We start from the raw sequence: 72,089 nt of genomic DNA, 5'->3' as shown, positions 1-72,089 counted from the left end.
GTTAGTTTCCGAGACGAACTATAAGGCATCACATAGTTCCAATCATTGACCGCCAGAGGGATTTGTTCAAGACAATGCCAGACCTCACACAGCACATGGCACTATTCAGTATCTTCAGAATGAGAACATTACAGTGCTGTCATGGCCTTCCAAATCGCCTAACCTCAACCCCATCGAGCATTTGTGGGATGAACGTCAACTGACGCCCCATAGGTTAGGATCAACTGTCACAGGTTTTGAAAGAGGAATGGACAAGAATTCAACAAGGTTGAATTCAAAGATTCATTTAGTCCATGCCGAGACGGAGAAGAGCAGTTTCAGGGGTTCATGGTGGCCACAACAGATTCTGAAGACAACGCCCAACTTATTGAACGTTTTTATAAGGTAAACATGTTAACATTCATTTAATCTTTCATACTGTGAAATGTGGCTGCAACTGATCCAGAAATACACGTGTTATCTCACTTTGAAGTTAGCAGATTAAATTCGTAAAAATACACCTATGCCTTTCTTTATTTGGAGCGTATAATGTATATAGCAGGTAGTAGGAACCAAAATAACGTTCGTCACATCCGTCAGTTCATTATAAAACATAGGTCGTTGTATGTTATTGTTGGTAGTCACAGGCAACAACTTAAATATATATTATGAAAATAATATCTGGGGGTGTTCCCAGAGATTAATCAATAATTGAATCAGGAAATTCACTCTTTGTGTGTGTTGGGGTGAGGGGGTTTGGCAGCTTGTATATCTGTGTTACATCAAGAAATAGACGGGTTCTGTTTGCATTGCCAAATGTCAAAATCAGAAAGGCTGTTTTAAGCACAATAAATAAACATTCTTTTTGGTTGATGTAAAAAGTGCAGACACAGACACAGTCACAGACACACACACACACACACACACACACACACACACACACACACATATACAGGTAACAAGTACATAGTGTGTGGAACATTCCCTGAGCTTACTAGATTGCAGACTCACCACATATATCCTAAGCCCTTATTATGTACACTGAAGATTAAATTTGAATCGATGTCTACAGTACCGGCTTATCACACGTATCACATATCATGGAGGGTTTATCTGAATCAATAAGCTTGAACGTTAAGAGAAAACATCAGCCTATTAGAGCCAGTGAATATTGAAAAGTCGTTGGAAATGGATTCCTTTCATACCAAATGGTCATTATATAAATACAACATGTCTTTGTTTCTCTTTATGGAGCTGATGAATGAGGTGAAACGTTCTTTTCCCCAGTAGTGTTGAACCAACTAACTTAGACACAATAGACATGATATTAGCTCAATTAGAGACTATGCATTCTACACGTGATACTTATTGAAAAGGGAAATCACTCTAACTCTCTGTATGCGTTTGTGTGTCCTTAAACGCCACTCTCTGAAGACCCGTGAAGATCCGGGTTAGAATATTGGCCTTCAGTAACCCACGCTTGTCATAAGAGGCGACTAATGGGATCGGGTGGTCAGGCTCGCTTACTTGGTTGACACATGTCATCGGTTCCCCATTGCGCAGATCGATGTTCATGCTGTTGATTACTGGATTACCTGGTCCAGACTCGATTATTTACAGACCGGCACCATATAGCTGGAATATTGCTGAGTGAAGCGTAAAACTCAACTCACTCACTCACACACCACAGAAATATTCCAGCTGTATAAGTTGGGTCTGTCAGTAATAGGGTCTGGGCGAAGCAGTGCAGATATTGACTATATGAACATCGATTTAAGCAATCGGAATACGGTGACATGCATCAACCAAGTCGGCGTGACTGGCTCCCCTACACGTGCGCTTCTGATAAAAATCAGTTTTGACCTTGATCACCACTGGTATTTACTTAAGTAGACTGAGTTGGACAAAACAGGTCACGGTCATTTCGATAACATACAATGGCACACCAACTCGTTGTTCTATCAAGGTGTTTTTCACGTAACATTTTCTCAAGAAAGATTACTGAACTCTTATATGTTACCGATCCCGTATTGGGTATGCCATTATAGGTGAACAGCTATGATGTTTTCCAGAGTCATTGTCCTCTGATTTGAATACTTCAGGTGCAAATCCCTCGGTTTTGTAGTCAGAAATGATGCTGTCGAATCATTTTACATCAGACTGCCGTTTTTGCCTGTCCCCCCGATATGTACACCCCTTTAGTAATATTTTTCTTAAACCTAAAAAAACACAGCTTCAAGAATCAACTTAGCTAAATGTGTGTTGCTGCACTTAAAAGCTGAGACAGCTTCGTGAATGGATCACAGACATCTATGTTCGTCTGTGAAAATAGGAATTGTCCTTTGACGTCAAGATGGATGTATATGGAATTTCTAGGTCCTCCTGTGGTGTCAACGAGGTGTTAATGGGTCACACATCCCAGTTGATAATATTGGAGTAAGTTTTTGCTCAATATTCCACCAATGAGCACCTGGAATGGACTTCACACATTATGTCCATGTGGGATCGAACCCAGACCTTCGCCACGACGAGTGGATGATCTAAGCACTAGGCTATCTAACCGCCCCTGATAACATTACTAACCCAAAGCTTTTTGTACTGCCTTGTACTGCCCTGAAACAATAACCTGTTTAGATTTGCCTTACGTATTGTTCCTTAAGATTAAGTGAGTGATTATGGTTTTACAAAGCTTTTTCACCAGTAAATTGATTATGTTAAATCACAAAAGTCTGAACGAAGGCGAAAGGAAATGGGCTAGAAAGACATGTCACTGATATATGTATTTCCTCTTCCGATACATTATAAATAAGATTTGATCATATCAGGGAGAATGGGTTTATCCTGCTTTTAGCAATATTTCATCGATATCAGATAATGGTAACATAAGGTGTACCCAGATACTTGACTTTTGTGATTATCGAGTAATATTATTTTCTGCCGTTGGAATGGAACTCAGCATATGTTCCATATGTTATATTTGGGATTACGCCTACTCGGTTGGGTCAATTCCCACCTGGCATTCGAACCTTCATACTTGTGGTGAGGCACCTAATCGACAGCGTTTTATAACACTCCTCTAATTGTAACATAATTCTATTTGGGATAACACGTTCTCAGTAAAGTGCAGATTCTCACCCTCAATCTGAACACAAATTTACTTTCATTTTACCACATATTGAAAGGTATTGTGTATTCATAGTTGTCAGAAAGGTACAGTACGTGACCCTGGTAGCCAAACTTCTGTGTTTAACCACGTAGAATGTGTAGGTGAGATCGAGCCTTTGCGTGCTGGCGATTATGTGCCCCTCTAAGAGAGTATGAGTTCGAATCAAGATTGGGGTTCAACCCCTAACAGTATTATAAATGTGCTAAGTATATACCCGTGATCTGACTTATACTCGTTCATAACGTTCCGTGTTCTAAATCATTGCTAGTTTTGGCTCGTTGTAGTAATAGATATGAGAGGTCTTCCTTGTTACAATAACGATGAATGAAGTGAAAGAAACTTTTCGGGTGCTTGTTTTCTAGGTGTGAAACCAAAGTCCTCCGATTTGGCCCATATTACAATAACGGTAGGATCACCTCCCACGTACGATCTCCCACACAACATGGATGTAGGGAAGACGTTGTGGAGGGAAACCACTTGGTTCCACCCGTAACATGGATATAATGTGTGGAAGTCGTCATTAAACCATATTCACTCACTTGACCCAAGCTTTGGAATATCATTCACAGGAAAACGGTAGAAACATGTACAGTGAAGCATTGCAGCATTCCTCTTCCGATCTTAGAGTCTCATCCTTCATCAGATGTGCTTTAACAACATCAAGTTACGGGTACACACCTTAGCAAGCAGAGTATGTCGAATTTAGAATAACAATAAAGCACTTTTAACATTTTATTTCGCGAGTCTACATTAAAGCAGCAGCGGGACCCTCCTTTATGTATGGAGCTTCTGGATCAGATTCTGGATTCTGTGAACAATCAACAGTTTTAGGTGTAAGGACAAATCATTGGAACACGATTTAGTACTCTTGTCACAATATATAAAACATGCAAATGCACATGATACAGAAACGACCTGTGCGATATTTTTTGTGTCTCGGATGGAATAAAAATTAAAATCTGTATGTACATCAGCGTGCTTAACAAGTTATATATCTGAACATTTAACCAAATAAAACCAGGGACAAATACATTACATCTGGTCTGGTCTCCTAACGTAATCATCGCAATGATATATGGTTAACGATCACCATTACTAAACACACTGCTTGTATTATAACAAAAAAACCTTGGTATATAACTTGAGGTCAGGGTCGGATCCAAAAAAAGGGGGAGTGGAGAAGGAGGATGCGTGTGTATGTGTGTGTGTGTGTGGGGGGGGTACACTCTTATAACAGTCCTTCAGTATCATGGACTCAATCATAATTGATATACAATCTGGAGTGTTCGCTTTATCTTGTTGACAAGCGTGTATTTAGACATACCCCTTGCAGGCGAAGTCGCAGCCGAGGTCGAGGATGTCGTTGGTAAATAGAACTTTGCATTCATTCTCACACTGCTGTTCGGTAGCGTCTGTTCCGAACTTCTCGACAACAGAGTTCACCAGTTTGTGGAGCTCAGCGGAGTCAAGGACTGAGAGAGAAACTCTTCTTAAATGTTTGTTATTATATACCTGATAGAATAAGGATCGCGATTAGTAGAAACTGTGTTGGCAAAACCGGTGGTTGATAAGTTAGCAACGGCACCCGTGCCGAAAACGTTCTTGAGAGATGAGTGAATATCGAAGAATATTGGTCTGCACTGGCCATGGCATAATGTTAAAATCCATTGTCGTTTATGATGTGAAGTACAGATCTATCATGTACCGGTTCCTATACTGTACTCCTCTTTCAATAGTTCCTGATAATATCTGTTCCTATTCAGACCCTGTTTAGTATTTAAGAGACTCACCATTTCCAAGGAGTGCCCCGAAGGCAAAGGGAAGCAGACACAGGAGAACGACGGCCACCTTCATGCTGTGGGTGAACAAGGGATATTGATATCACACAGTGAAAGTTAAATAACAGAGAAATGTTGAATATGATATAAAATGGAAAATAAATGGCTGTTGCTACGGGCAGAACAGGACATGCTAACCCTTTTCGAGAACACAACGGTTTTATCATTGACTTTCAGTGAGCCATTCATATAATTTTCACATATTGTTTTTCTTTACTCCCAATGGTATTTGGTTCTGCGGAGAGTCGAGATTAGGTATTCTTTCGCAACGACGTTCTATATTTACAAAAATAATAAGAAAACAATTTAGTGAGTCTGTCAATGATATTTGTGTTGTGCATAAATAAGGATAAATGATCACCAACCACACAATACGTTTTACTCATGCCACTAATTCCAAGATCTCTGCATGAACTGGAAACGGACCTGAGCTACAGAATAGTTTCTTTTTAATAATGACATTATGTATCATGTTATATCTGTTGCATTTTGATTTAGGTTTTGACGTTTTAATTGAAGACAGAAGTGTGATTGTAATCGATTCAAATTGAATGTGTATATGTTTCATACAGAAAGGTCATAGGAAATGGTATGTATATTACAATGTAAGCAGAGGCTGTAAACAGTACTTTCACATTGACGTTGCATAATACCTATACATTGGTAAGTTACGAAGAATATTTTACTGATTTCATCCAAGAAACACATTCTATTTTGATTTGGATGATAAAATGTGAAGGTGTATTTTTGCAAGTAATTCAACTTAGTAAATCCAAATACAGGTGATATTCATCCTCTGCACAATTTGAATTACATTGCATACACAGTGTGTAAATTTGGTATATTATTGCGTCTCCATATTTAAGTCATCCATCTATGAACCACATCTATATGGCGATTATGATCTTACTTCACAAGTACACAGCCATTAACTTCATTTCAGTAGAAACATATGTTTGGAATAACTGACTAGGAACCATTGAAACAATAGAACATGTAACGTCAGTGCAACAGATTACAAAGAAGGTGTGTTCACGCTGTGACAATCGTGGGAATGGATCACTGAAAATCATTGATGTCACCAGGTGTTCACGAAATGATATCCTGCCTTACCTTTCCATCCACTATGATGTTTTGAGAAACTTGCAAAGGTGAATGTAAAACACACCCACCCACACACACACACACACACACACACACACACACACACACACACACACACACACACACACAAGCACACACATACAGAAACAAGTATATATATCATTCACAACATTGTCTCAATTCGTCAAAGTATTCCAGAATTTCACCCACAGTGCAAATACATACCTTGTGACGGAATTTGGAAAAGAATAAAGGAACAATTGTACTTTCATGTGTTCCCTTATTCGTTTTCATAAGTATATGTTGTTTCCACCACAGCACATTTTAGAATATGACACCAAAGCATTAATGTGAAGTAAATGTCTCTACCTTTTTGCCTTTTAATTGTATTTCATTTCTTTTTGAAGTCTATTCCCTTTCCGAACTCATTAACCTTTAAATTATCTATATTAACATCGAGCATCCTTTATTACAGTGTCTTTCCACCTGACATATTAATGGTATTAACTTAGAGGTATTTTACTGTGCATGTAAACGTACCTATATCAACTACAAAAAGGAACATAAATGTTAAGGGCGAATGTAATACCGTGCATGAACAGCCTTCAGAATTTAAGGTTTGTGACGAAGACAAAATATTGTGGTACAAAAATACGCTTCTACAACCACAAAAAGTCATAAACATCAAGAAGTTGTTATACCACACTGCAAAGTACACGATGTTGTTCTTTGTTCTTACCTGAATTCTTGCAATTGAACAGAACGGCAGAGTACTGAAGTCTTCAGTTTATATATTTACAAGTTACATGGTCCAAATGTCAGTTCTCATGACCTGTGCTTTAAGAGGCCAATGCTATTAATATTTTTGTCACGCTTACTTTATCTTATCAGAAACAATAGAAACTGAAACATTTCTGATATTCTTTCAAATCTTTTAAATATAGAAAAATACTAACACCCCCCTACCCCCACCCCCATCCCCCGAAAAACACAAAACAAAACAAAAAACAAAACAAAACCAAAAACAAAAAAACAACAAACCCAAAACAACAACAACAACAAACAACCGCATAGGCGTTTTGTATTTTTATATATCTATTATAGGCAGACCTCGAGTGACCACTGCAGCCCAAGATCAGTACATCCGGGTACTACATTTGCGTGATCGTACTGCCACAGGTGAAAACACAACAGCCAGGGTGCCCGGACTTCGGAGATATCCGGTCAAACTGTACGGACACGGTTGAGAAAGATTGGACTGAGAGCCAGGAGACACGACGTCGGGACTGTGCTACGTCGTTACCATCGCGCTCAACGTCTTCGTGATATAAAATATATCCACTTGGTTGTTGTATAGACATTCTTGTAAACTGATGTACAAATTCATGTACTAAAGTCTATTTGTGGACGAGTTATACATGTTTGTATGTATATGTATAAATCAAGGATGATGTACGGTATCAATCAGATATGATTCCTCATTTGTTTTTATTATTGATGTCTCTACAGGGACACATGACCTATTATTACTTGAAGAGTTCCATTAGTGATGGACCCGTGGTGCTCAGCATGGTCAACAAATGTGTTACGGAAGGGTGTGACATAGCATGTTTCTGCTGCATGTGGCATAAAGAACGTGATATGGCGGGTTTAAAACGCAGGTAACCGTTGTGTTCTGGGCATCAGTCTGGTAAGCTCTGAGGGAATTTAAATCGTGTTGGATCCTGGGATTCATTAGCACTTACATGCAGATATGTACAGAGACTATGATTATTCACCGTTTGGCGACCATACAAGTTTGTTTGGTTGTTTGTTCTGTATGTATCTTCACGGGCATAGTGTTCAACTTGATTAAAACGTGATATTGCTGGTTTAATACGCAGGTAACCATTGTGTTCTGGGCATCAGTCTGGTAAGTTCCGTGGAAATTTAAATCCTGTTGGATCCTGGGATTCAGAAGCACTTGCATGCAGATGTGTAAAGAGACTATGATTATTCACCATTTGGCGACATATAAAGTGTCAACGTTACAAGTTTGTTCGTTTGTTCTATATGGATCTTCACGGGTTTCGTTACAAGTACAGTATTCCATCACAAGGGAGAAGTATTTCAATGTTAAAACCTTTTTAGTAATGCTAATTATCTATTAATTATTTAACTTATTGACAAATTGTGATTGTTATGTATAATAATTGTACATCGATATATTTTGTATAATTGGAAGTTTGAATTAGTAACTGGCTGTACCTTTGTATCTTCAAAGGAGGTTAAAGTATCGCAAAATCATTGTCCTCCTGAGAGGGTACGTAAGTCCCAACACTTTCAAAGTACATTGAAACTTACCAGATCTTTAAACGTAGCATTTTTGTGCCTTTAAATTATGCGTTAACTTTCCTGCAATCGCCAGCGGCTGAAGGGATGGTGTAAATCCAAATAGGGTCCATGCAGGTAGCAAAGGCACTGTAAGTCCCCATGGTCCCTAGTATGGTGATCTACCTTCAGTTGTTGGCAATCTATAGCCTGTTTTCATATTGTATCTCTTGTTAGTTTTAAATATGTTCAATTTAATTACTAGTTTTTAAATTTCCATCTGTGACATACTAGTTGTTTTACTGGCCTTCGTTGATAGGTTTTTAGTATTTACCTATAATTATTATAAATATATAACTTGATATAGTCACGATATGGCTGAAATACTGCCGATGTGACTAAAGTTTTTAACTCACTCACTCACTCATTATAAGTACACTAGCTGAATTTAAGCATCCAGTTGGATTGAGTTTAGAGATCTAACCAAGGTTATTTTTATCCTGTGTGTATATTCCCATATATTGAGTAGTGACACTTGTACAGCTTGCACATTTCATTCATACAACATTCACCGCTATTTTGCCTTTTTACGCCTTATTGAATCTGTCTCGATTGATGATGCATACGTGATCCTCTGGCGTTGACTGTATATTTACATGACGATGCATATCTGTTATGAATTAAATAGTTTTCAACATGGCCTTTGATGATGGTAACGTGGTCACGGCTATCCAATCGAAATGAATAAGAAGAGGTCAACCTTGATCGACCCACTTTATATCTGATCATCTGTCTCTTCACGTCTTGTGTAACAACTGCCTGTACGAACTGACCCAGACAAAGTATGTCACTGGTCGTATATCTGAAAACGTTTACTGCAAAAAACTTCCGAATACCAATTTTTAAATCGTGTGTTCTATTCATAATGAAAAGCGTCAAGTCAGGGAATATGTTTAGTTATGAGTGTGCACATAGATAGCCTTTGTCCACATCAAGTGACAATGACAAACACAGTAGGAAACTGCATTGTTGATATCAAACAGACAAAATGGAATGATTATTTAATGATGACAATGCATGTAGTCAGTTGATTAGTTGGTTAGTTTGTTTCTGACGCCGCGCTCAACAATATTCAAGCTATATGGAGGCGGTCTGTAAATAATCGAGTCTGGACAGACAATCCAGTGATCAACAGCATGAGCACCGATCTGCGCAACTGGGAACCGATGACATGTGTCAATCAAGTCAGCGAGCCTGACCACCCGATCCCGTTAGTCGCCTCCTACGGCAAGCATGCGTTACTGGAGATCAATATTCTAAACCGGACCTTCACGGGTCGATATGATAAAGATATCAGGTGTTCGCATACAGGTGAGCCCATCCGACCTGACCGATGACACCTTTCATAAACATATCCAAAGACCAGTCAATCATTAACCCGAAAGAAACGGGAACATGTGATAAAAGTCGAACTGGGGAATTGCATCTGAGATCATTTTGTCAGTGATGCTTCAAATGTCCACCCCATTACCAGAAATGTTTTGAAAGCTATATACTGATCGCGGTCCTTAACAAGAGTTGTATGACACTGTTTGAAACACCTGTAAAAGGTAATCGTTGTTATGAGTGCGTATGAATATGAAGGTCACATGTATGAATGGACTAAGACAAGCTCACTGTAAGAAATGGAGGTCAATGGGTACACCTACAGAATACCGGATACCTACCAACCATATTCTTTGTTAGCACGCGCACTTCCTATTATAGGGAAGCACGAGCTATATTATTCGAAACAATAAGCGAGCATTAAAATGAAAAATAAACATTGAAATCGGATTGATTGAGACGACTTCCGGTTAGTAAAACTAAGCAACGATTTTTAAAATGAAAGGTAAGTTATCACAAATAAAAAATATATGCGCCTTTGAAAAAACCGGACCTACGGACTTCTGGGAGTTGGAGCGAATGAGCGTGGGAAATTTCTGAAAGGTAAGTGTTCAGTGATTGGTCAGTTTGTGTCTACGTCATAGCCTAGTAACGGCCGTATTTGGAAGTCTACAACTACTACTCGGCGTTCAGAAGATGCGATTGTGGGACGTATTCAAGTTATCGGAAGACAAAGTAGAACTTCATCTATTTTTAAGAAACAAGGGACTTTTTGGAAACTGGGACGGGAAAACATGCGGTAAATGTTGTATTGGGAAATTTTATTTGTGTAAAGATAAAAGCTACAGCAAAGACAATTTGTGTTGGAAATGTAGCAAGAAATCGTGCGGCAAAAAACTGTCTATTCGCCACAATTCGTGGTTTGAAAACAGCAAATTAGATTGTGGCAAAATTTTATTGCTCACATATTGTTGGATTTTTAAGTTGTCTCAAGATTTTGTACGTCGGGAACTAGACATTTCGTCTTGCATCACTTCTGTAGACTGGTACCACTTCTGTCGCGAAGTTTGTGTTGTTGTGGCAGATTCTGACAGTGATAGGATCGGTGGGGAGGGAAGAATAGTGGAAATTGACGAATCAAAGTTTGGAAAAAGAAAATTTAATCGAGGAAAAAGGGTTGACGGTCAGTGGGTTTTCGGGGGAATCGATCGGGAATCCAAAGACTGTTTTTTTGCATGTGTGGACAAGCGTGACTCTGAGACACTAATTCCGATAATAAAGAAATACATCAAACCAGGCACCACAATAATAAGCGATTGTTGGAAAGCCTATGACTGCTTGAAGCATGAAGACTTTCTCCACTTGAAAGTGAATCACTCGATCCATTTCAAGGACCCGAGACGGGAGCACATACTAACACCATTGAGTCCTCTTGGGGTGCTTTGAAAAGATCTCTTCCACGATCAGGCACTACTAAGGGGTTGTATTCTTCATATTTTGAAGAATTTTGTGTAAGAAGGAAGTACTTAAGTAACAGGGAGGACATGTTTATAGCTTTCTTGGAGCTTATCAGTCGTGTATATAAACCCCATGACAGAGATGATGAAATTGTGCATGTGAGACGCCCCTTCGCTCCCCTGCAACCCGATGCTGACGACAGTGCTGACGATTTCGTTCTGTGAAGGTAAGCATCATATCTAATGTCTAATCTAACCCTAAACCCTAACCCTAACCCTAAACCCTAATCTAAACCTAAACCCTAACCCTAACCCCTAAACCTAAACCCTAACCCTAAACATAAACCCTAAACCCTAATGTCGAGTATGCAACATAAAGAAAACGCCGTTACTAAGGAACTCAGTTGCGCACAGTTTGTGCGCAGTTCTAAAATAAGCTTTCAAAGATGGCGGAAGGTATCCGGTATTCTGTAGTCTTGCCGGTCAATGTGTCACATCAGGTCATGGGAATGTTTTTACGTTCATTTATGGACCAAGTTCGTGGGTAGATACTACGGTTATAGCGAATTGATTTTAGCTCGGTATACCCATTTTAACTATACTCCCCCAAAACAAACGCATAGGTGATATTGATATTCAAATTTAGTGTCTGATTTGTTATAATGTCGCCATTATAATGCTGATTTGTGTACATGAAACCAATGCACAGAACATAAACGCATCTTCGGAAACGTTAATGCAAGTTTGCGTTCGAAAGTGTCAATTTAAAAGAAAATAACATGGAGAAAAGTGGTTCGCAATATGTACGTGCACTTCTGAAGAATCGTGAGCAGGGACATTGCCTATATAAGGGCGTTTTGGCTTTAAAGGGTCATTAGCTAAATATCGTTATGTCGCGACTCACTGCTGTAAATCGAAACATTGCCATTGGACGTCTGGATGCTGGGGAGTCTCAATCTGCCGTCGCACGTCACCTCAATGTTCACCAGAGTACCATCAATCGTTTCTGGGACCGATATCAGCAAACCAATTCTACGCAAGATCGACCTCTAAGTGGTAGACCTCGGATTACCACTGCAGCGCATCATAGGTACTTCCGTGTACTTTAATTGCGGAATCGAACTGTCACATCAACTGCAAGTGCAAGTGCAGTGCCTGGTTTGAGGAGAGTGTTTGCGCAAACCATTAGTATTCGTTTACGACAAGATGGACTTCGAGCCAGAAATCCCTGTTTTCCTGTTTTGCGACGACTACGTCGACGGGTCCAGCAGTGCAATTACGTTCAATTCTGGAATCTATAAAACTGGCGACGTGTATGGTTCAGTGAGGAATCACGCTTTCTGCATCAGTGCCGTGACGGAAGAGTACGTATCTATCGAGGTCGAAATGGACGTGGTACCCAGAATTGCGTCACCCATGGTGATGGGAGTGTCATGATGTGGGGAACCATATCCTACACTTCGGGGCAATTGAGCTGCTGTTAGTTTCCGAGACGAACTATAAGGCATCACATAGTTCCAATCATTGACCGCCAGAGGGATTTGTTCAAGACAATGCCAGACCTCACACAGCACATGGCACTATTCAGTATCTTCAGAATGAGAACATTACAGTGCTGTCATGGCCTTCCAAATCGCCTAACCTCAACCCCATCGAGCATTTGTGGGATGAACGTCAACTGACGCCCCATAGGTTAGGATCAACTGTCACAGGTTTTGAAAGAGGAATGGACAAGAATTCAACAAGGTTGAATTCAAAGATTCATTTAGTCCATGCCGAGACGGAGAAGAGCAGTTTCAGGGGTTCATGGTGGCCACAACAGATTCTGAAGACAACGCCCAACTTATTGAACGTTTTTATAAGGTAAACATGTTAACATTCATTTAATCTTTCATACTGTGAAATGTGGCTGCAACTGATCCAGAAATACACGTGTTATCTCACTTTGAAGTTAGCAGATTAAATTCGTAAAATACACCTATGCCTTTCTTTATTTGGAGCGTATAATGTATATAGCAGGTAGTAGGAACCAAAATAACGTTCGTCACATCCGTCAGTTCATTATAAAACATAGGTCGTTGTATGTTATTGTTGGTAGTCACAGGCAACAACTTAAATATATATTATGAAAATAATATCTGGGGGTGTTCCCAGAGATAAATCAATAATTGAATCAGGAAATTTACTCTTTGTGTGTGTTGGGGTGAGGGGGTTTGGCAGCTTGTATATCTGTGTTACATCAAGAAATAGACGGGTTCTGTTTGCATTGCCAAATGTCAAAATCAGAAAGGCTGTTTTAAGCACAATAAATAAACATTCTTTTGGTTGATGTAAAAAGTGCAGACACAGACACAGTCACAGACACACACACAGTCACAGTCACAGACACACACACACACACACACACACACACACACACACACACACACACACACACACACACATATATACCGGTAACAAGTACATAGTGTGTGGAGCATTCCCTGAGCTTACTAGATTGCAGACTCACCACATATATCCTAAGCCCTTATTATGTACACTGAAGATTAAATTTGAATCGATGTCTACAGTACCGGCTTATCACACGTATCACATATCATGGAGGGTTTATCTGAATCAGAGTCGCGTCAATAAGCTTGAACGTTAAGAGAAAACATCAGCCCATTAGAGCCAGTGAATACTGAAAAGTCGTTGGAAATGGATTCCTTTCATACAAAATGGTCATTATATAAATACAACATGTCTTTGTTTCTCTTTATGGAGCTGATGAATGAGGTGAAACGTTCTTTTCCCCAGTAGTGTTGAACCAACTAACTTATACACAATAGACATGATATTAGCTCAATTAGAGACTGTGCATTCTACACGTGATACTTATTGAAAAGGGAAATCACTCTAACTCTCTGTATGCGTTTGTGTGTCCTTTAACGCCACTCTCAGAAGACCCGTGAAGATCCGGGTTAGAATATTGGCCTTCAGTAACCCACGCTTGTCATAAGAGGCGACTAATGGGATCGGGTGGTCAGGCTCGTTGTCTTAGTTGACACATGTCATCGGTTACCCATTGCGCAGATCGATGTTTATGCTGTTGATTACTGGATTACCTGGTCCAGACTCGATTATTTACATACCGGCGCCATATAGCAAGAAGATTGCTGAATGAGGCGTAAAACTCAACTCACTCACTCACACACCACTCGCAGAAATATTCCAGCTGTATAAGTTGGGTCTGTCAGTAATTGGGTCTGGACGAGGCGGTGCAGATATTGACTATATGAACATCGATTTAAGCAAACGGGATACGGTGACATGCATCAACCAAGTCGACGTGACTGGCTCCCCTACCCGTTTGTCGCCTCACGATACACACAAGCGCTTCTGATAAAAATCAGTTCTGACCTTGATCACCACTGGTATTTACTTAAGTAGACTGTGTTGGACAAAACAGGTCACGGTCATTTCGATAACATACAATGGCACACCCACTCGTTGTTCCAACAAGGTGTTTTTCAGGTAACATTTTCTCAAGAAAGATTACTGAACTCTCATATGTTACCGATCCCGTATTGGACCGGGCATGCCATTATGGGTTTCCAGAGTCATTGTCCTCTGATTTGAATACTTCAGGTGCAAATCCCTCGGTATTGTAGTCAGAAATGATACTGTCGAATCATTTTACATCAGAATGCCGTTTTTACCTGTCCCCCCGATATGTACACCCCTTTAGTAATATTTTTCTTAAACCTAAAAAACACATCTTCAAGAATCAAGTTAGCTAAATGTGTTTCGCTGCACATAAAAGCTGAGACAGCTTCGTGATTGGATCACAGACATCTATGTTCGTCTGTGAAAATAGGAATTGTCAAGATGGATGTATATGGAATTTCTAGGTCCTCCTGTAGTGTCAAAGAGGTGTAAATGGGTGACACATCCCAGTTGATAATATTGGACTAAGTTTTGCGCCTCTCAATATTCCACCAATGAGCACCTGGAATGGACTTCACACATTGTGTCCATGTGGGATTGAACCCAGACCTTCGCCATGACGAGCGGATGATCTAAGCACTAGGCTACCCAACCGCCCCTGATAACATTACTAACCCAAAGCTTTTTCTGCCTTGTACTGCCCTGACACGATAACCTGTTTAGATTTGCCTTACGTATTTTTCCTTAAAATTAAGTGAGTGATTATGGTTTTACAAAGCTTTTTCATCAGTAAATTGATGATGATAAATCACAAAAGTCTGAACGAAGGCGAAAGGAAATGGGCTAGAAAGACATGGTACTGATATATGTATTTCCTCTTCCGATACATTATAAATAAGATTTGATCATATCAGGGAGAATGGGTTTATCCTGCTTTTAGCAATATTTCATCGATATCAGATAATGGCTACATAAGGTGTACCCAGATACTTGACTTTTGTGATTATTGAGTAATATTATTCTCTGCCGTTGGAATGGAACTCAGCATATGTTCCATATGTTATATTTGGGATTACGCCTGGCATTCGAACCTTCATACTCGGGGTGAGGCACCTAATCGACAGCGTTTTATAACACTCCTCTAATTGTAGCATAATTCTATTTGGGATAACACGTTCTCAGTAAAGTGCAGATTCTCACCCTCAATCTGAACATACCCAAACTCAAATTTACTTTCATTTTACCACATATTGAAAGGTATTGTGTATTCATAGTTGTCAGAAAGGTACGTGACCCTGGCAACCAAACTTCTGTGTTTAACCACGTAGGATGTGTAGGTGAGATCGAGCCTTTGTGTCCTGGCGATTATGTGCCCCTCTAAGAGAGTATGAGTTCGAATCATGATTGGGGTTTTAACCCCTAAAAGTATTCTAAATGTGCTAAGTACATGCCCGTGATCTGATTTATACTCGTTCATAACGTTTCGTGTTCTAAATCATTGCTAGTTTTGGCTCGTTGTAGTAATAGTTATGAGAGGTCTTCCTTATTACAATAACGATGAATGAAGTGAACGAAACTTTTCAGGTGCTTGTTTTCTAGATGTGAAACCAAAGTCCTCCGACTTGGCCCGTATTTCAATAACGGTAGGATCACCTCCCACGTACATTCTCCCACACAACATGGATGTAGGGATGACGTTGTGGGGAGAAATCACTTGGTTCCACCCATAACATGGATACACTCTGTGGAAGTCATTAAACCATATTCACACACTTGACCCAAGCTTTGGAATATCATTCACAGGAAAACGGTAGAAACATGTACAGTGAAGCATTGCAGCATTGCCCTTCCGATCTTAGAGTCTCATCCTTCATCAGATGTGCTTTAACACACATCAAGTTACGGGTACACACCTTAGCAAGCGGAGTATGTCGAATTTAGAATAACAATAAAGCACTTTTAACATTTTATTTCGCGAGTCTACATTAAAGCAGCAGCGGGAACCTCCTTTATGTATGGAGCTTCTGGATCAGATTCTGGATTCTGTGAACAATCAACAGTTTTAGGTGTAAGGACAAATCATTGGAACACGATTTAGTACTCTCGTCACAATATATATAACATGCAAATGCACATGATACAGAAACGACCTGCGCGATATTCTTTTTGTCTCGAATGGAATAAAAATTCAAATCTTTATGTACATCAGCGTGCTTAACAAGTTATATATCTGAACATTTAACCAAATAAAACCAAGGACAAATAAATTACATCTAGTCTTCTCTCCTAACGTAATCATTGCAATGATATATGGTTAACGATCACCATAACTAAAAACACTGCTTGTATTATAACAAAATAACCTTGGTATATAACTTGAGGTCAGGGTCGGATCCAAAGAAAGGGGGAGTGGAGAAGGAGGATGCGTGTGTGTGTGTGTGTGTGTGGGGGGGGGTTACACTCTTATAACAATCCTTCAGTATCGTGGACTCATTCATAATTGGTATACAATCTGGAGTGTTCGCTTTATCTTGCTGACAAGCGTGTATGTATACATACCCATTGCAGGCGAAGTCGCAGCCGAGGTCGATGATGTCGTTGGTAAATAGAACTTTGCATTCATTCTCACACTGCTTTTCGGATGCGTCAGTTCCGAACTTCTCGACAACAGCGTTCACCAGTTTGTGGAGCTCAGCGGAGTCAAGGACTGAGAGGGAAACTCTTTTTAAATGTTGGTTATTTTATTCATGATAGAATAAGGATCACGATTAGTAGAAACTGTCTTCACAAGACCGGTGGTTGATAAGTTAGCAACGGCACCCCCGTCATATGACGAAAACGTTCTTGAGAGATGAATAAAAATCGAAGACGTTTGGTCTGCACTGACCATGGAATAATGTTAAAATCCATTGTCCTTTATGATGTGAAGTATAGATCTATCATGTACCGGTTCCTATACTGTACTCCTCTTTCAATAGTTCCTGATAATATCTGTTCCTATTCAGACCCTGTTTAGTATTTAAGAGACTCACTATTTCCAAGGAGTGCCCCGAAGGCAAAGGGAAGCAGACACAGGAGAACGACGGCCACCTTCATGCTGTGGGTGAACAAGGGATATTGATATCACACAGTGAAAGTTAAATAACAGAGAAATGTTGAATATGATATAAAATGGAAAATAAATGTCTGTTGCTACGGGCAGAACAGGACATGCTAACCCTTTTCGAGAACACAACGGTTTTATCATTGACTTTCAGTGAGCCATTCATATAATTTTCACATATTGTTTTTCTTTACTCCCAATGGTATTTGGTTCTGCGGAGAGTCGAGATTGGGTATTCTTTCGCAACGACGTTCTATATTTACAAAAATAATAAGAAAAACAATTTAGTTAGTCTGTCAATCATATTTGTATTGTGCATAAATAAGGATAAATAATCACCAACCACACAATACGTTTTACTCATGCCACTAATTCCAAGATCTCTGCATGAACTGGAAACGGACCTGAGCTACAGAATAGTTTCTTTTTAATAATGACATTATGTATCATGTTATATCTGTTGCATTTTGATTTAGGTTTTGACGTTTTAATTGAAGACAGAAGTGTGATTGTAATCGATTCAAATTGAATGTGTTTATGTTTCATACTGAAAGGTCATAAGGAAACGGTACGTATACTACAATGTAAGCAGAGGCTGTAAACAGTACTTTCACATTGACATTGCTTAATACCTATACATTGGTAAGTTACGAAGAATATTTTACTGATTTCATCCAAGAAACATATTCTATTTTGATTTGGATGATAAAATGTGAAGGAGATATTTTTGCAAGTAATTCAACTTAATAAATCCAAATACAGGTGAAATTCATCCTCTGCACAATTTGAATTACATTGCATACATAGTGTGTAAATTTGGTATATTATTGCGTCTCCATAGTTAAGTCATCCATCTATGAACCACATCTATATGGCGATTATGATCTTACTTCACAAGTACACAGCCATTAACTTCATTTCAGTAGAAACATATGTTTGGAATAACTGACTAGGAACCATTAAAACAATAGAACATGTAACGTCAGTGCAACAGATTACAAAGAAGGTATGTTCACGCTGTGACAATCGTAGGAATGGATCACTGAAAATCATTGTTGTCACCAGGTGTTCACGAAATGATATCCTGCCCTACCTTTCCATCCAGTATGATGTTCTGAGAAACTTGCAATGGTGAAAGTAAACCACACACACACACACACACACACACACACACACACACACACACACACACACAAAAAACACACCTCATACACAAGCACACCCATACACAAACAAGTATATATATCATTCACAACATTGTCTCAATTCGTCAAAGTATTCCTTTATTTATTTCCAGAATTTTACCCACAGTGCAAATACATACCTTGTGACGGAATTTCGAAAAGAATAAAGGAACAATTGTACTTTCATGTGTTCCCTTATTCGTATTCATGAGTATATGTTGTTTCCAACACAGCACATTTTAAAATATGACACCAAAGTATTAATGTGAAGTAAATGTCTCTACCTTTTTTCCTTTTAATTGTATTTCATTTATTTTTCAAGTCTATTCCCTTTCCGAACTCATTAACCTTTAAATTATCTATATTAACATCGAGCATCCATTATTACAGTGTCTTTCCACCTGACATATTAATGGTATTAACTTAGAGGTATTTTACTGTGCATGTGATCATACCTATATCAACTACAAAAAGGAACATAAATGTTAAGGGCGAATGTAACATCGTGCATGAACAGCCTTCTGAATTTAAGGTTTGTGACGAAGACAAAATATTGTGGTACAGAAAATACGCTTCTACAACCACAAAAAGTCATAAACATCAAGTGGTTGTTATACCACTCTGCAAAGTACACGATGTTGTTCTTTGTTCTTACCTGAATTCTTGCAATTGAACAGAACGGCAGAGTACTGAAGTCTTCAGCTTATATACTTACAAGTTACATGGTCCAAATGTCAGTTCTCATGACCTGTGCTTTAAGAGGCCAGTGCTTTTATTATTTTTGTCACGCTTCCTTTATCTTATCAGAAACAATAGAAACTGAAACATTTCTGATTTTCTTTCAAATCTCCGTTTTATGTATCAATGCACAGCTGCTTTTTATTCTAAAATCTCAAAACACTCCCATAAAAATAGTCAAATAGAACTTTTGCAAGTGATTTCTATTTTATTTTTGCTTTGTATCCGAGCATTGTTATTCAGGTAATTATCGTGGTTGTACTCGTAACACGTGATAGCTTTCAAAGCCCAAACAGTTTCAAAGCAGACGTTACATTATATTATCCACAAGTAAACACTTTTTGAATATAGAAAAATACTATCTCCCCAAAGAAAGAAACGCATAGGCGTTTTGTATTTTTATATATCTATTAATTACCTATTGTGTTCAAACTATCATCAAAATATGTAATAAAAGTGTTGATTGTGCAGCAAAGAGCATGCACTGTCTTCATATAAAAATCCAGATTACTTTCGGAAATCGTCATTCGTTTTGAATGAGTTTCAAGGTCAAATCACTACGCCATGTTTGGACGTTTCAACACGGAACATCGCCATTGAACGAATGAACACTGAAGATTACCAATCTTCTGTTGCCAGGCGTCTGAATGTTCGTCTGAGCACGATATCACGGCTTCCAGCTCGTTATAACCAAACAGGTATAACATATGACCGTCCCCGTACAGGCAGACCTCGAGTGACCGCCGCAGCCCAACATCGGTACATCCAGGTACTACATTTGCGTGATTTTTGCCACAGGTGAAAGCACAACAGCCAGGGTGCCCGGACTTCGAAAATATATGGTCAAACTGTACGGAACAGGTTGAGAAAGATTGGACTGAGAGCCAGGAGACCCGACGTCGGGACCGTGCTACGTCGTTACCATCGCGCTTAACGTCTTTTTTATATATAATTTATCCACTTGGTTGTATAGACATTTCCTTCTAGTAAACTGATGTAAAAATTCATGTACTAAAGTCTATTTGTGGACGAGTTATACATGTTTGAAAACACAACATTTTTGCAACAGATTTCTGGGTTATGCGGGTGTTTTTGGAATAGTACATGTATAAATTTAAGGATTATGTACAATATCAGTCAGATATAATTCCTCACTTGTTTTTATTATTGATGCCTCTACACATAACACATAACCTATTAATACTTGAAGAGTTCCATTAGTGATGGACCCGTGGTGTTCAGCATATGTTCAACTTGATTAAAACGTGATATGGCGGGTTTAAAACGCAGGTAACCATTGTGTCCTGGGCATCAGTCTGGTAAGCTCTGTGGAAATTTAAATCGTATTGGATCCTGGGATTCAGAAGCACTTGCATGCAGATGAGTAAAGAGACTAGGATTATTCCCCGTTTGGCAACATATAAAGTGTCAACGTTACAAGTTTGTTCGTTTGTTCTATATGGATCTTCACGGGTTTCGTTACAAGTACAGTATTCCATCACAAGGGATAAGTATTTCAATGTCAAAACATTGAAGGAATTTTTTAGTAATGCTAATTATCTATTAATTATTGAAAGAAAATAGAACTTGTTGACAAATATTGATTGTTATGTATTGTACATCGATATATTTTGTATAATTGGAAGTTTGAATTAGTAACTGGCTGTATCTTTGTATCTTCAAAGGAGGTTAAAGTATCGCAAAATCATTGTCCGCCTGAGAGGGTACGTAAGTCCTAACACTTTCAAAGTACATTGAAACTTACCAGATCTTTAAACGTAGCATTTTTGTGCCTTTAACCTATGGGTTAACTTTCCTGCAATCGCCAGCGGCTGAAGGGATGGTGTAAATCCAAATAGGGACCATGCAGGTTAGCAAAGGCACTGTAAGTCCCCATGGTCCCTAGTATGGTGATCTACCTTCAGTTGTTGGCAATCTATAGCCTGTTTTCATATTGTATCTCTTGTATGATTAAAATGTGTTCAATTCAATTACTAGTTTTTAAATTTCCATCTGTGATATACTAGTTGTTTTACTGGCCTTCGTTGATAGGTTTTTATTATTTACCTATGATTATTATAAATATATAACTTGATATAGTCACGAAATGGCTGAAATACTGCCGATGTGACTAAAATTTTTAACTCACTCACTCATTCATTATAAGTACACTAGCTGAATTTAAGCATCCAGTTGGATTGAGTTTAGAGATCTAACCAAGGTTATTTTTATCCTGTGTGTATATTCCCATATATTGTGTAGTGACACTTGTACAGCTTGCGCATTTCATTCATACAACATTCACCGCTATTTTGCCTTTTTACGCCTTATTGAATCTGTTTCGATGGATGAAGCATACGTGATCCTCTGGCGTTGACTGTATTTTTACATGACGATGCATATCTTTTATGAATGAAAAATAGTTTTCGCCATCGCCTTTGATGACGGTAACGTGGTCACGGCTATCCAATCGAAATGAATAAGAAGAGCTCAACCTTGATCGACCCACTTTATATCTGATCACCTGTCTCTTCACTTCTTCTGTAACGACTGCCTGTACGAACTGACCCAGACAAAAGTAAGTCACTGGTCGTATATCTGAAAACTTTTACTGCAAAAACTTCCGAATACCACTTTTGAGATCGTGTGTTCTTTATTCATGACGAAAGCGTCGGGTTAAGGAATATATTTAGTTATTAGTGTACACATAGATAGCCGTTGTCCAAATCAAGTGACAATGATATTAAACAGAAACAAACTTGAATGATTATTTAATGATGACAATGCATGTAGTCAGTTGATTTGTTGGTTAGTTTGTTTCTAAACGCCGCACTTAGCAATGTTCAAGCTATATGGCGGCGATCTGTAATCGAGTCTGGACAGTGAGTCCAGTGATCCACAAAATGAGCATTAATCTACACAATTGGGATACGATGACATGTATCAACCAAGTCAGTGAGCCTGAACAGCGGTCGGTCAGTCAGACAGTGAACCCTCAGTTACCCCACCGCCTAATGTTTGATGGTTACATAGAGAGTGTTTCTATGTCAAGTGAGATATGGCTTTCTTCACGTGATCACAGGTACATCAAATTTCACTAGACACATGGCACCTTCTGGTCTTAACGTAAACGTCAAAACAGCATACGAAAACATAAGAGTACCTAACTTTCAAACAGTTGATAAAATAATCCTACCTGACAGATGACCCCTTTCATAAACATATGCAAAGGCTAGTCAATCGTTCACCTGACAGAAACGGGAACATGTGATAAAGGTCGAACTAGGGAATTGCATCGGAGATCATTCTTGGCAATGATGCTTCAAATGTCCACCACATGTCCATAAATGTTGTGAAAGCTATAGATTGATCGCGGTCAACAAGAGTCGTATGACACTGTTTGAAACACGTGTAAAAGGTAATCCTTGTTGTGCGTGCGTATGAATATGAAGGTCACATGTATGAATGGACTGAAACAATCTCACTATCAGAAATGGACAGTGGAAGTAGGAGTGTCACATCAGGTCATGGGAATGTTTTAACGTACATTTATGGACCAAGTTCGTGGGTAGATACTACGGTTATAACGAACCAATTTTAGCTCGGTTTACGCATTTCAACTATACCCTCCACACAAAGAAACGCACAGGTGATATTGATATTCAATATTAGTGTCTGATTGTATATAAATAATTTCGACATTATAATGCTGATTTGTGTTCACGAATGCACAGGGCATAAACGCATCTCCAATGCACTTCTGCGTTCGAAAGCGTCAATGTAGAAGAAAATATTAAGACATCACATGGTTCGAATCATTGACCGCCAGAGGAATTTGTTCAAGATAGTGCCAGACCTCACACAGCACATGGCACTATTCAGTATCTTCAGAATGAGAACATTACAGTGTTGTCATGGCCTTCCAAATCGCCTAACCTCAACCCCATCGAGCATTTGTGGGATGAACGGCAACTGAAGCCCCATAGGTTAGGATCAACTGTCACAGGTTTTGCAAGAGGAATGGACAAGAATTCCACAAGATCGAATTCAAAGACTTATTCAGTCCATGCCTAGAAGAAGAAGAGCAGTTTCAGGGGCTCATGGTGGCAACAACAAATATTGAAGACAACGCCCAACTTATTGAACGTTTTTATAAGCTATATATGTTAACATACATTAAATCTTTCATACTGTGAATTGTGGCTGTTACTGATCCAGAAATACACGTGTTATCTCACTAAAAATACACCTATGCCTTTCTTTATTTGGAGCGTATAATGTATATAGCAGGTAGTAGGAACCAAAATACCGTTCGTCACATCCGTCAGTTCATTATAAAACATAGGTCGCTGTATGTTATTGTTGGTAGTCACAGGCAACAACTTAAATATATATTATGAAAATAACATCTGGGGTTGTTCCCAGAGATGTAATCAATTATTGAATCTCTTTGTGTGTGTTAGGGTGAGGAAGTTTGGTTGCTTGTATATCTATGTTACGTCAAGAAATACACGGGTTCTGTAGGTATTGCCAAAGGTCAAAATAAGAAAGGTTGCTTTAAGCACAATAAACATCTTTTTGGTAGGTGTTAGAAGGAAATCCATAACATAAAACAATAACTCACACATATGCACCCATATGCAGACACAGAGCGACACACGCTCACACGGACACACACACGCGCGTACACACATACCGGTAACTAGTATATAGTGTGTGGGACACTACCAGAGCTTACTAGATTGCAGACTCACCACTAGTGGTGATCCGATTAATTGAAATACTTAACGACCAAGCAATCAATCATGTTTTCTCATAATCGAACACCAAAAAAATATGGAACACTTGTTTTCATGAACAATATTTTTCACAAGGTTGTCTGTTACATTTCCTAAGCACAATTTATCTTAAAGACACCAAGAAATTTATGTTCCTAACATACTAGTCATCCTTTAAAGATGTGAAATTTTGCCCAAACCCCCCAAAATAACTACATGGTTTTTTCCTTATTTTTTGTGTGCATTAACAAATTTCATAAATGACGCTAACCAATTATTTTCGATGATTGATCGGTGGTAATGAACCAATCATCAATTATGAGATTATTACTAATTCCCAACACTACTCTGCATATGTATGCAACGCCTCTATTCTGAACATTGATGGTTAAATATGAATTTCTACACTACAGGCTTAACAAACGTATCACATGAAAATGAGGTTTTATCTGAATCAGAGACGCATCGATAAGCTTGAACGTCGAGGAATCATTGACCCATTAGTCAGTGAATATTGAAGAGTCGTCGGTAATGGATTCCTTTCAAACAAAATGGTCATTATATAAATACAACATGTCTTTCTTTCTCATTATGGAGCTGATGAATGAGTTGAAACGTTCTTTTCCCCAGTAGTCATGAACTACCTAACTTCCAGTCAGCATGTAATTCAGGTATACGCAATAGACATGATGTTAGCTCGATTAGAGACTGTGCATTTCATTGGTTATACTCCTTGTAAAGGGAAATAACTCTCACTCTCTGTATCCGTGTATGTGTCCTTTAACGCCACTCTCAGAAATATTCCAGCTGTATAAGTTGGGTCTGTCAGTAATTAGGTCTGGACGAGGCAGTGCAGATATTGACTATATGAACATCGATTTGAGCAAACGGGATACGGTGACATGCATCAACCAAGTCGGCGTGACTGGCTCCCCTACCCGTTTGTCGCCTCACGATACACACAAGCGCTTCTGATAAAAATCAGTTCTGACCTTGATCACCACTGGTATTTACTTAAGTAGACTGTGTTGGACAAAACAGGTCACGGTCATTCCGATAACATACAATGGCACACCCACTCGTTGTTCCAACAAGGTGTTTTTCACGTAACATTTGCTCAAGAAAGATTACTGAACTCTCATATGTTACCGATCCCGTATTGGGCCGGCCATGCCATTATGAGTTCCAGTTTCATTGTCCTCTGATTTGAATACTTCAGGTGCAAATCCCTCGGCATTGTAGTCAGAAATGATACTGTCGAATCATTTTACATCAGAATGCGGCTTTTTTACCTGTCCCCCCGAAATGTACACCCCTTTAGTAATACTTTTCTTAAACCTAAGCTAGCTTTGCAAAATCACAGCTTCAAGAATCAACTTAGCTAAATGTGTGTCGCATCACACGTGAATGCATCACAGACATCTATGTTCGTCTGTGAAAATAGGAATTGTCCCGTGACGTCAAGATGAATGTATATGGTCCTCCTGTGGTGTCAAGGAGATGAAAACAGGTGACACATCCCAGTTGATAATATTGGAGTAAGTTTTGCGCCTTTTTTATCAATATCCGACCAATACACTATAAGAACCCGGAATGGACTTTACACATTGTGTCCATGTGGGATTGAACCCAGACCTTCGCCATGACGATGGGATGATCTAAGCACTAGGCTATCTAACCGCCCCTGATAACATTACTAACCCAACGCTTTTTCTGCCTCGTACTGCCCTGACACGATAACCTGTTTAGATTTGCCTTAAAATTAAGCGAGGGATTATGGTTTACGACGCCTTTTCACCAGTAAATTGGTGATGTTAAATCACAAACGTCTGAACAAAGGCGAAAGGAAATGGGTTGGAAAAACATGGTACTGATATATTTATTTTCTCTTTCGGTGCATCATAAATAAGATTAGATCATATAAGAGAGAATGGCTTTATCCTGCTTTTAGCAATATTTCTATCAATATCAAGACGGTGGACGCTAGATAATGGCTGCACAGGGGGTACCCAGATACTTGACTTTTGTGATAATCAAAACTATATTATTCTCTGCCGTTGGAATGGAGCTCAACATATGTTATGTTTGGGATTCCACCTACTCAGTTGGGTAGTTGGGTCAATTCCCACCTGGCATTCGAACCTTCACACTCAGGGTGAGGCACCTGATCGACAGCGATTTAACACACTCATCCAAATGTAACATAATTCTATTTGGACCAACACCTTCTCAGTGAAGTGCAGATTCTCACACTCAATCTGAATCTGAAAGACATGGTACTGTATTTCCTCTTCCGATACATTATAAATAAGATTTGATCATATCAGGGAGAATGGGTTTATCCTGCTTTTAGCAATATTTCATCGATATCAGATAATGGCTACATAAGGTGTACCCAGATACTTGACTTTTGTGATTATCGAGTAATATTATTTTCTGCCGTTGGAATGAAACTCAGCATATGTTCCATATGTTATATTTTGGATTACGCCTACTCGGTTGGGTCAATTCCCACCTGGCATTCGAACCTTCATACTCGGGGTGAGGCACCTAATCGACAGCGATTTTACACACTCATCCCAATGTAACATAATTCTGTTTGGACCAACACCTTCTCAGTGAAGTGCAGATTCTCACACTCAATCTGAATATGCCTATACACAGCTTTTCGTACATTTTACCACATTTTGATAGGCATTGTGTATCCATAGTTGTCAGAAAGGTACGTGATCCTGGCAACCAGTTGTCAAACTTCTGTTTTTATGGAAACCATGGCTAAGTAGGTGAGATCGATGCCTTTGTGTGCTGGTGATTATGTGTCCCTCTGAGAGAGTATGAGTTCGAATCATGATTTGGGTTCAACCTCTAAAAGTATCAGAGATTTACTAAGTATATACCCGTGATATGACGTATGCTCGTTCATAACGTTTCGTGTTTCAAATTATTGCTTGTTCCAAAGTGTACCGAATATGCAATAAAAAAAAAAGGCAATTTTAACACTTTTATTTCACGGATTTACATTACAGCAACAGCAGGGACCTCTTTTATGTATGGAGCCTTTTGATCAGATCCTGGATGCTGTGAATAAACAACGGTTTGAGATGTAATAACAAATCATTGGAACAAAGATCATCCGAACAGATTTAGTACTCTTGTCTCAGTATATATAACATGCAAATGCACGTGATACAGAAACGATCTGTGTGATATAAAGCGAGCTTTATCAAGTTCTGTATCTGAACATTAACCAAATAAAACCAAAGCTAAATAACTTCTCTTCTCTCCTTACATAATCATCGCAATGATATAAGGCACATAACTGAAAACCACAGCTTGTAATGTCACCAAAAAACAAAAACAATCCGTCAGTATCTTGGACTGATATGCAATATGTATTGTTCGCTTTGTAGTAAACATACCCCTTGCAGGCAAAGTCGCAGCCGAGGTCGATAATTTTGTTGGTAAATAGAATATTGCATTCTTTTTCACACTCCTGTTCGTTAGCGTCTGTACCGAACCTCTCGACAACAGCGTTCACCAGTTTGTGCAGCTCAGCGGTGTCAAGGACTGAAAGAGAAACTCTTCTTAAATGTTTCTTATGTTATCTATAACCATCCCCCACAAAAATAGCAAATGGGTGATAGAGCATTCCCTGTGATGGATCTCACTTGTGGACTCAGCTGCCAAGTTTTAATCCAGAGTTGACATACTAATCACAAACATTTAAGCGACACTGAACAGCAAGAGTTGGAAGGAAGTCGCTATACAAATCAACAATTATTATTATTATAAAGGATCACCTTTAGACACACTGTGTTGACAAGACCGGCAACTGCTAAGTTAACACTCGTCACGTGGTGAAAACGTTCTTGAGGGATCAGTGAAATCGAAGAATATTGGTCTGCATCGACCATGGCATAGTGTTAAAATCCATTGTCGTTTGTGGTGTAAAGTAGAAAGAAATCGTCCTTCAGTTTTCCCTAAAACAGTTTCGGTATAATGTTCGCGTCATGTGGGAGAAAGGTCTAAATGGAAACATGTTCCTGTCACAGGTGTCTTGCTGACAAAGAAGGTTCATTATGATGGTTGCATGGACGGCTGTCCCAGCTTTGACCCCAGGTAGGATTTGCTTTGTTTCGTTATAAATTCACTTCCATGTGAGAATTTCGAAGAAAGAAAGGAAAGCTCAAGGTTACTCTTTGTTTCGTATTTGAATCTTTAAAGCTCTCAACACTGAAACAGTAAGTCGAATACAGCATGAATACACAAGAACACGGGCATGTATGATAAAAAACTTCATGTTCAATTCCAGCATCTAATTCAGTCCTCAGTTATACATTAGGCATTGGAGCCTAATTGAACAGGTCGTGATAAAATATGTGTTCCTATTCAGCCCCTTCATAGTATTTTAACAGTGTTTGAAGTAAGGCCCGTCCGACCGCCCGAGATGGGCTAGATTCCTGACGGACGGTCTAAATCTTCAGCTAGCCCGCCCGATGGTCTGGTAAAAATTTAGATGTTCCTTACATCTGAGTAAATTCACCATATCTTGGTGTCTGGTCTGGTTAAATCCATTTTGGGCTGGTAACATTTTGAAGTTCCCAGCCCTGATGTCTGGCTGGGGTTTTGGCTTATTTCATGCACTGATTTGAGAGACTCACTATTTCCAAGGAGTTGGCCAAAGGCAAAGGGAAGCAGACACAGGAGAACGACGGCCACCTTCATGCTGTGGGTGAACAAGGGTTATTGATATCACACAGTGAAAGTTAAATAACAGAGAAATGTTGAATATGATGTAGGATGGAGAATGAATGTCTGTTGCTACTGGCTCGACAGGACACGCTCGTCCTTTTCGAGAACACCACGGTTTTATCATTGACTTTCAGTGAGCCATTCATATAATTTTCACATATTTCTTTACTTCCAATGAAATTTGGTTCTGAGGATAGTCGATACTGGGTATTCTTTTGCACCAACGTTCTATAGTTGTAAATGTAAACAATTTAGCTAATGTTAATATACTGAGTCAAAAAAGAAACTTCACAAAATGTAATTTGAAAAATAATGAATAATTTTTTTCTGATGATACATCTATTATCCGAAATGCGATCCCTATCTTTCGACGTTAGCAAAACCCACTCAAACCCATCCATTCGTCTTGCAAATGACGTTATTGCCAAATCAGGTTTTGCACGTGCAGTCGATCACGTGATCTTCATATGCACGTGTTTTCATTTTAAACCACAGTTCTAACGGTACTTGAAATGCCACGATTGTCAGATGTGCAACGTGAACGTGCCGTTGGCATGTTGCAAGCGGGAAGATAAGTTATTGACGTCGCAAGAGCAATGGGATGCAGCCGTCGTACTGTGTATGACTTGCGAGATCGTCTAAACCAAACTGGCACCACTTCTGATCGCCCAAGGTCGGGTCGTCCACGTGTGACGTCACGAGCAGAAGACCGTCAAATCGTCCTACGTCACTTACGTGACAGATTTCTGCCGGCTACACGAACCAGGGCTGAGATGTTTAGAGGTCGACTGTCCTCACAGACCATTCGAAATCGGTTGCGGGCTGCCAATCTCCATTCTCGACGTCCATATCGGTGGCCAATATTGACGCCGTTTCATCAACGTCAACGTCTGCTGTGGGCCCAACGTCACCTCCGATGGACCCAGAGAGACTGGAATCGAGTCGTCTTTAGCGATGAATCCAGGTTTACCCTCAGATTCGCGGAAGGCAGGCATAGAGTCTAGAGACGACGTCGTGAACGGTATGCCCAATGTTGTGTACAGGAAGTCGACAGATTCGGGGGCGGAAGTTGCATGGTGTGGGGTGCTTTCTGTGGGAACAACCGTTCCCGACTTCTGGTCATCCGTGGAAACCTCACAGCTGCTGCTTACCGCGACCAGGTGCTCACCTCTGAACTCGTTCCTTTCATGGCGGCTCATGGCCCCGGTCTACAGTTTCAGCATGATAATGCTCGGCCGCATACCGCGATGTTGACGCGACATTTCCTTCAAAACGCTGGAATCAACGTCATAGACTGGCCATCGAGGTCCCCTGACCTTAATCCAATAGAGCACGTTTGGGATGCACTTGGGAGAAGGCTTCGTGGTCTTAGGAACCAACCTCAGAATTTGCAGGAACTTGGCGCTGCCTTGCAAGAGCAATGGCGCAGAATCCCCAACCACGTGTTGACAAGCATCAGGCAGTCGATGAGGAGACGGTGTTTGGCAGTGGTAATTGCGCGGTGCGGCCATACATGATATTGAACTGAGAAATTTCGCATTTTCATTCTTGTAACAGGACATTCTGTATACCCATGTTTTGGAACGGCGGTGTAGCCTAATGGAACTGATTATGGCACTGTCAGTGTATCGAGTACATCACACAGATCTCAATGAAATAATAACAATTTAATCATCTTACCATCTCTTGTTCTTTTATAGTGCCCTGAAGAAAGAATGTGAAGTTTCTTTTTTGACTCAGTATAGTATAACTGACGATAAAGGATCACCCAACTAACATAGTAAGTTGCACTTTTGCCACAAGTTCCAAAATCTACACACTGACGCAAACGGCACCTGAACTACAGGGAGAGCGGAAGATCGCGGGTTCGATCCCCGACCACGTCATACCAAAAGACGTTAAACTATGGTACTATGGCGCTCGGCATTAATGGGTGCAACAAGGACTGGTCGGCTCGGAGTCAGTATACTGTGTCTGATTGGGGTATTCATGCTTCACTGCGGTATGGTATCTCAGTGGGCTAGCACTATAAAACCAGCTACAGTCTGGGCTAGTACAAGCAGCCGCACATACACATACACACGCATGCACGTCATCATATGAGCGAAATATTCTCAAGCACAACGTTAAACCCAATTTCACCTCACCTCACCTGAACTACAATATAGTTTCTTTTTAATAATGACATTTTTTATCGTGTTTGATTATCTTAGAAGTTAATTTAGGTTTTGACGCTTAATTTAAGACAGAAGTTTGATAGTTAATCGATTCAAATTGAAGGAATATATGTTTCATAATGAAGGGTCATAGGAAAAGGTTCATGTGTTCCAATCTATGAGCAGAAGGCTGTGAACATTACTGTGTCATTCATCATGCATGATACATGTACATTTGTAGGTTACAGAAAATAATACTATTGACTGATTTCATCCAGGAAACAAATTGTATTTACATTTGAACGATTATATGTGGTGTATTTTTCTCAAGTCATTAAATTTAGTACACACTACGAGAGGGGGTATTCGTTCTCTGCAAAATTCGAATTACAATGCATACACAATATCTACCTTATTGTGATAGTTAAGTCATTCATCTATTCAAACATGTCTAAATGGTGATATAATTGCATACTTTCTCAGATACACATCCAATAAATTCCTTTCATTAGAAAATCTATGCTTTGAATAGCTGACCGCAGCACTGTTTAAACAATAGAAAATGTAACGTGAATGCAAAGGAATACATAGTTGTGGAAAACCTTACAAACAGATTCCATTTAGGATTGATGTGAAGACCAAAATAGCTGTGAAAGTGTATTATCTTAACGAACCCATTAACCCTTTGAATTATCTATGCTAACATCTAGCATCCATAATTGCAGTATCCTTCCTGTTGCCTAATTAATCTTTAGACTTATTTTACTGTACACGAGAACATAATGATATCATCTGCAAACAGTAGCATAGATATTAAGGGCGACTGTAATGCCGTCGATGGACAGCCTATTGAGCTTAATCTATGTGACTTAATCAAGATATAGTGGTACAGGACATACCCATCTACAACCATCAAGAGGTTATCAAAACACTCTGCAAAGTACACGATGTTGTTCTTTGTTCTTACCTGAATTCTTGCAGTTGAACTGAACTGCAGAGCACTGACGTCTTCAGTTTATATACTTACAAGTTACATGGTCCAAATGTCACTTCCCATGACCTGTGCTTAAGTAGATCCATACTCTTAATATTTATATAATGTTGCCTTAATCTAATCACTAACTTGTAAACAACACTTGTGGAAACTGAAATAAATTGTTATATGCCTTAAAACGCTCGGTTGCTTTATATCGTAAAATCTCAAGACACCTCTTTACAAGTGCGGTTTACTTAATTTTTGGCTTTGTATCCGTAAATATTTATTATTATGGAAATTCTCGTGGTTGTACACGTAAAAACATAACTCTCCAAAAACTCTCTGTTTTAAAGTAGACAATACAATTTCTAATCCACAAGTAAACACATTTATAAAGATTTTCCTTAATATTTCAAGCGAGGATGGTGAATATCATTGGTCATATATAGGTAATCATGTCTTCTTTATTAGTGATTTAATGCCAGGGATGCAGGAATTAATAATGCTTAGTTCCATTAGTGATGGACACCTGGTGTTCATAGCATAACCAACACATATGTTGAATGAAAGGTGTCTTTCTTCTGTTTATGAGTGAGTGAGTGAGTTTGGTTTTACGCCGCTTTTAGCAATATTCAAGCAATATCACGGCGGGGGACACCAGAAATGAGCTTCACACATTGTACCCATGTGGGGGAATCGAACCGGGTCTTCGGCGTGACGAGCGAACGCTTTAACCATCAGGCTACCCCACCGCCCCCTTCTGTTTATGATATAAAGGAGGTGATATTGTGTATTTATTCAGCAGGTAACCTTTGTCTTTGTGAGAATGGCCCTCGTGTTAGACCATGGGACCCAGAGCCACTTACATGCAGATATGTAAAGAGAATTTGATTATTCACCATTGGACGATATAAAAAGTGTCAACGTTTTATTGTTTGTTTGTTTTTAACAGGGCAATATTCAAGCTATATCATGGCAGTCTGAAAATAATTTAGTCTGGGCCAGACAATTCACTGATATCACGAGCATTGATCTACGCAACTGGGATACGATGTGTCAACCAAGGCAGTGAGCCTGTCCACCCGATCCCGTTAGTCGCCTCTTACGAAAAGCATGGGTTGCTGAAAACCCGGATCTTCATAGGTTCTGTTACAAGTACACCCGTTGATTTTAGGCATCCAGTTGAATTGCGTTTAGCTATCTGACACAGCTTATTTCTTGTCCTGTGCGCTCTATTCTCGTGTACAGCGTCACTACAGTGACACTTGTACATCTTGTCTATATCAATCATATCACCCGTGAAGGTCCGGGTTAGAATTCTGATCTTCAGTAACCCATGCTTGTCGTAAGAGGCGACTAACGGCATCGGGTGGTCAGGCTCGCTGACTTGGTTGTCATCGGTTACCAATTGCGCAGATCGATGCTCATGCTGCTGATCACTGGATTGTGTGGTCGGGACTCGCTTATTTACAGACCGCCGCCATATAGCTGGAATATTGCTGAGTGCGGCGTAAAACTAAACTCACTCATTCACTCTATCAATAATATAACATTCGCCTTTTACGCCCTATGGAATCTGTTTCGATGGGTGATCGATACGTCATCCTCTGGTGTGGACTTTATTTTCACATGAAATTTGGCAAAGACAAGCTTAACAGTACACTCTGTCTGCAATATTCCTTGTAGGTATCGAATGAGATCGCCATATCACCTTTCCGAAACCGCTCCTTATTTGTCCATAGGCACATCTGGACATTTGGTTCTCAGTATACACACAAAACAGTGATGGAAGGTAAGAGCCCAATGATCACAGTTTGTATAATACAGTGTGAAGTTCCTTGTGTTTGATGAGCTCGCGACTAACAAAATAACATATTTAATGATATATTTCAGGAATATTCAACCTGTCCTTCCTGATCACCCTGACGGACTATTGCTTATAAATCGGGATTCAAACCCAAGGACAGAATACTGTGCACAACGGCAAACTGGCGGACGTCTGGTGCACATTCCGGAGTCTCATCTATAGTATACGAGAGACACTGAATACTACACGCTGGATACCATATTACAAAATGAGAGGTCTTTCTGAGGTATCTGACCCCAGCAAAGGCACAGCATACCCCTTTAAATGGACATTAAAGCCACAGACGAAGCAACGTGGGTCCAATTACCCTACACGTTCTAAACGGATTTGATTTCACAAAGATGCATGTTACACGTTAAATCAAAATGAAAGTGGCGACGGAGCTTGGGTCATCACACTCATGTGACGTGCTTGTTTTGAAATAAAAAGGTTGGTTTTTTTCAGTGGATGATCCATACGTGTTATCTTCTCGTGTTGACATTATTTCTACATGACGATGCATATTTTGTATGAATGAAAAATACTTTCCAACGTGGCATTTCATAAGCGTAAAGCGGTTCCATATCATCCAATCAAACCGAATGAGACGACGTCAACCTTGATCGCCCCACTTTGTATCTGACTAACTGTCTTTTCACATCTTGTGTCATAACTACATGTACGAACTAACCAGGACTAAGGTATAAGTATAGGTTAATCACCCTTACAAGGTAGTTATTTAAATACCTACCGTAGTGAGGGTGATAAAACGGCTTACACCACGAGGGCAGACTTATTTAATACGCGTGTAATGTATTAGGCATGATGAAAATTATCAAAATGAGTACAATTTTATTGTTTTTCAATGGAAATAATTGCTCTTGGGCAGTTGTTCAGTTATGCTAATAAAACACTTCCAAGAACAATGGACATAACTTCCCTAGTGGTTTAACCAAGTTTAGCATAGGGCTTTTACAAATTGTGTGTCCTTCCTCGTGTTTATTCCTATCAGTGTATCATACAATGTCACTCAAAGAAGGAATGTGTATCTATGGTAGTTTCGGAAGCATGAACTGAGTGAGTGGGTGAGTGAGTCAAAGTGATTCAGTGGGGGTCAGAGATAGACTACCTGTTTCTACACATGTGGGGGAACTCGAAGGACAAAACGAAAGAGTCAATAAACCCTTTTAGCCACTCCACCAATGTTTGACGGATACACGGACGATATTTCCTGTGTCCAGTGAAATATGATGTATTTGTAATGCAATGATGAGAAAATAACACATTATATTTCACTGGACACGTGAGATATTCTATTTATTACATGCATCTAACTTAGTTTAATTAACTGTAAACATTATTAATCCGAGAAAGTTCAATTAACGAAATGCAAAGTCTCTCAACTGTTAACTAAAGACTGTTCACTTCTTTGTTCGGGTACATAAATAAGACATGGACCAGAATTCGAAAATAAAATAAATATCGAGGAAGCTCAAATCTGAATCAGTTGCTATCTTTTTTATAAAGTGCTATGTTTGTATAGCAAACCCTCAGTAATGCTAATCAAAAGATCCTTTTGGTTTAGCGCATACGTCATAGATCACGAAAACATAAGCATCACAATATAAGTTGTATGCTTTTCTCGAGGGTAATACGGTCTGATGTACGCCGCTCTGTAGCAGTGTCACCCGAGCCGGTAGGCGAGGGATGACACTGCTACAAATAGGCGTACATCACACCGTATTACTCGAGGGAGAAGCATACAACGTATTTATCTTACCGCCATATTAAATGTACAAAATATCATTTTATTTTATTTTAAAGATCGCTACGACTATATGACATGTAAACAAAATGGCGTCTGCCCCTCGACTGGAATTTTTAAATCAGTGAAACATATATATGCTGACAAGGTTAACACTGCTAGTAGGTAATAAGTAATCTGCCATACACATACAATAGCATTCCTCATACCCACACAAAAGAATTCCTCACCCAAACAATAGCATTCCTGAACCAAACAAAAGAAATTCCTACAGGCTCAGCCTTAAAGAATGTAGGTTCATTACATTATGAATGACATTCCATAGGTTCAGTTGTTACAACAAAAGAAATTCCTACAGGCTCAGCCTTAAAGAATGTAGGTTCATTACATTATGAATGACATTCCATAGGTTCAGTTGTTACAACAAAAGAAATTCCTACAGGCTCAAACGAAATTCCTTAAGGAGCATAGAGCAGGACAAAGACATTCCTTAAGGAGCGTAGGAGTAACCATAGAGGTGAAACGTCATTCCTACAGCTGCCCCTCAGGTATATACAGGTGCGCTAACTCACATTCCATAAGTGCCACATTTACACAATACACATTCCTTCTATACAAAACCAAATTCTTATCTTAACAAATTTCAAATATTATCACAGAATTGTTTATAATGACATCACATATTTGCATCTATTTCAATCGCTTGAAGCAAAATTCTCATCATTCCATATCTCTTAACCAATCAAACTGAATGTGTATTACACATAAACCAATCAGACAAACCATTCTCTACAATCCTATCTTACACTCAAACGTTTTAGCTATTTCAAATCAGTTTTATCACCAACTTGGGGCAAGAAGGTGTTGAAAATCATCTATCTCCTACATATTCTCTATGATGGCACAGAAAAGTGTGGATGTGAAACGTGTTGCTTTTTCCTCAGAGGAGACATTTGATGATACATTTCTGAAAGTAAAGGATATTCTTGATAGTCAGGTTTATCTACATGAAGTTATGATGAGATCGAGTGAGTTGTACAAAACCATCTATATGGATATGTTGGAGAAGACCAAAGCCTTAGAAGGGAAACTTCAACCAATGTCACCTGCTTTCTTGAAATGGTTGACGGATTACACTCATCTCATAGGATCTTTCTCCTCTGCTCAAGAGCAAACTTCAGAGACAGCAACAACACAGAAAACAGTTGTTGCTAAGAAAAAGAAGAGAAGCAGAAAAATGGAGGATGATCTGTTTCAGCCCAGTGTGAAGAAACCAAAGAAACAGCAGGTTAAGAAAGCAAAGTAAGTATATATTTGTGTTACATGCGACTGTGTTCTATCTATTTAATTTGTAACATCAACAATTTTTGTTATATATTCATATCTTTTTCTTTTCTTTTTGTTGGTAGGGTAATGGACAAGAACTCAAGTCAACCATCGCTTGTTATAGAGCCTATTTCACCTCCTCCAACTGAAGCTAACCTGGATGTTTCCAGTGAAGTCAACTTGTTTGTGGATGAAGACACTCTCGTAGCCGACTGTCAATCTACTACCCCAAACGACTGGTGGCAGGATTACAATCAGCTTATGGAAGATATTGAGCAACAAGAGTCAAATGCAGTAGAGGATGATCCTTATGAAGAACACAAACTAACTCCTCTTCAAAAGAATTGTAGTGTATGCTGTCATAATAATATGTTGCGATATATCAGTTGCAATAGTGGACAGGTTCGGTGTCATGTATGTTGTATGGATCTGATGAACTGTATGTGTTATCATGATCCAGAGGGGATGGTGGATGACATGATATCTCAGGACTTTCATGGACATATCCTCACAGTATAAGTGGTTGCATTCCAACAGAAGACATATGACTGAGATGACGATCATTGGTTCTTATCTTATTGTGTATGATGATTGCTATGTTCAACTGATGTTGTTATGTATAGAATTTTCTGTGGTGAAATAAATTCTGTTCACTTCTTTTTTAGTTGTATAAAATCTTGTTCAACACATTGCCTTGTTTCAATTCATCATGAGTTCTCGAAAGAAGAACAGTGCATTAGAAAAGTATTATTTCAACCCACAAAACCCAGGTGCTTTCTATGGTCCATCTAAACTGCGTGATGAATTGAAGAAAAACAAGCAACACAATATCAGGTTGAGGAAGGTGAAACGGTTTGTGAATGAGCAAGATGCTTACAGTTTACACAAACCAGTTAGACATAAATTTAAAAGGATGAAAGTAAGAGTTAATACAATGAATGAAATGTTTGATGCAGATTTAGCAGATATGACAAGGTACATGAAATGGAATGATGGTGTCAGATATCTGTTGGTAGTCGTGGACATTCTTTCACGCTATGCTTTTGTCTCGCCTTTGGAGAATAAGAGACCGCTTACAGTGGTGAAATCTTTCAAAAAGATACTCAAATCAAGACGACCAAAGAAAGTTCGTACTGATGCAGGATCTGAGTTTCGAGGAGAATTTGAATCATTTTTGAAAAGGAAAACATCACCCACATCATCACACGTAATGAAAACATTAAAAGCAATTATGTGGAACGTTTCAACAGAACACTGAAATCTTTGATCACGCGTTATATGACACATAACAACACCAAAGAATACCTTTCTATATTACCTCAACTGGTACAGAATTACAATCACACTTTACATTCATCACTGCCTTATTTATCACCAGCACAAGTGAATAAAAGCAATGAATTGAAAGTATGGCATCACCTATATGTCAAACCTTTGAGGAAACACCTCAAGAGTAAATCCAAGTATGTAGTGAAGAAATTCAAATATAAGGTTGGAGATATTGTTCGCATTCCATATCTGAGGAAACCATTCAGTAAAGAACTTGATTTACGCTGGACTCAAGAATTGTTCAAAATAGCTCATCACTACAAAAGGCAAGAAATACCCTTGTACAGAATTAGAGACTTTCATGATCAACCAATTAAAGGAACATTTTATACTCAAGAACTTCAAAAAGTAAACAAAGGTGAGGACATTGAGTGGCAGGTGGAAAAAATTCTGAAACGTCAACGTAGAGGAGGTAAAACCTATGTTCTTGTGCGATGGTTAGGATGGCCAAGTACGTTTGATTCTTTTGTGGAGGAAAGTCAGTTGAAAGATTTGTGATGGAGAAATATATTTTCCTTAAGTCTTCAGATTCAAAAGAAAACTATTATAAGGACAACAGCCCCTATCATTTCCGTGTGAAACTGAATCAAAGACTGGTGTTGGATGGATTTTGGGTTGTTTCATTAACAGAGTTGAATTTTGGGAAACTGACTGATGTGGACAAAATCCAAGATCCATATGTAAACATACTGTGCAACTTGTGTGATAGTTCACTGGTAGGAGATGCTCAGTTACCATTGCTGAGACGCATTGACTTGAGGTTGGGACCTAACTTCACTTTTGCAAACGAATATAATATTCATGTGGTATTGAAAGAATCACCTGTCATAGAAATTGTTATAAAACCCAGTGATGAAGTGGCCTTGTCATTCTTGAGCCGAGGAGACCAGTGCAACACTTCACTTACAGCGATATCCATTTGCAAGTTAAGATGGAAGACTATCCTCTCTATGTACCTCACTATGAAAATTGGAAACATTACTTCAAGAAACTGAGCACAAGTCACCAGCAATACCACAATGGAAAATTATCAGCTAAAGTAATACCATCTCATGCAGTGAAAAGAAAAGAAGAAGGACCTTCAGTTGAATTGCAAATGACATCAGAGACTCAGAGCACAGTAGAGAAAGCAGATGCCAAAGAGAGACGACGCAAGTCTTTAAAAAGAGCTGCAGGAGAACAGATCATCACTACCAAGAGGATACGTCAGACAGAGAACACTACTCCTTCTAAGACAGCTAATGTTTTAATGTGCACACCTGTTGCAGGAAACGATATTTTCAGTTAACACAATGGCGCTCTTATCCAGCAGTAACTTTTCGGAATATCTCCCTGATTCTTACTCTCTTTTTTCGCTTCCAAGTTACACAACAACCACAGAGATGTTCTATTTCAACGATGTACGTCCATTAAGCCAAATCAACGACTCGTCACCATTGGAATTTGCTATCCCTAATCAGGGTAGCGAGTACATTGATTTGAAGAGAACAAGACTACATGTGAAACTTAAAGTGGTGCATGACGATGTTACATCATCTCCACTGGCTGAGGATGAGAAAAGTGGGGCCTATCAACTTGTTTTACAGTCCCTGTTCTCTCAAGTGTCGGTGTCCCTGGGAAATCAATTGGTATCGAGTGCAAATAATCACTATCCCTATAAAAGCATGTTCAAGACATTGTTGAATTATGGAGCAGACGCCAAAAGTTCACAGTTAACATCACAGTTGTTCTATAAAGATACTGGTAATGACAATGATGACATCGAATCAACTGATGCTGTTGCTGGTGGTAATGATGGATTGTTGAAACGTGGTGACTACATTGCTAAAAGTCAAGAGATCACAATGGTTGGCAATTTGTTTGAAGATGTGTTCAACATGGATCGTTATTTGATTAATGGAGTAAAATTGAATGTAACCTTGTACAGAACCGATCCTCAGTTTTGTCTTATGAGTGGAGTTGCTAATACTAAATACAAAATAAGCATTTTAGATGCGTCACTTAAAGTGTGTTATCTGAAAGTGAACCCAGCTTTAATTCTGGCTCATAACACCTTGTTTGAAGAAAAGACCAATGGGAAACCAAACAATGCACTGTATCCCTATGTGAAGACAGAAGTCAAATCAACCACTATTCCTGTGTCTACTGAATCATTCACAATTGAGAATATCTCAAATCCTGTTGCCCATCGATACACAGTTGCATTTGTTGAGAGCAGTAGTATGACCGGTTCTTTGGTGAAGAACCCATACAACTTTCAATTGAGTATGATCAAAAAGGTTACTCTGAATGTCAATGGTGTCAGTCTCCCTGGGAGATCATCCAGTGCAGATGATGCAGATACCTATCTGAATCTGTTTGATGGGGTGAATGTAAAAAGAGAAAGTAAAGGCAACTTCATCAGCAGAAAAGAATTTTTACTTGGAAGTGCCCTTTTTGTGTTCGAACTGAACGAAACTGGCACTGAACATCTCAGTCTAGTACGACGGGGAAATGTATCACTAGAAATTCAGTTCAATGCAGCCTTAACCAAATCACTGAGTTGTATTGTCATGACAGAAAGGACCTCACTCATAGAAATTGACCAAGCCAGGAATGTGTATGTCAAGTGAAGAAGATGAGAGCCTCTGAATTGTTATGTGCTATTCAATGCGATCCTGTGCTTAGAAACCATGTCTTAGGAGTGTATGCTAGAGACATGTTACCTGTGCTTACATCTTCAATGTTGATGAGAGGTGTTGGTTTAATTGTTAATACTGATGTGAGAAGTAAAGATGGCCGTCATTGGGTTGCTATGTATTTGAAAGGAAACAGAGCAGAACTGTTTGACAGTCTAGCTGAACCTATCAGTACAACATTTGATGACTATTTAAAGTCATATGTTCAATTCTACACCTGCAGTACCATACCTTTACAATCAGTAGATTCAAATGTCTGTGGATCATATTGTCTGTATTATCTGTTGTGTGCATTTAAAGCTAACTGGACTTTGCACCACTTTTATCATCAGTTTGATGTAAAAACTTGAATTGGAATGATATGTTTGTATCACGATATATTTGTCACTATTTTAAATATTGTACTCCTTCCTGTTTTCAATGAAACTATGTGTTATAGTTGCATGGAACGAAAACATTTAATAAAAAGTAGTTTAGTTTAAATCCTGTAGTTGTTCTTTGTATAAAAACGTCATCATGTGAGGTTTTAACTCACTAGTACAATACATTGGTGAAGTGTGCAGGTCGTCATGGAAGAATGTCTGTTACCCTTTCATACGCCTACTACAATTTCTGTAGCTGGTGGATCCTCTAGTGGTAAAGTGTTTGGACTGCTCGTCTTATAAAACAAGCAGATACCATGTTTGATCCACCACCTCACTTGATTATTTACTGTTATGTTGTGTGGCAAGACATTTATTCAGAGCTTGAAAAAAGTGTTTCCAATATTAGATTTCAAGATCACTTGCCTACTGAAGAGGAACTGAAAGCTTATTCTCATGAATCAGACAAACAATGTTTACTTGTCCTGGATGATTACATGCAACAAATGTGTAAACGTCCTTTGATTTTAGATCTGTATACCACACTATCGCATCATTTAGGGATTACAGTGATCAACATTATGCAAAGTGTCTACCCTAAAGGCGAATATGCAAGAACAATGTCACTGAACACACATTACTTTGTCTTGTTGTCCAATCCACGTTCAGCACATGAATACAAGATTTTAGCATCGCAAGTATTTCCAGGTCAAGCTAAGTATTTTGCTGAATCGTTTCAAGATGCAGTAGGAGGAAAGAAATATGGTTATCTTGTCTTAGATGTGTCACCTTATGCTGATGAACAGTATGGACGTTTACGAACCAACATATTTACTGACGATGAGATGTGTACAGTCTACCTACCACAGAAATAGCTTCACTAAATATACACATACATGCCTGTGATACCTCATTTCGTTTACAACCACTGAACTGAACAGAGCTATGGATGTTTGTGGACACTTTGATGTGGAGACCGATTGTGTTGGTGTAACACATAATTCTCCTGATGGAAAAAAGTTTACTGATAGACTGGCTTCATTCAAGACTTGGCCAGTACAAATGAAACAGTCACCTAAAAGTCATGGCTGAAGCTGGATTTATTTACACGGGACAATCTGATAAAGTCTACTGTTTCCAATGTAGACTGCGAGCCCATTCCTGGATACCAGATGATGATCCTCTGATTGAACATTTCAGACTGTCTCCACATTGTGGTTATATCAACATGATAGCAGCTCCAAAAACATACAACTATGAATTCATCATCATAGTTTTCTATATAACAACCAGTTCACTTTACTTCAGTCATTCTACAGTTGGCTCGCCTCCTTTAGCAAAACAAAATGTATGCAGTGAAAGAAAGGAATTGTTTGTTTGACATTATTGAAAAACACAGAAAGAATGGTACAACATTGAATGAAACAGCTTCTAGAATGTTGTTTACAGTGTCAGTGTGGGAGACGATTATGCTGCTTTACAAATAGAAGATCGCTATGACTCATGGACGGAAGTCATTAAAGACTTGTTGTGGAATAACAGACTGTGCCCCAACATACTGGATGAAGATATATGGACAGATGGAAGGGTAGATTACGAATGCTTCAGTAGCGAAAATGACCGAACGGTTGCTAATAATATTTTCCAAAAGGCTATGACTTTACAAGATTATGAAGACACAAAACACAGTACCTCTGTGTCTGTTAAGGGTGAAGATTTGTTGGAAAGTTGGCAGAGGGATCCTCCACATGATTGTAGCCAGTGCAAAGAAGATGACAATGAAGAGGATGTCTAGATAAATAACAATCACTAAAGATGTGTTTCTTCATTTGAAAGTGGAACAGCTACCCTACAGCATCAACATGAGTGGGCTGATAAAACATCATGTTAGTTTCTTATCAGTGTTAGCAGAAGCTAATCCTGCTCAGAGAAAAGCTATGCTGACTCATGCTTCTTCAGAACAATTCCTATCAATTCTTACTCTTGTGTATAATATTCTCATGGGTAACATAGTGGTGACAAATGAACATAAAACCTGGCTGTCTCGTCGCAAGAGGGTCATTCGCATGTTAGCCAACAAGGCTGTCAGCAGACACAGAAAACGTGAACTCCTCATCTTACACCATTCAATTCTACCTATTTGCATAAGGAGTTATCTCACCACTCTACATCATGTCCAAGCCAATGGTTCTTTTGACAAGAGAAAATTACCAGAGACTGGTGTCAAAACAAGAACAAGAGAAAGCGAATCCGACAGTGAATCCGACAGTGAATCTGACAGGGAAACCTCCAGTGAGTCCAGTGACAGTGAGTGATGGTAGTGAAGAGCATGACTCATCTCTACAGCCAGATCTTAATGTGATGTTACGAGTTCCAGATCAACTCATTCAAGGCATTTCATCTTCAAATTCTGTTGGCAAGCTGATGTCAATGTGGTTCTTTTTGAAAAACAATATTACAGCTGGAAACATTGGATTAACAGAAAATTTGCAACTGGTGTTGGAGAGTGGAAAAGTGTTGTATGGTACCAACATTGTGGACTTAATTCGGTTTATGATCCTGTCTCCTAAGAGGAAACATACACCACCAGGATATAATAAGTTTCATAAACTGTTAAAGCGCTTGCATGCACCAAAACAACTGTTGAAAAGAAGAACAAAACACAAAAGTCAGTCAAAGATTTTATATATCAAAGGAAAAGCAGTTAATGGTGTGCCTGGAGCAACAAAGCTGAGAGCATTAGAGGTTCTGTAGTGTTCATGCTTTTTTCAATAAACACATAAATTACATTTTTTTATTGTTGTTGTTGTCTTTGCTCAGTGACTCATAGAGCAATTAGCACATCATCGTGCACATAAACACACACAGTGGATGAATAACACCTTCAGTCATTGTGGTGTATCCTATGTCACGTGCACACACGTGGCTTTTTCTCATATTTCTTCTTATGCACTTGTATTCTCACAGGACAGGTGTCAGTATGAACCATGAATCTATGGTAGGTGTATTTCAGCTTGGTATTGCAATAGACATACGTAAACAGTCCTGAACTGTCTTCCCCATCAGCATCCACAGGTAGATAGCCGTGACAGGTAGTGCAGATATATGATGGTTGTTCCATCTGTGAATGAAAAAAGAACAGACATGGTAACTGCAATGTCAAACTAAAAAGTTGATGATCAAGTGTATAATTATGAACATAATTTTAAAGAAGTGGAAACACAAAGTGGAACATACCTGAGGTTGATTTCCTCTACTGTGATTTCATCTACTGCTTTCCTAATGGTTCAGTAAGCAATTATTCTGGTGAATAACCATAAGGAACACTATAAATACCATCTTCTAAAATAAAACGTTTGTTGTCTATGGCTGTCAATGCTACTTTGGTATGATGTTCCGTGTACAGAGTGTTATTATGTGACCTAATGAGATTAAAGGAACATGAGACAGGTTTCCCATCAAACAGACAGTCTCTAAACATTTCGTGTCTGAGAAATTTTTTGATGACAGATTTCTTTATACCTTTGGCTGTTTTTTTCTCCATGAGTTCTTTGTCTTTTTGCATTAAGAAAGAGTACATCTTACTTTTCAAACCACAAAATTCTAAAATAATGTTTCCACCTGCTTCATCCTTCATCTTCCCAGTGACTTTGCGATTGCAATCAGAATACAATCCTTTTGGATCTTCTGGTGCATAATTGGAAGTGTCAAATAACTCCAAGTTTCGCTTCATAAAAACATAGGGGTCCAGGAGAGGTTCATGCGGAGGGGCATGGACTTGCATGAACAGACTGTCAGTATCTGTCATGAGCAAATCCAAATGTTCATGTCCATATTGATTTTGCATAATGTCATAGTAAAATGAATAGATTTCATATTTGGCCAAGTCCAGAATGGTAAACCCAACAGTAATAGGCTGATCTAATCGAACAGACACCTTTTCCATTTCTACTGCCACCACATCCTCTGAATAAATTTTGAAGTTTTGAAGTTGGATTTTGCACACAGTTTTTGAAGTTTTGCTTGTTGGGTGACCAGCTGCACTGTTTTGTGTTTGCGTTTATTCATGCAGAAACGTCCAAACACACAGTTGTTCATCAGTTTGTAACGATCTTTGTCACAATCGTCCTTTGCATTTTTTATGATTTCTCAAGTTGAGCTCCACATAGGGCTTCAACCATGGGCTTTGGGTAAATTTGAGAACTCTGTGTATTTGCTTTAACACTAAACCATGCTTTAGATACAACTGTAAGGTTTTGAAATGAACCACATAATTGGTACGGTCTTTCAAGGTACAAAACAGTTTTCTACCAGATGATTTTGTAGGAAGTTTATCCATGTCTTTTTTGAGGAAATGAGCCAGCAATTCTTTGTGTTTCTCTGAAAACTCCCCAAAAGAGATATCATCATGAGTTGGAGCCATAGGGAAAGCTGCATGAGATTTGTGTAAGTGAGGAGGATACATCAAATCCACTTCCAAGATATAACCTGTATCACCCTGAGTATCTACATTGTACCAGTCTATCTTACTGAACTCTGTGGATGGGATGAATTGATAGTTTCCAATGGGGAGAGGTTGTAACATGACAGTGGCATACAATGAATTCACATCAAAGTAGAGAAGGGTGGAAGTGTCTTTCTCTGGGTCAGATTGTTCCATATGGTCATTGTTGGCTTCAGCATATTTCTTACCAATGACTGACACTCCACCACGAATAGAATTTTCAATGAAATTGTAGGTGTCAACCTCTGTGAATAGATCCAATTTTTGCTCCCGTGATTTTCATAGCTGCGTCCAAACAGAAACCAGGCATGGAATAGTAATGGCAAATGTCTAGCCCATAATCATTCAAGCAACCTGTTCGAAAAGTCTCAATGATATCTGTGAGCAGTAATACATCTGTTTTGACATACAGTCTCGTGAAATCACTGATGGTTTGGCACTGGAATGTTTCCCATAATTGCTGTGTATATGCATAATCTGCATCGCTGATACTTTGTTCACTGAGTGAACTGTAAAAGGTCTCTTTGGGAGGCAAAGATGTCTCCTCTAAAGTGTTCCAGGATTGCATATATTCATAGGGAAAGTTTAGTTTTCTTGTGAGATGATGAGCCTTGCCTCCAAAATGCTCATTCAAATACACAAATGTATCCTCTCCTTTCTTCAGCTGATTTTGAGTTAGAGCCTCTAATGAACTCTGTAAAAATTTGTAAGAATCCAAAAAGACTAAATGTTTGTCAACCGTGAAGGACAGAAATTGCTCAGTGGTATGTGGTATGACAGTGATCTCACGATCACCAAATTTTTGAGCCACCTCTAGCAACAGATGAGCATCATAATGTTCCAAATTGTGAAACATGACAACCACCTTCTTCCTTAACTGAAAATTTAGATTGCATTTATTATGCAAAACCTGACGAAATTTCCCTGACAAATGGTCATGGTCTAACACCCTATCAGATCCCAGCAGCTCTCCACACAATCCACAATGGGTTGTGCTAGCTATAAGACGTTGATCTTGTTCAGTGAGCTGCATAGGTTTAACAGAATCAAACAGATTCATAATTTCATCATATTCTTTCAAAATGTTTTCAATGAAATGTTCTGCAGCATTTTGACCTACATAAGTTTGAATAGGTTTAGAATATTGTTCATCAGTACACACCACCTTGTAGGCATAAGCACAGGGTACATGGCGATTCAGACGAGACGTATTTCCCTGTTCAGGCACTAATAAACTTTCAAAGTCAGCTACAATCAGAAACTTCGCTCTTTCAGTTTTGCTTTGTGATCTTAAACCAAACTGGTACACTGCTTCTTCAGGTTTAGGTAAATCAACCCTTTGTGCCTTTGTGTAACAGTACGTTTTGTGAGCTTCCAACCTTGTCTTGGATGAAAATGACCATAAACATTTTCTACAAACAAAGCACATGTTTTTATCACCTTTTCTGTTTCTGACTAACCTATTCAGTCTAGTGATCAGACAGTAATGCATGTTTGGGCTCTTGTCAATCTCCATGGCTTCCTCATGGTCTTCTAATCCTAAGATCCCTTCAAAATCATCTGGTTCACTTTCCTCTGACAGTAGTAACAAATCCACCTGTCTGTTTTTTTCTACATCCAGAACCTCACTGATGAACATTGGGTATAAGGTACCATCTTCAAAACCATACATATTGATGGACAACTTGTTTAGTTGTTCAAACCGAGAAATTTGTTTCAAGGACATAGGGAAAGTGAATCCTTCTAAATTGAGTTGATTCAAATGGGGAAGGTAATGACTTTGTCTTTCTTTGTTGACTTTAGATGGGAACAATTTGGCAAGAATGGATAAGGGAAAACATAAATTATTATCCTCATTTTTAACATTGGTAATGCAGTAAGTATGCTTTGCCAGTGCTGGTGGTAATGGGATGTAAGTACCTCCTCTAAAGGGAGCAAACTTGACCACAGTAAGTTTCAAAACCACAATGGCAGACACATTTAAACCAGAATGAACCCCTTCATAATCATCTAAAGTTTGAAGCAATTTGTTCATAGCTTCCAAATACTGTTCAATCAGATCGCTCCCTACTGTAGCTGTCTGCATTTCACTTCTAAAATAGGCTTCATGATAATTTGATGCACCATCATCACTTGGTTTTTCCATTTTAATGTGTAAACACAAACCCCATTTCACAGATTTTTTCTCATGTATTTCTGATTCTAGCGATGAAATGATATTGCCCTGTTCACTGACTAGAAATTCTAATGCATCAGTTGCACCCCTACCTTTGAAGTCATATTCCCTAACATCACCCTGTAAAGCTTCAGTAGAACATGGCTTTGAATGATCTTTGGGTTGACTAGGATGGTGGGACGAAGCAGGAGGAGCAGTGGAAACAGGAGGTGAATCAGGGGGTGCTACAGACACTGTTGCTGGCTTAGACTTTTTCTTAGCCCTGCCTTTACCATGTCCTATCATATCATGACCTGATTGACTTTTGTGCATACGCAAAGCCTTTGAGGTGGGAAAGGATTGATCACAGGTTGGACAGGTATGAGCAGAAACATTATTTGAACATGAACCTACACAGGGATGGTTTTGATAATCAGTTTCATTTGAAAACTGTTTAAAGCAGTGTGGACATTGACGACCATAGACAACTCTCTGTTTACAGGTTTTGACATGTTGATTCAAATTATCTTTCCGATTAAAAGCCTTTTGACAAAATTGACATATAAATAAAGAACCTGTTCTACCACAATTCTGAAGATGACGTACTAAACTGGATTTATGTCTAAAGCGGACATTGCAATGACCACAAACGTACACTGGGCATGTGGTATGGTTTGACATTATGAGGTTATTCACCAAGAATAGTATGCATAACAGCTCAGAACCTGTGTAAAAGAAAAAATAGCATATGTAGCCAACACCCTATATGCTACTATAGTGAAGTAGCGTACAGTGCAATCTAGTGTTTATGGTTGTCTCATTGTTAGACAGACGTTGGTCTGGTGTCATTGAACCCACGTTGCTCCTACCAAACTTTGTTAACTGGGTATATGTAAAATATTTCAGGTGAAACAAAATAACACTCTTTCTTATCACTATTACCAGTAATGTCACATACTCTCTTTCAATGAACACATCCTTACCTTACTGTTGTCAAATCGTCAACACAAATACCACTAAGGTCGGTTTGTCTTCTTCAAGTGTAGAGACAAGTCAGTCTTCAAGCATGGTGGGAGATGATGTGGTGTGATGAGAAAGGACAAAGTTCGAACCTTTTATACCTTCACTTGCATAAGTCCACATGGTTTCGTGAGGATAAGGTATCCTGAGAAAGATACCCGCCATAGAATACGTTTCTTGAATCAAATTCTAAAGTTCAAGATGACTAGGTAAAACTGATTGTCACCATCGAACTACTTCGTGATGATGAATTCAATAGATAACCTATTTTCATATGTTCAATGTGCAAGATCTGAATAGATGTCGTGGCGAAACTAGCTCACACCCATCACGTGAGGATGAGTCAGTAAAATTGGGTAATAACAAAATTTGCAAACTCATGTTGACTCATAAAAGAGGGTAGTGTTTTCTCGGGTTATATAAACCGTTTGATGAATGGCACTGTCATGTGATCAAACGTTTGCATGAGTTTGCAAGTTTTCAAAGCTTCCAGAAAGATTTCGAACATCACATGATCAAAAAATCTTGATCATTAATAGAACCACTCACCACTTACAACCACACTGTCTCTCTGGCTGTTGATCAAGTCTTCTTGCATGATGTCTACTACTGCTGCTGAAGCCGTTTATCAGTTTGCTGACAAACACTACCTTAGCATCAACTTTTTCAATGGGGTGGTGTATGTGCATCTGTCCAACTGGAATTCCCGTGGTATGAAGAAAACCATCTCAATGACATCAGAGGTGTTCAAAGCATTCCTCGGCTCTTCTAAGGAGTACACGGCCACACTTGATGATTACGAGACAATCCCAAGACAGGTCCCCACCTGCGTCTCTAGCAGTGTCCCACCGCATGCTACAATTCCAGTGACTGGACATGGACGGGCAACGTCACCCACTCTCATGACCAAACCGGGTACCATTATGACACCACCACCGCCATATTCAGGACCAAGCCGTGTAAACAGACCAACGCCCTATTCGCGTGGTGAATCTTTATTCAGCAACATGGGAACTGCTGAAGATGAACGCTGTGTGTACTTCTATTCGAGAAACAGTCCTTTCAGTCAACACTATCTTGTAAAGATGGAAGTGGATGGGAAAACCTTTAACTGTTCTGAGCAGTACTATATGTATTGCAAAGCTTTGACATTCGGCGATACATTTATTGCTGAGTGTATTTTGAATTCATCATCTCCATCTGAAGAGAAACAGTTAGGTAAACGCGTGAAGAACTTTAATCCCACCGTCTGGCATACGATAAGTCCACAAGTGGTGGAAAGAGCCAATTATGCCAAATTCACTCAGTCTGAAGAACTTAAGTCTCTGTTGCTAAACACATATCCTAAGGTGTTAGTAGAGGCATCCCCATACGACAGAATATGGGGAGTTGGACTCTCCCTATCAGATACTAGGATTAGGAATGAATTAAACTGGCGTGGTCACAATCTGTTGGGAAAGATCTTAATGGGAGTGAGGCAGCGTATTTCCAGTGAGTATAATTAAAGATATAGACTGAAGTACATAGATGGCGAATTCACATTGTGTATTCCCATTATGTGGATGTTTACATTTCTCCGTATTGCAGTGTCAGCAGCAGCAGCACACAACTTAGGCAACGGACAACCTACGGACTGGTAACCACCTGGTTCGCATTTCCTTTCTCATGATGTGATATCAAATAAAGAAATTATCTTTGAACAGTGATGCTTGTGATTAATCTCAGTGTATGTGACATAAGAACCATTTTCCCTTACCCATTTTCCCTTACCGTGAAGATCTTGGTTAGAATAGGTCTTCAGCAACCCATGCTTCGCACAAACTATCCATGTCGTGAGAGACGACTAAAGGGATTGGGTGGTCAGACTCGCTGACTTCGGTTCCCAGTTGCACATATCAATGCTCATGCTGTTAATCACTGGGGTATATCGTTACCATATAGCTGGATTTGTAAACGTTTTGTTTGAAAACCATCTAGCTAACAATCTCTTGCCTGCAGAGAAGATTGAGCTATAGATTACAAGTTACAGCTTTGTCACTCGTTCAAACGTGATCGTACATAATATGGTAGCGTCTGACATCTAGGCCAGAGGAATTCCAAATAACTTTGTTAACTGTAAGTAAACACTAAACTCATAACACATGATTTAAGTTTATTTGGCGATACATGTGCTAATATCGGTTTTGCACAGTACTATTCTTACAAACCAGACTCAGTAAATTAACATTTCTGAACCAGTTACGAATTTAACTCAGTTGTGTAAAATGATAGACTGTAAAGGGTGGGTGTAGGTTCAAATCTCTTGGTAAATGTACGGAACGTTTATCCTTTAGTCATCCCAAGACCTATGCAATATCTTAATCATGACCCTCGGATACACAGCTCCAAGATGTGATAATGTCTGTGCCTTGACAGGGAGCATGCGATCTCTGTTTATATTTACTTGCAAATAGCAGTTCACTATTTACAACCAACAAAACAGTAAACAATACTGTAACTGCGACTCGTCATTATTTACACTTTCAGTATTTATAAAGCTAACTGGTTTGGTTGACAAATTCAATGTCGCTCAATAAGAGGAGTACACATGCTCAAAACATCGTCACGCGAAACACATGCACCAATCAAACACCGGAAATATCGATCAACATGAAAGTCAAAACTTCATTAAGGAAGAACACATGTACACAAATCGCTTGAAACATGTGGGGAATTTAACAACTTATAAGGAACCTGTTCGAAATGTTACAGAAAGTTTTCTTTACTGTGAATATAACTAGATTAAACCATTTGTATTCACAGTATATTACAAATTGATCATTACAACAAATCTTACTATACAAGTATATTTTCGAAAATAAACAGATGTTTAGGTTTTAAGGACTGCACGATGCAGTTTCAACTTCTACATCGAAATACAGTGCGACAGGATGTGAACCATACAAGAAGCTATTTGATCCCAGCCTAACCTTTATACCCATAACAAACGAACGTGTGTGTTATAAGCCTATTGAATTGCAGCACATATAAATTTATCATGTTGATACCTGATACATCTAGACAATTCATAGGAGAATAACATGTAGCCTAGTTACGCGAACTCTTTGCAAGATACGATTTCTTCACGAATGCTGAAAAGGTTTAACTTACCTCTAGTAATGTTGCTGGATTTCGCACTGACGTTGAAAAATAACCATGCGATTACCTCCGTTCATATAAATTGTTCTAATATAAACGGTGATTTCTACAGATCCTTCCTTCAATCAACTGTGACACTAATTTCGCAATTTTGAGTTTCATACAAAATAATGGATGTATGAACAGGGAAAAGATAAGACAGTGTTGATAATTTCTAATTTGATTTAAAATATAAATGGAATGCCATGTTCAGAAAGAGAAATTTGATGCTTAGCATCAAAAAATGAATAATCTCAAAGCCAAATGTTGCAGGTGAAATCAACAGAACAGACACAACGTTTATAATGCATGGATGTTTTTGTCTTATACTAAACCTATTGGCATTGCAAAATCCTGTTCGTAACATTTTTTAACAAAGTCGAGATAGTCGTGATATTTGTTGTATAACGCTTACAAGTGTCCGACAATACGACGAAAACTTGCGATACATTTATAGTTTATCGGTATAAAATGCGCTGGGTAGAGGTCGGCGTGCGATGAACGTTACAGCATATAGCGTGAGATGTATTATGTTTTTTCACTAGTTGACATCTGAGTCATTTCCACTGAAAGGATTCGTAAAACTACGTTACCTACTTAGAATAAAAAGTTCGTGCTACCTGTGACCCTGAAAGCATCACGATATTTTTGTACAGTATGTTTGCATAACTCATACATGGTGCCAGAAACCTCTCTGTATATGTAGATTATAACTGATGTGAAAACTTGACATGATTAAAAAAGTGTGGGGATGACAAGTAAATGATACTTTCTCATGAAAAACGGACTTTTGGTGATTTATGAGGGAAAAAACTGTTGATATATTCCAAAGGAAATATTGCACCAATCACTCTATGAATGTGAAACCTATCCTGAAAAGTGATGTGAAAATTGTGTTTAAAGACCGAATGTTCAGTGAAACTGAAAAGACGAACACTGAAATTATTACAAAAAACAAACAAACAAGAAAGCATCTCTTACATGACAACAGCGGAGTGTGTATGCAAACACTCTTTGTTCGACTTTATGTAAGTTTTATTTATTTATTTGCTTTACTTTGAGTAATATGTTTTAAACGCGAGGACAGAGTTTGCCGCCACACTTACGGGTGTTGAACTTTATTTATTTATTTATTTATGCAGTACAATTCCATGACATAGAGCATGAACCAGAATATTCTTGTTAGACAAGTGATACATTTCTGCATGTATGATTAAAAACGATAATTAACTTACCTTCATGGAAAATATCGGTTCGTTCGTTGGATCTCTCGCTCTGCATCTCCTCTAATAATCTTTGTCCAAATTCCGTTGACTTCTCAATGCGTAAAATAAAATATTTTGTCTTCTGCAGTTAATCTTATTCTTAATACATGTATACCCTGGTGGAGGTCTCCCTCAAACAGAGCGGGACACTCGTCGTCAGGACAAAGAGTAAATTGGAGAAATGACTCACTTATTGTGTTTGAAATTGGTTTCAATGATAAATAAAAATCATTGTGGACTTCCAAAAAGTAAATCAGTGCCTCCTTTAAACCAATTTTATCAAAATCGCACAGTTTAAATTCTTGTGAAGACTTATCCAAAACATATAGTCAAATTTGTCTCCGTCTGACTTAACCTTATAAAACTCAGCCAATGGTAAATGGAGTGTAGTAGATGCAGAATGAAGTTTACATCTACACTTCGCTTATTTATCAAAACTGGTAAAACGCAATTTCGCAGCAAACCATATATGAATCATTTCAATAAAAATTTACAAGTCGTGCTAACTGCTTTATTGCAATTTCAAAATATATTTACTGATGACATACACCCATCATATGTTTTCAAAAAACATCACTAGTCATAGATAAATAAATGTAAAAAAAATTCGTCCGTCACGTGTTTAGTTGTGATATTTAAAAATCGTGATATGCTATTTTTAACCTGCTTTGAAAAAGTTTAACCAGTCATGTTTTATTGATAAAAATCGTGATATACTGCTATTGATACTGTTAGTCAACCTCGAACATCAAATAGAGGCATCAACTGAAATAAATTTAGTCATTATTTACGCAACAACCAGACTTGAACAACTTGTGAGTATATTTAGCACAAGGCAAAGTTGAACGAACTATATCATATACGTTATGAAAGCATGTGATGACAGCATGAGGTGTGAATGCACCTGGCTGTGTTAAATAAGCACGAGTAGGAGTGTAAAACAAACTGAATGATTAAAGCTGAATTTACCTCACTGTTGTAATAAACAAGTCTAAGTATGAGTATGCAAGACGAAACAACCAGCATTATGACTTGAATTCGACTCACTGTCCGAGTAGTGTACTTTGTGTTTGAATTTTATGCACTACTCGGGAGGGAGATTATAATATTGTGTATGAAACGCGAAGCGAGATAGGCGACCTACATTTTATCGTTTTGTAAACATGGTGTTTGAGCGTATACAGGAGAGTTTGCCGCATGTGGTGAATAAGTGCGATTAACCCTTTCACGGCATCGTTACATGACTCTTATACGCATGTAAAACTGATTTTGAATTGATCATGATTAAATGGAGTGTAACACAACTTGTATTGCATATTTTACATAAAACAAGGAAAAACTATAAGAATTTGATATTTGAATAGTAGGAACGTGTACTGACAAATGCCGTATCTATGGAATGTGAGTTAGCGCACCTGTATATACCTGAGGGGCAGCTGTAGGAATGACGTTTCACCTCTATGGTTACTCCTACGCTCCTTAAGGAATGTCTTTGTCCTGCTCTATGCTCCTTAAGGAATTTCTTTTGAGCCTGTAGGAATTTCTTTTGTTGTAACAACTGAACCTATGGAATGTCATTCATAATGTAATGAACCTACATTCTTTAAGGCTGAGCCTGTAGGAATTTCTTTTGTTGTAACAACTGAACCTATGGAATGTCATTCATAATGTAATGAACCTACATTCTTTAAGGCTGAGCCTGTAGGAATTTCTTTTGTTTGGTTCAGGAATGCTATTGTTTGGGTGAGGAATTCTTTTGTGTGGGTATGAGGAATGCTATTGTATGTGTATGGCAGATTACTTATTACCTACTACTGCTATAAAAAAGGTTAATTATGCTTAAGTTGAGTGTGCAAACGATTCAATGTATAAAATAGTTTAAATAAAGCAGTGAAAGTCGGTAAAATAAATTTGTACATAGTGAACTCAAAAACAGCTAATCGAACGGTTTACAATTCCGGACACTGCATACGTCATATTATGACGTCATACGATTGTTAGCGATACAGCTTCTCGGCGGAGAGTTTGGCGGTTACCGTGGCAGCGGGTAATATTTTTTCCAGTTGTCACCCTCCTGGGAGGGGTGCGACGGAAACTTGTTAAAGCGTCATTGACCTCGGAGAATAACACAGTGCATATCAATATGAGGGTTACACGTATGACTGTAATTTGACACAACATGGCAGGAACAAAACTACTGTTCGTTACATCCGTCAGCTAAAATTATTGTTAGCAAATATATATATAAAATATAATTGATTAATTTAGCTTTATTGTAAATATTTGGTTTGCGATCGTATAGATATAATATTAAATTCTTTTGGGTACAAACATATGCTCTCTCAATACATTTGGTTTATTATAAGCAGTGATCGCTTTAGGCAAACATGTCACTGCACAGAAAATCTATGCCTGCACTGCGGTGCAATAAAATGTAAAAAGTCAATGGGACTATTGTGCACAGGTAACTCTTCCCTCCGGTCATAGCTGTCAATACGATGGACATAGGCAGTTAAAACAAAGATGGTTTATGTTTGACATGCGAGCTGGTCATCTTGAATGGAAACTGTGTGCGTGGCACGAGATGACAAATCACTGTGTTCCGGGTTAAGGGGTATATATGGAGGGCAGGTGTAGGTCCTAACCATCACTTGCACTCCAGAAATAAACGGATCACGTCACAATTCTGTGCTCACGGTTTCCTTCTCTCTTCAAGGTAAGCAGCTCAGTAATTCTTATTGATGTATACATGTTGTTTTGTTATATGCAATACTGGTGTATTATTGTAATTAGTGATTTTATTATAATGTTACATAAGCGTTACTTTGACCTATGTGTACAAGGTGTATTCCCAGACTTGTATGCAATGCTTAGGTCAATTACGTTAAACTATATTGCAAACTGCAATATAGAATTTCTATGACAAATAGTATTTCATAAAAGTAATCATTGTATCGCCCTTTGCGACTTGTATGTTAAGACATGACGTTGTCTCCCTTCATTACAAGCGACGCATCTAAATGATTACCACCCTTCACGATAAATGTAATGTGTCAGATTTGTAGAGTTCATATTGTAATGTATATTGTGTAATGTGTTGTTTGATTTAATTATCAAGTCATTAATGGACCATGTTAAACTATAGGCTAGGTGCAGCGTATCACGCAAACTACCTTTTACATATGTGAACCTGGAGTTAATTGAGATATTTCGTGGATCATTGCTTTAGTAGCCTCCGGCCACACTCGTACTCTCTATCCACCAGGAGCCCCTTTGTCTACATTGTGTATCATTAACCTGTACTCATGTATAATTGTCTTTAGGTCACATGTGTTTCATTGTTGAGTTTATTGTGAATAAGAAAACATGTGACACCATACTTACTGTAAAAAAAGGTTGTTAAGCCATTACCGCAATAATTCTAAAATATGGAATGTTTAATATTACTTACTGTTTATGAATATCTTCGAATTATCAAACTTCCGTTTCATTTATTTTATATATTGCACGGTATATGAATTCTTATAAATATTATGTTATTATACAATCTTGTGGATTGTTCTGTAACATCACTTGCACTCCAGAAATAAACGGATCACGTCACAATTCTGTGCTCACGGTTTCCTTCTCTCTTCAAGGTTCCCCAACAACACAATTCCCCATCTTAAAGTGAGGTCTCTACTTCTCAACAAGGAGGAGGCCTCACAAAATTATCAACTAGACGAAGTCGTGTATTAAGACCAGTAACCACACGATTTCAATTGGAGGAGAAATTATCAAGATCACCGGCCTCTCACCAATGAGTATCCCCATCAACTACGAATTGAGAAACCGTACTGTGGAGACTACACCAGCCAGACAAGGTACAAGCTCTACAGGCATACCTGACGTCCGACAAGAGGAGATTCAGACTCACCAAGTGGCACAGGAAACATCTGCGCAGGTGAACCAATCAGCATCAAGACCTGTCCAACAGGAGTCTGCAGTAATGACTGACGTCCCCCTGGAAAAGTTCTCAGGCTCTCCAGACCATAATGTCACTTCATGGGTTAAGAAGTTCAGGAACTTTGTCCAGTTAAAAAAACTTGACAGTGAAGGACAAAAACTTGTCCTGCCTTTTTATCTGGAAAGGGATGCCAGTAGATGGTATGACAATCTTTCAGAGGAGACAACAAGGGACATTAACACCACGTTAGCAGCCATTACTAAGAGATTTATGCCCAGCAAGAATGATATGAGGGTGCTGACAATGGCACAAAATCCACATGAATCGGCAAGGGACTTTGTATCCAGAATAGAAATGGCCGGATGCAAAGATCTACCTGAAAACATCCTTGTGGCTGTTGCTATAAAGGGACTTAACTCCGCCATACGTGTTTGGGTTGAGAACAAAGAACCCAAGACACTGGAAGAAGTAAGGCATGCAGCAGATATTGCAGAAAAGGCAAACCAGAGCACAGCAGTCCATGCCCTGAGGCCTGAGGATAATGAGATTGCCAAGCTCTCTGAAGCAATCAAGCAATTAATCTGTCTGCAGACAACCCGACACAGTTCCCAGGACACAGCTAATCCCCAACAGCCACCTCAAAAGACACATAGACGACGGCAGTATGATGGATGGAGGCAGCAACAGCAGCAGCAACAGAATTTGGTTCCCAAACCAAACTGTACATGTTGTGGTGGGTGGTGTCCAAGTATTCATGTCTGTAAATATAAAAAACTTACATGCACTATCTGTAGAATACCAGGCCATACTGAAGTAGTTTGCAGGAATAAACACTAGGATAAGGCGCCTGGCTCCAAACAGGGAACCAGGCACCCAAGGACGAAACCTTCAGATAACGTTCCAAAATCCTCAAGTAGATGTTTGTTAACTCAAACTTCAGAAAGAAATTTTATCAAAGTTCCCAAGATGATCAAAGTTCCCAAAGAAACCCCTGAACCTTCTATTTCACTAATTGAGCCTTTGGATATCAATACCATTAGGGTCTCCTTAAACAATGTCAAAACCAATGCCTTAGTAGACACAGGTGCAGCCATTTCTTGTGTTACACTCAGCTATCTCACAAAAGCAGGTTACTCAGAAAAAGATTTGCTACCCTCTTGTTACAATAGGATAACAGGTGTAGGTGGTGAGACCCATCCAGTGCTAGGTAGCATAACACTTTCCATTTCTATTAACCATCTTCAATTTGAACACCAATTTCATGTTTTCTCTAAACTGCACAACACACTAATATTAGGAATAGATTTTCTCCGTAAACATAGAGTTCAAATAGATCTCTTCCATTCAACAGTGCACTTCTGTGAAAATTTGTTCAGTGTACCACTAGTTCACAAAAACACAGGCACAGTTAGGGCTCAAAAACAATGCACTATTCCTCCACACACCCAGTGTGATCTTCCAGTTAAACTTATAAACACAGATACATCACAAACACTTCTTCTAGAGCCAGCTTCATCACTCTTCTATACAAACCTAGTAGCTGCTCGATGTTTGGTACAGCCAAACTCCAGAAAGTCAAGGATTCGCATCATGAATCCCACAAGTTCAACTGTCCATCTGAAGGCAAATACAATCTTGGCAACAGCATCTTACGTGGACCCGGATTTTACATGTCTGCTAGAAGACAACGAAGTTTCATCAGGGCCAAATATCAGTGCTACATTATCAGAGGTAAGTACAGAACCTTTAAAATTTGATCTTAGTAACTCTGACTTAACTCCTGATGAGAAGACGCAACTAGAGTGCTTCCTTGCTTCACAAAGGTCAGTATTTGCATCAAGTCTTCAGGAATTGGGCAAAACAGATCTTCATTTGCACAAAATAGAAACAGGTTCAGCAGCACCAGTACATATGCCTTTCTATCGGCAATCTTCAAAAGTAAGAGCAGAATGTGCAAGGCAAATTGATGAAATGTTAGCAGCAGGCATTATTGAACCCAGTGAATCAGAATGGCGCTCACCAGTAGTCATGGTGAAAAAGAGGGACGGTAGTCTTAGATTTGCAGTAGATTATAGAAAATTGAATGATCTTACCAGACCTATATTTTTTCCAATGCCAAGGCTAGATGATGTTATTGATTCAGTTGGGCAAACTCAAGCAAAATATTTTTCCGTTTTGGACTGTGCTAATGGCTTTTGGCAAGTGCAATTGGATCCGGAAACAAAACATAAAAGTGCTTTCATAACCCAAGAAGGGATATTTGAATTCAATAGATTACCTTTTGGTCTTAAAAATGCACCAATGGCATTTCAGGCAACTATGTCAAAAGCATTGAGAGAAATGAATTGGCGGTATGTCCTAATTTATGTTGATGATGTAATCATCCACTCAAGAACATTTCAAGAACACTTAAAGCATTTAAAATGTGTATTTTCCAAGTTGAAGGAAGCAGGTTTAACACTTAAACCATCCAAATGTCAATTTGCAGCTAAACAAGTGAAGTATTTAGGCCACATTTTCAGTAAAGATGGAATAAAAGTTGATACAGAGAAAACTGAAGCTGTAAGTTCATTTCCTCAACCTAAATCTCAACAAAATGTTCGACAGTTTTTAGGTCTTGCCAACTACTACCGCAAATTTGTAAAAGGTTACTCAAAAATAACCTTACCATTGAACCAATTGCTTCAAAAAGAAGTTAAATTTGATTGGAATGATGCTTGCCAAAATGCCTTTGATAACCTCAAGCTAGCTCTAACATCCGCTCCGGTACTTGCTTATCCTGACTTAGAGAAAGATTTTATCCTAACCACAGATGCATCAGGGGAAGCAATAGGTTACATACTCTCACAGATCAATGATGAAGGTAACGAACATGTAATTGCTTATGGTGGTAGGTCGTTACATCCTTATGAAAGAAAATGGTCTGTTTCTGAAAAAGAAGGATTAGCAATTCTTGATGGTATTCAAGCCTATCGTGTGTATTTGGCAAATAGAAAATTTACCATTTACACAGACCATAAAGCACTCACATGGCTAAAATCTGTAAAAGAATCTGGAACTGGAAGACTTGCTAGATGGGCACTACGTCTCCAAGAGTATGATTATGATATCAAGTACAAGACAGGTAAGTCAAATCAAAACGCTGATGCCTTGTCTCGTAGACCATATCCTCAACCTGACGTCCTCCCAGACTCGGATGAGATACCAGCACCAATAACCCAAGAGGTAAGTGTAGCTGAACTACAAGTCTCTAACCATGCGGAGGGGGACAAGGAACTTCTGTGTGTCACATTTGGGTATTCGGAAAAAGATCCACTGATATCGGCACTGGCCCCAGAAGATCACATCTCAGGCTCTGAAGGAATCAACCAGCGTCAACGAACCTGTCCAGACTTCAAAGACATCATTGAATACAAAGAAGAGGGAGAAATTCCAGAAAACTTCACCTACAAACAAATACAAGGTCTCGTTGGCAGAGCTATGGAGTATGACATCGTCAATGATACCCTCTATCACATCTACCAAATGAAATTTAGAGGATCTAAACCAAACAGACACCAAGTCATCACTCAGTTGGCAGTCCCAAAGGAAGACAGACAAGCACTACTGGAAGCATATCATGACGCTAAAGCAGGAGGATGCCATTTTGGTCGGGATGCCACACGTCAGTGTTTAATGAGGAAATACTTCTGGCCAGGTATGTACCAAGATGTTGAAAATTATGTCAAGTCCTGTGTACATTGTCAACTGTCTAAGAGGAATTGCAACACCAAGAAAGCACCAATGGTTCCGATGCCAACAGAAGATAACTTCTCTAGACTGCATGTTGATATCCTTGGACCATTACCAGAAACTAGCAATAAGAACAAGTACGTCCTACTTGCCGTCGATTCCTATTCAAGATGGACAGAAGCTTTTCCCATGAAGACACAAGAAGCAACTGAAGTGGCACATCTCTTATACAATGAAGTCTTTACAAGGTATGGTGCACCTAAAACTTTACTTACAGACCGTGGTAGACAATTCACATCAAAGTTGGTAAATGCTCTCTGTGAATTGCTCGATATCAAGCACCACAAAACTTCTGCATATCATCCACAAACCAATGGAGTCTGTGAACGTCGAAATAGTACCATTGAGCAGGTCATGAGAACATACGCCAACCAGCAGCAAAACAACTGGGACACCCTAATTCCAAGCATCATGATGGCACTAAGAAGCACACCATGTGAGTCAACAGGCTTCAGTCCGCATTACATGCTGTTTGGAAGAGAAATGACAATGCCAATTGATACCTCGTTAATCCCAAAGGACAATCTAGGAGTTGATGCCAAGATCCACATCAAGACACTCCTAGAGAACCTGAAGGTAGCGAAGGACATTGCCAAAGAGAACATTGGAATTTCACAGGAACTCGCCAAGGAAAGACATGACAGGGGATCAAAGAAACCTTCCTTTGCCGTGCAAGACGAAGTGCTCCTGTACAACCCAAGTGTTAAGAAAGGCAAGTCTTCGAAGTTAACGAAGAAATGGCATGGCCCTTACTACATCACAGAGGTATGCGATAATTTCACTTACAAACTCAGAAGTTGTGAAACGCATGAACAGCTCAAATCCAGAGTGCATGCAAATCGCTTAAAACCTTTCAAGTCAAGAAGACAGCAACAAAGAGTCTGTGATCAACCAAGGCAAGCAGCTGATGATCAGGAAACAGTCACTCAACAGGTTCAAGAAGAAGACCTAGTACCAGACCAATCCACACCTGGAAATCTGTCTGAAGGTGATTCTAAAGAACCAAATTCTGATAGACCCTCAACGCCAATAACAGACGATGATACTTTCTACTCTGTTGAGCGAATTCTGAAGGTCAAACAGGCGAATGGCAAAAGGTACTACCTAATCAAGTGGGCAGCGGATGTTCCAAACTCATGGCAACCAAAAGAAAATATAGCCCCACAACTACTGCAGGAGTACCATGTCACTCACACTACTAAAGGAAGAAGGCGAAGAAGACGACCCAGATACTTTCAGCCCAATAGCAATTAAGCAGGTTTAGGCCTCTCGGCCTATGAGGAAAACTCTTCTGTCTACACGTGCAAACACAACATACTACACAAAACATACAACATTAACACTTTAGATTTGGTTTAGTCTCTTTTCTATAGGTTTAATTACCTATATATTAGTGCTAGAAGTTGTGGCCACAACTCACCGAAGACTAAACTATATCTGAAATTACCAAAACTAACAAGACAATGCTTTCCTTCATTCACAAACATTGCAATCATTCTCATACTTTACTCTTCCTCAGGTACATTTCTACCCCTGCGCCTACTCTTGCAAATCTGGCTACTGCTGCTATGCAGTTCTGAAGTATCTGGAAAGTCTCAACCTCTCCAAAGACTCAACTATGGTATCATCTTCAAACCTGAGTCACAAATTACTTTCGGGTCAGAAGAATGGATCCACACGTACCAAATACCATTACCACAGAACATGGAAATAATCCAGTCAGCAAGGTGTTCAAGAGAAAAACCAACATGCGACAGGATCTCCAAGGTACAGGACCATCTCAATGCCCTTAAAATGCAGTGCCAAGCACAGCTAAATGAGACACTGCAACAAATACAAACTTTAATACCTATCACAAACCCACTCAAAACAGGTAGAAGCAAAAGAGCTCTGTTTGGATTTATAGGTAGTTTTTCCAAAACACTTTTGGAACAGCAACAGTTGACGATGTGAACACATTGGCAAAGCATATAAATGCACTGACCAAAGCTCATACTAAGCTAGCCAATGTTGTGACTAAAGAATCACAACATCTATCTTCATACATGTCAGCTGTTGATAACAGGTTTAACAATGCTATAAAAGCCATTGAAAATAACCATAACATTATAGAAGACACATTGTCTAAAATTACTAACAACTTTAATTTAGTTGAAGGTAAACTATTGACCATGTCTCAATTAATTGCAGAGCAGGTAGCCATGGCAACAACTATTGAACACAAATTGGAAGAATTTAAGTTAGGTGTTCAAGAATTAGTGAAAGGAAAGCTGTCACCATTGCTTATATCACCAACGGTTCTTAAGCAATCAATTCAGCATATTCAAAGACTGGTAAAACAGCAATCTAAACAATTTAATTTGCTTCATAGGTCACCAGCATTCTATTACAATCATGGTACATTTATCTATGCTTTAACGGAAACTAACAAGCTGTATGTATCTGTAAAGTTCCCTCTGTCAGCATTATCTGCACCTTTGAACCTCTTCAAACTAATCTCTTTTCCAGTTCCTCTGAATGATACTTCATTGCATGCAACAAAGCTAATGGATTATTCACCATTCATAGCATTCACACAAGATAAGACTCACTTTACTCATGTTCATCATGATCAAATGTCAAAGTGTAATGGGGTGAAAACACTACACTGCCCATTTAATCTGGCACTTGTTTCAGCTACAGCACTAACATGTGAAGCTGCACTATTCATGAATAGCAAAAGTGATGTAAAACTTTGTGTGACTTTCGTATGCTCTTTAATCAATCACCATCATCAACAATTAATCCACATTGCTTCAACTACTATTATTGTTAATCAGATTCCATTACTTACACTCAAATGTCCATATGGTCAAAAGATGATCAAAGGATGTTCCTTCTGCATTATGTCTATTCCATGCCTTTGTAGCCTTTCCACTGAAACACTTTTCTATCAAGCACAGCTTGGTTCCTGTCACAACGATACTAACACGGTCTCAAAATTGCACCCAATCAATCTGGCACTTCTCCAGCACTTCTTTGAGGAAAGTAGTTACGCAACCATTTCTGGAGATTCGGTTTTCCCATCACCAATCAATGTAACTATTCCGAAAATGCAAGTGTATTCCCATACATATTCAAAATTCTTAGCGCAAGATAGAAAAGATCATCTAAGTCTCAAAAGGGTAGCAAATAGTGTTAAAAATCAACAAAAAGATCTTTCAGTCATTGACTGAACCCCTTTTGGATGGCCAAATTGCCATAAATTCATCATGGTTTAGCAATAGCAATACCATTGCCATTATTTCTTGTATATTAACATTGGTCTCAATCATGTTTTCTCTTTGGATATTCATCAAATTTAGAGCACTCTCGGCAGCTGTTTTACTTGTAACAAAGGCATCGCCAGCAACAGCTGCAGCTCTTCCTTCTTTTGAATATCATTTTAGTTCAACAGTCCCAACTATTGATATCCAATCATCTGTAGTTGATTTTTATGAAAATATACCTATAGGCATAGCTGCTATGCTAATAATTCTGTTAGTAATAGCACTATACATGCTATGTAAAGGGAAGTCTCAGCCTACCGTTTTAGCTCTAGAGATAACCACAGGTTCTCTTTGTACCATTGTTCCAATATTATCCTTATCATTATGTCCATCTCACTGGAACATTAGGGCCCCAACTTTAATAAGCAATGTCAGAGTCAAAGGTGTACTAAGACCAAAACTTTACCTCCAGTGGAAAGATTTCAAGGTCTCAAATAATAGAAACACTTGTACTCTTAGAATTCCAGAGGAATTATCATTATCCTTATCTAAGGCCCACTTAATTAGAAAAATCCTGAGACAACCTTATGAGGCACACATTTTGTGTATTCACCATGGCTTTTACCAGGTTATAGAATAACTCTGGACCTGTTGTGGTCACCTTGTATCCCAAGTATATGTTTGAACCACACCTTTGTTTTATAGAACCATTATGTGTCATTATGTATATGTCAGGTCTATTTTTCATTTTGTGTTATTTGTCATCATCATGTAATTAAATTTCTTTTGGGGACAAAAGTTTTTAAGGTCCCGGGGGAATTGTTATCGTGCTAAAATTAAGCAAATATATATAAAATATAATTGATTAATTTAGCTTTATTGTAAATATTTGGTTTGCGATCGTATAGATATAATATTAAATTCTTTTGGGTACAAACATATGCTCTCTCAATACATTTGGTTTATTATAAGCAGTGATCGCTTTAGGCAAACATGTCACTGCACAGAAAATCTATGCCTGCACTGCGGTGCAATAAAATGTAAAAAGTCAATGGGACTATTGTGCACAGGTAACTCTTCCCTCCGGTCATAGCTGTCAATACGATGGACATAGGCAGTTAAAACAAAGATGGTTTATGTTTGACATGCGAGCTGGTCATCTTGAATGGAAACTGTGTGCGTGGCACGAGATGACAAATCACTGTGTTCCGGGTTAAGGGGTATATATGGAGGGCAGGTGTAGGTCCTAACCATCACTTGCACTCCAGAAATAAACGGATCACGTCACAATTCTGTGCTCACGGTTTCCTTCTCTCTTCAAGGTAAGCAGCTCAGTAATTCTTATTGATGTATACATGTTGTTTTGTTATATGCAATACTGGTGTATTATTGTAATTAGTGATTTTATTATAATGTTACATAAGCGTTACTTTGACCTATGTGTACAAGGTGTATTCCCAGACTTGTATGCAATGCTTAGGTCAATTACGTTAAACTATATTGCAAACTGCAATATAGAATTTCTATGACAAATAGTATTTCATAAAAGTAATCATTGTATCGCCCTTTGCGACTTGTATGTTAAGACATGACGTTGTCTCCCTTCATTACAAGCGACGCATCTAAATGATTACCACCCTTCACGATAAATGTAATGTGTCAGATTTGTAGAGTTCATATTGTAATGTATATTGTGTAATGTGTTGTTTGATTTAATTATCAAGTCATTAATGGACCATGTTAAACTATAGGCTAGGTGCAGCGTATCACGCAAACTACCTTTTACATATGTGAACCTGGAGTTAATTGAGATATTTCGTGGATCATTGCTTTAGTAGCCTCCGGCCACACTCGTACTCTCTATCCACCAGGAGCCCCTTTTGTCTACATTGTGTATCATTAACCTGTACTCATGTATAATTGTCTTTAGGTCACATGTGTTTCATTGTATGAGTTTATTGTGAATAAGAAAACATGTGACACCATACTTACTGTAAAAAAAGGTTGTTAAGCCATTACCGCAATAATTCTAAAATATGGAATGTTTAATATTACTTACTGTTTATGAATATCTTCGAATTATCAAACTTCCGTTTCATTTATTTTATATATTGCACGGTATATGAATTCTTATAAATATTATGTTATTATACAATCTTGTGGATTGTTCTGTAACATCACTTGCACTCCAGAAATAAACGGATCACGTCACAATTCTGTGCTCACGGTTTCCTTCTCTCTTCAAGGTTCCCCAACAACACAATTCCCCATCTTAAAGTGAGGTCTCTTCTTCTCAACAAGGAGGAGGCCTCACAAAATTATCAACTAGACGAAGTCGTGTATTAAGACCAGTAACCACACGATTTCATTATTGTCGGTAGTCACAGGCAACAACTTAAATATACAGTATCATGATTACTTCTTTGAGTGGCATTTTAGAAGTTGGGAAGTACAATATAGAACAAACTTTATGGATAACGAATAAAAAGAAGTTGTTATCCATAAGGTTTGTTCTATACAGTATTATGATGTATCAATGAATATAATTTATTGAATCAACTTAGGTTTTTGGAACGGTAGGTATCTTTCAAACTCACGATACGCCTGTTTTTATATTTAGATATTTTGGAACCATAAAGTTCGAACGTTGCAACATTGTACGAACATTCGAAACATTCGCAGCAGTCTATATGATTTCCCCGCTGGTCTCGTAACCACGGTGTCACTCTAAAGGTCTAAAGGGATGGGCACTGGTGGGTAGCTCATCGGTTAAAGCGTTCGTGTTCGATTCCCACATGGGTAAAATGTGTGAAACCCATTTTAATGTCCCCTACCATGATATTGCTGAAACTTTGCTAAAACGTATTTACTCGCTCACTAAAGAGACTGGGGGAGAGGGCGGGGGTGTCTGTAGAAGTGGGCGTCTGTGTAGAAGTGGGCGGGGTCTGGATGTTTTGACATTGACATCTACACCATCCTGAATCCAATCATATGTTCACTAACTACAAATGCACGGACACACACACACACACACATTCACAAACACACACACATATATAGATACACTCACTCACACTCACACACATTCACACACACATATATATACACACAACTATAGATACACACAAATACACACACATGCGCACCGATCATGCACCGAGTATATCAATAGAACAAAATATCGGGTCATAAAATACTTGAAGATTGCGACATGATGACAGCACCGACACGAAATGTCGACGCGGAGACATGATTGAACTGACAAGCGGCCATTTCTGGAAGTTGTCTTATCTGCGACACACCTTAACTACTTAATTTACAACCGCTATAAGTGCTATTCTTGCAGCTGTATTTCATCTGGCTTGATGTTATCACACTCATGACTCAAAGTCTCAGTTACGTCAGTGAGCTCAAGGTATTACCGGGGGAGTTACCAATGACATATTAATCGATGATTCATTCAGGAAATTCAGTCTTTGTGTGTGTGTAGGAAGGAGGGATTTTTTTCTTTTATATGTGTGTGGCATTACGAAATAAGCGGGGTTGTGCAGGTATTGCCAAATGTCAAAATTAGAAAATCAGAACGTTAAACACATTGTATAAACACACACACACACATTATATGCGCGCGAGCGCACGCACTCAAGCGGACACACACGGAGACACACTCAACTAGTACATGGTGTGTGCAACCCTAACTGAGCCTACAAGATTTCAGGTTGACCACATATATCACCTAGTTTAATTATGAACACTGAAGTTTGAATTTAATACGATTTCTACACTAACGGCTTAAGAAAACACGTGTGAATGGCGTTTAATCTGAATCAGACACGGTGATAAATTTGAAAGTTATGAGAAAACATTACTCCCCGTGCACACATGGACATCGCTGTTAACGGGAGTCACTCAATATTGTAGTCACCAGAAGTTGATTCCTTTCAACATGTCTTTGTTTCTCGTTATGTTTTTCTGTCTGAGCTGATGAATAAGGTAAAAAGTCCTTTTCCCCGGTAGTTTGCTATCATGGGTTATGAAATACTCATTCATGGACCAAGTACTCAGCGGCATAAAACTAAGCTCACTCAATAAATACCATCCAATCAACTAGACATCCCGTTATACACAATGGGTCTGGACGAGACAATCCAATGATTCGCTCTGAGCAGTCGGGACACGATGACATGACAGTAGCGTACCTGCCATTAGGCACTTAAGGCACGTGCCTACACCTAATTATTTCGGCATTTTTTACATGTGGTGTGTTATGGAGATGTTATTTTTCGAGAGCAGTCTCCGTTTCTGTGAAAGGTTGATAACTAATATGCTACTTTGATGTCAACATGGCGTCTAGCACATCAAAAACAACTGACAAGTATTTTAAGATTTCATCCGTAAAAGATGATACTAATGAGCTTGCTCCTCAGCCAGAGGAAAAGAAAGTATGCGTTCCAGAGTCCCATGCACCACCATATTTAGATCCGGTCAATTATGGAAATGGTTTGGTTGATCAGGAAAAGAAAGATTTCCTTACATCGAAATGGCAAGATTGTCACTTGTTCAAATTATGTTTATGTATAAAGTAATCAGGCGCTAGCATTCTACCGCTCAGCATGCATTCACAGCATTATATGCAACAGTTTGTTTCAGCCATTATAACTAGCACTAGTCTACAGATCTACAGACTCGTACGTCCAGGTGAACCTACACTTCATTTCTTTCCTTGGTACGCCCAGACCCGTGAAGATGCGGTAGAATAGGTCTTCAGCAACCCATGTGCTTGCCATAAAAGGCGACTATGCTTGTCGTAAGAGGCGAATAACGGGATCGGGTGGTCAGGCTCGCTGACTTGGTTGACACATGCCATCGGTTTCCAATTGCGCAGATCGATGCTCATGCTGTTGATCACTGGATTGTCTGGTCCAGACTCGATTATTTACAGACCGCCGCCATATAGCTGGGATATTGCTGAGTGCGGCGTAAAACTAAACTCACTCACTCACTTACACCCTTGGTACGCCTCTGACATGCCCCAACAAAGACAGCGTGACTGGGTACATGGCCCTTTAGTCTCCTCTTTCGACAATCACAGGCGCCTGTGACAAAGACCTGACCCTGATCGTCTATGGTCTCTATGAAAGTTGGCTACCTCGACAAGAAAGGTCATGATCTTTTCGATAACATGCAAAGGCACACCCACTCATAGTGGTTCAAAAACTGTGTTTTTCATGTAACATTTTGTATGGAAAGATTTTAAAGGTCCCATATGTTATCGACCGTTGATGGGGCACGGCATTATGGGTAAATGGGTTGTTTTTGTGGTGTGCCTCTGTGTTGAAACTCCAGGTGCAAATCACTCGGTTTTGTCGTCAGAAATGGTACTGTCGAATCGTTTTCATCATTATGCGGTGTTTTGCCTGTATGCCTCTTCAGTTGGTGAGGGGGGCCGTGGGGTAGCCTAGTGGTTAAAGCGTTCGCTCGTCACGCCGATGACCCGGGTTCGATTCCCCACATGGGTACAATGTGTGAAGCCCATTTCCGGTGTCCCCCGCCGTGATATTGCTGGAATATTGCTAAAAGCGGCGTAAAACCATACTCACTCACTCACACAGTTGGTGAGGATTCGTCACCACTTGCCCTTTACCGTAACCTCCAGTGTTGTGTAATATGACAAGTCAATCAGACACGTTTAAGACCTGGATCAGATTTGCCACTGGGGCCGTACGCTAAAGTAGTCTACGATTTTGTAGGCATCATGGGTGTCCGCGGGCTACGACGTTTGTGTTCACATTGTCTACAAGCATCGTGCGGTTTCCTTGGAGACAGGCCAAGGCAAATCTGCATGGAGGCTGCACAAAAAATTGTACGGTGATTTTACGGAGGAAATGTCTGTAGAGGAAATGTCTGAGTGGCAATATTCTGTGAATGGTTAGAACGGGATATGTTAGTCTGACGTGTGGGGGTCCTTCACATATGTATGTCACCGTATTCATGTTAAATTCCACCAGGGGTATGGCAGCAAGGTAACTTGCAAGTTCAGACAAACGGAAGACAACGCGTACACTATATCATGGCAGGACTTACCCCGAATTTGTCAGTTTGAGACATATTCTGAAGATACTTTTGCATCTCTTTCTAGGACTAATAACAGTTGAAATAATATCTTATTTCATTTACCTATTCAGAAAAACAATTCCCATATACATTAATATTTTTTGAAATATAAGATGAACATCTGGTAATATTTTTTCACGAATATATGGGTAACAACGCTGAGAGTGGGAGTTCGAATCCTGGATAAGACTCAACCCCAAAATGTACTAAAACCTGAACTTTACTGGGACAGTGTTATCTCGAATATAACATTTGACCACTTTTTCAAAAGGCATTGTGTACTTATTGAATTATATGATATGTCTTGCAGGTATATGCTTCATATTACTGGGTGGTTTGTTTATTGTTTAACGCCGCACTCAGCCTTATTCCAGGTATATGGCGGCGGTCTGTAAATAATTGAGTCTAGACCAGACAATCCAGGGATCAACAGAATGAGTGTCGATACGTACTGTTCTACAGCTACATCTGTCCCGGATGTTGAGGGGAAGGTGGTAGAAGAACGATGCTAGAATCCCCAGTCATGTCATAGCAAAAGGTGGTGAAAGATGGCACTTGTTATTCTACCTGCTGCACGGCATGAGGGGTGAACTAAGGCCTGTCGACTCGGTTCTGTTTCGTAACACAACACTCGGCAATATTCTGGCGGCGGTCTGTAAATAATTGAGCCTGGACCAGACAATCATGTGATAAACAGCATGAGCATCGATCTACGCATTTGGGATACGATGACATCTGTCAACAAGTCAGCGAGCCTGACCACCCGATCCCGTTAGTCATCTCTTACGACAAGCATGGGTTGCTGAAGACTAATTCTAGTCCGAATCTCTGGTCATGTTTCAGTATCATACTGGTAGGTTTCAGCCAAGGGGTACCTTTCTGAGGCGTTCCTTTCATAACAGACAGACATGCTGTGATGATAGAACTGAAAATTACTACGTGCAACAGTCAATGTGTGATATCACTGAACATGTCAAGCAATGTATCAAGAATTACGATTACTTATGAAAACAGTGACTTTACAAACTGATTGAACCAACAGTAAAATCCCTCAGTGACTCAGACTGACTGACTGACTGAGTTTAGTTTTACGCCGCTTTTAGCAATATTCCAGCAATATCACGGCGGGGGGACACCAGAAATGGGCTTAACACATTGTGCCCATGTGGGGAATCGAACCCGGGCCTTCGGCGTGACGAGCCAACGCTT

The 72,089-nt window shown here is 39.0% G+C and overlaps 2 protein-coding genes across 2 annotated transcripts; both read left to right on the top strand.

Moving 5' to 3' along the window:
* The first annotated feature begins 36,849 nt into the window (after positions 1–36,849).
* On the top strand, positions 36,850–39,907 carry LOC124272235. Its single transcript, XM_046707389.1, has 3 exons — positions 36,850–37,266; positions 37,374–37,636; positions 39,678–39,907. Exons 1-3 carry the CDS (start codon positions 36,860–36,862, stop codon positions 39,905–39,907), a joined length of 900 nt encoding a protein of 299 aa, XP_046563345.1. The 5' UTR covers positions 36,850–36,859.
* A 4-nt stretch (positions 39,908–39,911) lies between these two features.
* On the top strand, positions 39,912–41,231 carry LOC124272234. Its single transcript, XM_046707388.1, has one exon. It carries the CDS (start codon positions 39,912–39,914, stop codon positions 41,229–41,231), a length of 1,320 nt encoding a protein of 439 aa, XP_046563344.1.
* The last annotated feature ends 30,858 nt before the right edge of the window (positions 41,232–72,089 follow it).

The sequence above is a fragment of the Haliotis rubra genome, unplaced genomic scaffold, assembly GCF_003918875.1.
Source record: "Haliotis rubra isolate DU_JTF1 unplaced genomic scaffold, ASM391887v1 Scf1676, whole genome shotgun sequence".
In the NCBI taxonomy this organism is placed as follows: Eukaryota; Metazoa; Mollusca; class Gastropoda; order Lepetellida; family Haliotidae; genus Haliotis; species Haliotis rubra.
The sequence above is the reverse complement of the archived record's forward strand: the minus strand, read 5'-3'. Positions and strand labels throughout refer to the sequence as shown.

What these genes read in the sequence shown, in the direction of transcription:
- LOC124272235 (XM_046707389.1), top strand. Translation starts at nt 36,860, where the DNA reads ATGATGGCACAGAAAAGTGTGGATGTGAAACGTGTTGCTTTTTCCTCA. An exon ending in CAGCAGGTTAAGAAAGCAAA is followed by an intron (nt 37,267 to 37,373) that starts GTAAGTATATAT and finishes TTTTGTTGGTAG; the next exon opens with GGTAATGGACAAGAACTCAA. An exon ending in AACTCCTCTTCAAAAGAATT is followed by an intron (nt 37,637 to 39,677) that starts GTAGTGTATGCT and finishes CATCTCATGCAG; the next exon opens with TGAAAAGAAAAGAAGAAGGA.
- LOC124272234 (XM_046707388.1), top strand. Translation starts at nt 39,912, where the DNA reads ATGGCGCTCTTATCCAGCAGTAACTTTTCGGAATATCTCCCTGATTCT.